Genomic DNA, 72,089 nt, shown 5'->3' with positions numbered 1-72,089 from the left:
AGGTTTACTCTGAAGAAGGCGGTGCCAGGAGGGCAAGTCTAGCAAGCAAATAAGATTTGTAGTAGGCATAGGCACGCTTCTATATATATATATATATGTGTGTGTGTGTGTGTTTGTGTGTGTGTGTGTGTGTGTGTGTGTGTGTGTGTGTGTGTGTGTGTGTGTGTGTGTGTCTGTGTGTGTGTGTGTGTGTGTGTGTGTGTGTGTGTGTGTGTGTGTGTGTGTGTGTGTGTGTGTGTGTGTGTGTGTGTGTGTGTGTGTGTGTGTGTGTGTGTGTGTGTGTGTGTGTGTGTGTGTGTGTGTGTGTGTGTGTGTGTGTGTGTGTGTGTGTGTGTGTGTGTGTGTGTGTGTGTGTGTGTGTGTGTGTGTGTGTGTGTGTGTGTGTGTGTGTGTGTGTGTGTGTGTGTGTGTGTGTGTGTGTGTGTGTGTGTGTGTGTGTGTGTGTGTGTGTGTGTGTGTGTGTGTGTGTGTGTGTGTGTTATGCATCTACTGACACACCAACGAACCCAACGCACAGCAGCAGCAACAGGAACGAATAAAACGCGCCAGAAAAAATTATACACATTCAAATATCAGTCTTTCCCTTCATATTTCCCTTTATTTATCTACCTATCCGACATTGGCATTCAGAAAAAAATTATTGTGAGTTGCCGCAGATATTTCAGCAACAAAACCTTTGTCCTTTTTTCCACAGTTCGTGTGGCACTCACATTCTCGCTACTGCCGAAATTGTCGCCTTTGTTTAGGCGAACTAGTACTTTCGATTCCCATACAGGTGCCTCTCAAGAAAACAGACACCTTGTTATAGTAAATGCCAAAAATAAGTCTTGGACCAGACATTTGCCTTGCGCAAGCACCTAAATTATGTTCTGACCTCTAGTATCTCACTTGGTCTTTGCAGAAACGTTTTCATAATTTGCGTAATAGTTCTGCGTAATAGTTCTGGCATTCATTTGACATGTATTTGTGCTACATAAAGAAAATTAAAGCAATGTTAAAATTGTAGGTCATTTTTCGCGCCTTGCCAGCTTGAGAGTTATAACATTACACCCTAACCTGCTTTCGATGCTTCGAACTAAATTCGTTCAGAGGCTCAAACAGAAGTGCGTCAGAGAAACCGGCCAACAGGAGCATGGCATTTTGGTGTTCTGAAGTGTACGTTGAATAAGCAGTAACTTTTGAGAAGTTTCTAAATTCAGCGTTTGCGAGAGGACAAAGACCTAAAAAAACTGCAAATGCCAGATCACAGCGGCGCCTCTGGTTCGATCGCAGTGAGTTTTTCTCGCGAGGCTGATGCATCAGCGCTGCTGTCAGCAGCTGATTAAGTGACGGCGATGCTTCAAAGAGGGGCAGCTGATTCTTTCTGCGCGCTGCTGATAAAACCGAGCTGTCGTAGTAAAAAGCGCCAGCTACAGCGCTTGCGAGGTCGTCGCTAGCGAGAATTCCTAGATTTCGAGTCGCCCAAGGTATAGCCATTGATTGGTCTTTGCATCTCTGATGAGACTCTGAAGAAAAACATGTATATCGCTCCTCAGAGGAGGGGCCTTTTCTGACTGAAGATTGAGGACATACGAAAGGACAAACTGCTTTGATATATAAGATAGTGCATGTTGTTGCTCAGCTCAGCGATAATGACATTTGCGCATGGTTCCTTAGAGATGGCGATCGATGCAAAATAACTGCTCTACAATTTTTGAGATGCAGCACGCCGGCTACAAAATTGGGTGGCTGTCTTCTGAACAGCACGCCATCGCAAAGCCCCTTGACGAACTTCAACGCCAGTTTCACTTGAAAAAAAATGCGAACTTACAAACAGTGAAAATGGCAATGCCAGAGCACGGTAAAGTATAAACAACGACTCCGGTATTCCTTATAAGTAATAAAGACAACTATGTCTCAAGCATTCATACGCACTGGTTTTAGTATAATTCGCTTAAAGTGAATACTATTGCATGCTGGCAGTGGTTCATCGAGGAACATTAAATTACGGGGTTTTACGTGCCAAAACCACTTTCTGATTATGAGGCACGCCGTAGTGGGCGACTCCGGAAATTTAGACCACCTGGGGTTCTTTAATGTGCAACTAAATCTAAGTGCACGGTTGTTCTCGCATTTCGCCCCCATGGAAATGCGGTCGCCGTGGCCGGGATTCGATCCCGCGACCTCGTGCTTAGCAGTTCAACACCATAGCCACTAAGCAACCACGGCGGGTTCATCGAGGCACATCTTCAACGTATGAAATATTATATATGCAAAACATACTGAAAGGGGAATGCAGTTCTTGCTTCTATAAAGATCGACAAAACAGCCTTTTCCTGATTTTGGCACTCCGTCGCCCAGTTATATCGGGCATGCACATTCCAGATGCTTTCTTTCTTAGGAAGCAGCGAGACAAATAAATTGTATCCCATTTTTACTATATTTCGATATACTCAGCGTCAACTGTACATTAGTTCTAACGAATGTGCTGCGCCTCGCATGCGATTTGCTCCTGCTCTAAGGCCATCGTTCATCAAAACTGCGAGAAAGAAAAACGCAGGCTTGACGCGTTTTTTGCTCAGCTTAAGAAGTTAGCACGCGCTCTAGAAAAAGGAAACCCTTTAGTACGATGTAAGCAGCTCTTGTGAGGGAAGATAACACGAAAAGGCTGTTTAAGACTTTTTCTGCGTGGTCCAGCAACACCACGAAGAGCGCGAAACGACGGTAAGCAAAACACGTAAACAGGTTGCGTAGTCGTGGCTTCTGGACACGGGAAAGGAACACACCGCCGCTGCGATGCTGGACCACCTCTTGTCAACAACGTTCATAGGACTCCTATGCTTCGGCGCCCCTAAGGCGAGCAGGTAGTACATCGCCTTGATCTTTATGATAGTTTTATATCTCAGCATGGCAGACAGTTCAGCGGGCTAGATTTCAAAATCGGTGCTTGGGGCAGCGGGGGATTCTGTAACAGTATCTTCTGCTCGTTCCGTCATTTAATTTTGTTGTTTGTTGTCCAAGCTGCCCTCTTCGTAGCTTTTTGTCTGCGGTCTTCTTCCTCGTTTTAGGGGCACAAACGTTTTTATTTTTAATTTGAGAAGGAGATGCACCGCATTTATATAGAAAAAGGTGCCTGGATTTTCATGTTTTAAATATTATTTGACATTATACCATTGATCATTTACAAGGTATGACATCCTGTTGCCAAGTATATATGTTGTTAGGAAGCTGCCGTGTTAAATTATGTATGGCAGGTGCCACTACAACTAAATTTTCACAATTTCAAGCGTATAAGGAGCAGGTGTTCATATATGCATTTGTGTGACGAAACGGCAGTTTCTCGTTACGAAATCAAGAGTCGAGCGTGGTGCAACAACTCAATATAATTTTTTTTCTCTTCTTGCTCCCGACCACAAGGATTGACCTGTGGTACGCAAGGGGTGACAAGAAAGCAATATATTCAAGCAAAAGTATTTGATTCATTATAATATAGCCGAACGTTACTTAATGCATCATTAAATCATGTTGTGCAGCCACAAACATTAAGCAGAGTAATAGTAGGCCGTCATTATCTTCAGGTTATACAATGGGGACCATATATAGTAAAAGAATTACTTAGGAACCCTCGACCACAGTGCTTTTTTTATTCCGCATGTAACCAGAACTTCTATGGACACGTAATGCTCTGAAAAATCTGATAAGCACAGGACGAAACCGCAAAAGGAAGCAGAAGCGAAGTGAAAGGGCTGCCCTTGTACCCTCGGCAGCTTTCCAAATAGTGATAAATATGTCAGCTCTCCTTTCATGAAAAGGCTTGCCTGCTCGCTTTGTGTTTGCTTGCCAGTTCGCTTTCTGTATATTTTTGAAAACAAACAAAAAAGTTCAGTGCCCTTCCACTCCGTGAAGAAGGAAGCTCTGTATGCGGGCCCCGTAATGGAGGAGTGCACCTCCGCCGCGGGTAGACCTGTTATCATACTATCTTCGGGATCGGCCCACGTATGGGGAGTGCTTAACGTCTGCTTCACCTCCGCCGCGGGTCGGCCCGCCATTACACAATCTTCGGGGTCGGCCCATGTATGGCGAGTTTTATGTCTACAGGCGGACACGATCCGAGGGGAACTAACCCTTAACATCCTCACTGTAAAAATATTTTACCTGTACCAGCTGTGCACCTACACTGAAAAACTAACGCGTGTAAAGTCGTGCTGTTGAAACTCCTCAATTCCAGAAACAACCTAAAAGCGGTGCAAGGCTTCAAGCTTAAAACTGCGGTTGTCTCACGAAGACTGTCCGTTTGTCCAAACTTGGCTCCAGACATACGATTCCACTGTTCACCCAGTTTCGATCAACAAAAGTCGCTATTTTGCTGGTTGCTCCTGTGTTCTTCTTTTGCATAAAAAGCGGCAAAAACTTTTCTTTTCACATTACGATATAGAAAGAAAGAAAGCCAATTTTTTCTGCTTAGCATAGAATGTTAATAAATAAAGTAGGACGACACATCCCAATGTGCACTTTGGGCAAATTGTGACATTAACTGGCTGGGGAAGCTTGAACGTTTTGTAAGGGTGGCTCTTGGTACGCTGAGTACAATAAGTTCAGTGTACGCGTCTCAATGGATATTATGAGAAAAAATTCAAAATTCAACTCACGGTTCAAAGTACGGAGAAGTTTTGTTGTGAAGGAGATGCTAAGGAAAAACCGGCACATTGTTGTGCATGAAGTTCACCCTTGCTCGACAGTGCTCAGGTTTTGTAAAGTACGGCCCACGAAATCACTCAGCCTTCAACTGCATGCTTTCACACTTTCATGTAAAATTTCTCGCTCAGTCATCTTCATTTTATGATAATGCGCTTCAAAAACAGTACTCTAATACAAATAAGAAAATCCGACATCTTTTTTGGCTAAATATGACTCTATAGGACGTTTGTTCTTCACCTGTGGGCAACATATAATTTTATGTATTTATTTATACCATACTGCAGACCTTGCACAGGTCCAAGCAGGGTGTGTACAGAAGCATTTCAATAACACATGAAAAAATAACATAAATCAATCAGTAGTAGATACAATTAGGTAAACAGGTACATATGGTACATATGGTTGAAGGAGGCACATATGTAAATATGTAGTAGGTACATATGGTTGAAGGAGGCACATATGTAAATATGTAGTAGGTACATATGGTTGAAGGAATGACTGTTAAAGCATTTGCTGAATTTCAACTGCGATCTCCTGTCCGGATAGGTTCTGTAAAAGTCGTAAGCGGGTCATTGTGGGCGAGGCATTCGAAAGATTATCTATAAATTTCTGCACGAGAATGATCTTGATTTCAAACTTCGAAGAAAGTTTACTGTCATTCATGTTCACTAAAAGAACCATTCACCTCCTCTTTAGAAACGCTTTTTTCTTTTCTTGATCATCTAACAGCCATTTTCTTTCCCTGATTCTTAGTAGTCGTTCAGAACTTCATTTCATGAAAATTTCTGAGCTTTTGAATTATGATAAGCATCTCTGTCAACGTTGCTCGGCCCTCTTGGTAGCAATCCCTGTTTTAGAGCATACGATGCTGTAAGTCCCACTACTCTTCGTCCTGGAAGCCGGATAATATAAGCAGATTGAGACTGCGGTCTATTCATGCGACAGCATTTATAGCAGATTATGCACAGTGCACAGCATTACGCTGATTCATAAGTCTTACGAAAGCGTTTTTTTTTTTGCGTGCAGGCCCTGCTTGCGTCAGACCGAAGGAAGAGGAGGAAATGCGATTCCCGGCATTGGAATATTAGCGGTGCCACTTACAAATTACAACAACGTAAGTCCCTTAAAGACAACTTTTAGTGCAAATCCTCGAATCACTAAAGGAATGCCTAGCAGCGCATTTAAACTTTCTTGTGGAAAGGTGAATACATAATATAATACTTTGTAAAGTGTAAGGTAAAGGCACTCTTTACCAAGCTTTGGGCTCGAAAATGCAGAATATCAAGGCTACGTAAACGTCATCCACGCGCTACAGCAGACGTACTCATATCAAGTCGCGAATTTACAATTCGGGTTGCATGTACGTATGACGACATATACAACGCAGTGAGCACAGTTGAGAATCACAGCTCACACGCAAACGAGATACGAAATTATTTTATTTGACACATGAAAGATAAATCACACGTTTAAGTACTAATTCACCAAACTTTGACTTTTTCTTGATGGATGAGATATGATATACGGGAAGTTTCTACGAGAATTTCAAGTAATATTTAAAGATAGGCGTTTCGATACACAGGATCGTTCCTTGAGAGCTATGCCGCCAGTTTATTTCGAAATGGCACTATTTAAATATTACTTAGTCTTCGTAGAAATACCCCCATACAGGGTCTCCCAGCTATCCTGCACTGCGCTTAAAGAAGCACACGGGTCATTCTACACGAAGATAACCAAGTGCATGTCGCTCACAGTTGAGTAACATTTTGCTGATGCTATTCAATTTATTATTAATTTGTGATTAGCTTATACCATAAATACTGCTCTGGATGCCGTGCTGCCAAAAAAGAATTGGAATAAATCGAGATACCCTTATAGCAGGCATGTTTCCAGCAAAGTACTTTTTGACCGTTCGTTTCTTCCGGCTGATAAAGTGAGCCCACGAAAAATGCAAAAACATCACGTGGCTAACCCTCCACCCGCTTCAAAAAAGCGGTAGTAAGATCTCAATGAGGGCTAGTTGATTCATATTTAGAACTTTAGTTCATATTCAGCGCTTGCCTGCGGTGTTTGTTTCCTTGTGTCCTTGTTTTATTCGCGCTGTTTAACCTCAGCTCCAAAAAAGCAGCGCCCTCAAACAAGCTCCATAGCGGTTCGCGTCCGAGCCAACGCGTTATCTGGCGCACGCCGCCAGTGACAGCGCGGTTCCTTGGTGTTGATAAGCAAATAATGGCGATAAGTGACGGTTGATGCTATAGAGTTTCTTGCAATAATTACTAGAGCAAACTCCGGCGCTAGAATCGTTCACCGACCATCGGAATGATGGGAAATACATGGATTTATCTGATCTTCAAGGTTGCGGATTCAAACGTCTTTGTGGCTTTGTTTATTATGCTTCGTACGCCTTCATTATCAGAAATTTCACAGCAGTCTACATTTTTCCAAGTGCAGAAGGCACTGCGAACACACACAATCGCTACTAATTACGACGGTTCAGCTTGTAGAGGCGGGCCCATCTAAGCGCGCCAAGTGTCTGAAGACACTGACTTGCCCGCCATGAATTCACAGAGGCGTTTTATGTCGCTCGTCAATGAATGCGTCCGTGGCAAAGTGGTTTCAATATCGGGCTTGCTTCTGTGCTAGAGGTTTTGTGTTTGAAACCTGCCGTCAGACAATTTTATTGATTTTTGCCTAGTTATTTATTACTTAAGTTACAAAGCCGTTTGAAGTCGGAAGGATGAAGTTTAGGCAAACCCATGTACTTCCGATAATTCCCATGCCTCTGAACCACCTCAATTTCAGCTCCCGTAGACACTAGCACCGGAGCCCCTCTAGCAAACATTGTACGAAACCTTATGGTTGGTACCTCGTGGAAACGGCGCTCCTAATAACTCCTGTGGAGCGTGTTTGAGGTCGTTTCGTTTTTATCAGGGCGGACAGTTAGTGACGCAATATTTTGCATTTTCCCGAGCTTTCTTTATCACCTTGAAAAATATCTGGGAGAAAAGTACCTGACTTAAAACATACCAGCTTTTAATTTCTGCTAATGCTTTATTGACACAAGGCCCTTTAGGGCAGTAATTTAAGCCAAAAGGCTATTCCCAATAAAATAATAAATCCAGCGGAATCAACAAAAGAGTTAATGTTGGCTATTCTACTCCACTTCCAAAAATATGTACGTTGTTATCTTCCCGTCGAATGGGCCGCCTTCTTTTAAAAAAAATATGTGACATGCATAATAGCTGAGACACCCTGTACAATTCCCATAAGTTCAAGCACACTTTTCAATTTTGGGGAGGAAGACGACGAAGTGTCTTCTTGGCAGAACACTTGTTTCTGTGCTCGGTGAATTTTTGGTAAAATCTTCGGCTTTCGAGGTGCCTCGCCTCCCCGTCTTGCAGCCATGGACGTGGAGCATGCTAGAGGCCCGCCTGGCCAGACGTCATCACAGCCGTCAACCGCAAGGAAGCGAGTTGGCTCCCCCAGTGACACCGAAGACACCGAGCTGTACTCCATGTCGGACGACTCATCCGACGACGGCTTCATACCCGTCCGGAGTAAGAGGGCGAGAAGAATAATCGTCAACACAGCGCCGTCAACTCCTGCGAGCACAACGACTATGAAGTCAAGGCCTGCGCGCTGGCCACACGTCATCATCTATATGCCGGAAGAGCCATCAAGCAACCTACGATTGCTGAACAGGCAAGCCCTATCCATTTTTCTGGAACGTGCGGTGCCGGATCAAATTAAAGATATAAGAATAAATCCACGCAAGAATATACTCGCCATAGATGTGTTCAACGCGACTGCGCTTGGAAAACTTCAAGCGATCACGGAGCTAGGCGGAATCAAAATGCGCCCCTTTATCCCGATCGACGACACATCCATAGCCGGTGTGATTTACGACATCGACATAGCCATTCCTAATGATGACTTACCTAGCCTCATCAAGCCGGCATACGAAGGCACGATCATTACGCAAGTGCGCCGCCTTGGGAATACGCGCTGCGTAAAAGTAATATTCAAGGGGGATTGTATCCCATCCCACGTTAAAGTCGGACATTTTCGACATCCGGTTCGACCATTCATCCAGAAGCCGCTTCAATGCCATCAGTGTTTCAGGCTAGGACACGTTAAGGGCGTGTGTCCCAACTCGCTACTGTGTCCCCGTTGCGCTGAACCTCATGCAGCACAGACCTGCGGTGCCACGGTCCTGAAGTGTGCCAACTGTAGCGGCCCTCACGCGGCCTCGTCGAAAGACTGTCCCCGCATCAAGAGGGAACGCGCGGTTCTCAAGCAAATGGCCAGAGACAATTCGGCCCACAGGGAGGCAGCCAAGGTAGTCCGGCGTCGGCGTCGACGTCGGCACCATCGTACGTCTTCGAAGAAGACGCATGCGCGAAGTGACAGTACCCACTCCTCTGCGGTGCCAGTTAGCCGCGCCGCGAAAGGGCCCACCACTTCCACGAAGGAAGCAGAAAAGACTCTATCTTTAGAGGAATGGCCTACGCTACCGAGCCGCTCCCTTGCGAAAGAACCTCAGAAGGTCGGGGCCCCACCTGATCCTTCTCCGGCCATGGATGATTCACCCAAAACAAACCGTCAAGTCATCTCGGTGCTACGTTCTCTCATGGAGGCCTTTCGAGCGCTTTTAGTGGACATGAGGACACCATCTGCTCGAAGCGCACTTAAAGTGTTGGACGCCTTAAGCCCAGTGCTTGCATCCCTCAACTAGAAAGATGGCTACTCATACCCCATCCTTCCGGAAAGAAGTCAAAGCAGCGTCCGTCATCCAGTGGAACGCCAGAGGGCTAAAATCACGAATTTCAGATTTTCGTCAGTTTGTCTACACCAATGGGTTTCCACTCATCGTCATTTGTGAGCCCAACTTGTCGAAACCAATAAGACTGTCAGGATACGAGTTTATCATGTCATCAACAAACGGTGCATGCAGCAAAATCGTCGTTTTTGTTCGTCGTGAACTAACCTATGTTTTGCAACCAATTGCGCCCCACGACGACAATCAATATATATGCATCACAGTTAAAAAGAACAAACTCTTGTTTACTCTCATAGGCGTGTATATATCGCCTTCCAGCAATTTCAATACCAAAAGATTTGAGGATATCTTGAGTGTTTGTCCCGCCCCATGGGTCATCATAGGAGATTTCAATGCGCACCATCCAGCATGGGGAAGTACAAGGACAAATGCAAGAGGACGAAGATTGGCAAGTATCGCCCACAACTATGGCCTTACTCTCCTGAACGATGGTAGCCCCACCTTTCTTCGAGGCGTGACATACGGCAGCTGCCTCGACCTTGCTTTCGTCTCCAACTCTCTCGCCAGATGTGTGAAGTGGTTTCCAGACATTGAGACACATGGGAGTGACCACATTCCCACCTATCTGAACATCAAAGGCTTGTCGTCTACATCAGGCTCACGGAATACCATTCGGACGATTCAATGGGCCAACTTCAAATCTGAGATGGAAGATGCCTGCCGCGAGGGCCTACCCTCTGGGTTAGAGCAAACGATTAAAATGACGATGCAAAACGCCACTCGCATGATGACGATCTCTTCCACGCGAAATGACTTCGACATAGAATTAGAGCGACTTCGAGCGCTTCGTCGCCGGGCGGAACGTCGATATCGACGTACAAAATCAATCCATGACCTTAGGGCAGGCAGGAGGATGCAAAAGAAGATTCAGCGTCGTATGGATAGATTAGCGTCGGAACGGTGGGCAACGTTTTGCCAGACACTCGACCCTCGCAAGCCACTGTCTCACATTTGGAAAACGGTGCAAGGTCTGCGTTGCCTTCCGGAACGGCGTTTTCCATTCAAGGCGCTAGCGCTTTTCCAAGGGCGGCAAGACATCGATGTCGCAGAAGACTTTTGTGCGCGGATCGCAGACCAAGCGACTCGTCCAGATCCTCCAGCCCGAGCTGACGTCCCCCATTCCCGTGATTGCCGCATGGACCTTCCTTTTACAATGGAGGAGCTCGAAGCGGCACTAGCTCTCTGCAGGCGCTCATCATCTCCGGGTCCAGATGGTATATCATACCGGGCCTTGTGCTATCTCGGAGAGTCCGCACGGATAGAATTGTTGAGCCTTTACAACTCCTCATGGCAGGAGGGAAATGTTCCTGACGAATGGAAAGTAAGCCGCCTGGTGCCACTCTTAAAGCAGGGCAAATCCCCATTAGAACTCACCTCTTACCGCCCAATAGCACTGGCCAGCTGTGTAGGAAAGATAATGGAACGGATGATCCTTGGCCGCCTGGAATGGTACCTTGAATTTTACAAGATTTATCCGCTTTCCATGGCTGGTTTCCGACGTGACCGCTCTTCCATCGACAGTGTAGTTGATCTCGTTTCATATGTCCAGCACGAAAGGTCCCGTAAGCGTTTATCTGCAGCTTTATTCTTAGATGTGAAAGGGGCATATGATAACGTATTACATGAGGCCATTCTCGACGCTCTTGCGACGGTTGGCCTAGGTGGTCGAGTTTTCTTGTGGATTGCAAGTTACCTGTCTGCAAGATCATTCTATGTGTTAACTGACGATGGCCCAACTACGCGACGCTATACCAGCAGGGGCGTTCCTCAAGGCGGTGCTCTCAGCCCGACGCTATTCAACCTCGCTCTTGTTGGACTTGCTGAATGCTTGCCAACTACCATCAAGATTTCAACATACGCTGACGACATCTGTGTCTGGACTTCGGCAGTCACACGTCCTCAGATACGTGCGCGACTTCAAAGAGCGGCCACTTTGACAGCGAACTACTTGTGTAAACAGGGTCTCAGCATTTCACCTGAAAAATGCGCACTAGTCGCATTTACTCGGAAACCGATGACGCCTTATGTCATCTCAATCAATGGGCGGACCATTTCCTATGTCCGAAACCACAGATTCCTTGGCGTCATTATTGACCGAGACCTCTGTTGGAGCCCACACGTGGCCTACATGAAACGGCGCCTGACAGCTACTTCCCAGTTGTTCAAATACTTGACAGGGAAGACGTGGGGGATGTCAGTAGACGCAATGCTTAAACTCTACAGAGCTCTCTTTCTCGGTTTTTTAAGATACAGTCTACCTGTACTGAACAACACCTGCAAGACAAATATTCGTGTTCTGCAGGCAGTACAAGCTCAAGCACTCAGAGTCTGCCTTGGTTTGCCCAGATGTACGTCAACAGAGGCGACTCTTGCGATTGCTCGGGACCATCCAATGCGAACTCACATTACGGTGGAAGCCCTGAGAACGCACATCAGACATTTTGCACGTGCCCCCTATCACCACCTTGCAGCACTACCTTCAGACAGGCACCAATCATCATTCTCTAAAACTATCAACAAGTACAACGACAAACTTCCCTCGGGCTTCACCGCTGCATCTAAACCATCGATACCCCCTTGGTGTCTTATCAGCCCCACAGTACATCTCAGTGTACCAGGAATCGGAAAAAAGTCTGAACTGTCGTCGCCTGTCCTCAAACAACTGTCTCTGCTTCTTCTGCACGAGAGGTACGCGGACAGTGAACACATTTACACTGATGGTTCCACAAACACCCAGTGTTCGTCCGGTGCTGTGGTTGTCCCAGCAAAAGCTATTACCATCAGCTTCAGGACTGACCACCCGACAACGTCGACATCTGCTGAACTAGCTGCTCTTCGCGCCGCACTCCGTTTCGTCAGTCGGGAGCCACCTCGACAATGGTCCATCTTCAGCGACTCAAAGGCAGCCCTACAATCTATACTATCAGCTCTGCGTCGCGGGCCATTCGAACAGCTCGTATTCGATATTAGATGCCTACTCCATACATCACAGGAGAAAGGACACCACGTGACGTTTCAGTGGCTGCCAAGTCACTGCGGCGTCACTGGAAACGAAGACGCCGATAATGCCGCTCGGGCAGCTCTTGAAGACGCACAAGAAGAGGCCATACCGCTTTCACGATCCGACGCAGCTAGCAGACTTCGAGTGCTTGCACAGGAGATGACGCTCTCTTCATGGTGCACACCAAACAGCCAGACCAACCAGAGCAACCGTCAATACCACCTGCCCTCTTTGATGCATCTCTATATGCCAACTGGACTCCGCCGAAGCGAGGCGACACTGCTTTATCGCTTATGGTTAGGGGTGGCTTTCACGAAATCTTACTCATTCCGCATTGGAATGGCCGACAACGCTCTCTGCAATGCCTGTCTTTGCGAGGAGACGCTGCAACACATTCTGTGCGACTGTCCTGAATATAATGTTCAGCGACAGTCCCTGGCATCCGTTCTCGCGCACCTTGACACTAGACCATTGTCCCTCGACACGATTTTCACATGCCGCCGACAGAAGACATCGCAGGTGAAGGCGACGAAGGGACTACTTCAGTTTTTGAAAGAGACGGGATTGGACAAGCGGCTCTGACAGTGTTATCACGTACAATGCCAGATTGATGGACTCTACCGGACGATGTTTGTGTGTTGTGCTATGTGCTCTCTCTCTCTCTCTCCCCCTTCCCCATCTTTCATCGCCCCCATCCCTCTCCCATGTGTAGGGTAGCAAGCCGGTTACGCTAAACTGGTTAACCTCCCTGCCTTTCCTTCTCTACTTTTTCCTTCCTTCCTTTTTTTTTCCTTCAATTTTGGTATCTACCTCTGCCATTTCCTAGAACCTGATGTTTTAGTAGCTGCACGGTTTACCTGTCACCGTCAACAGCAGCAGGCGGGCAAAGAAGAGCCGACAGCACCACTGCGTGGAGGTGTAGAGAAGGAACACTACGCCCTGCTTGGAGCTCGTGCGGGCGTCAGAAGCCAAGTAACTCGGCTATGGGCGTGCACAACAGCCCGCCCGTGATGCACGGCATTTCCTCAGTCTATGTGCAAGGGGCATACATTTCACGAGATGCTTACCTTGGATATTTACGCTCTCAATCGTAGAACTGGCATTCTCGCACACGTAAAACAGGGCGTTACTGAAAGTTTCGCATCCCAACGGCGATGCATTCTTTGAGAACTTTCTAAGCGGTAACTGCTGTCCCCAGTACAGACAGGAGACTAGCGCACGTTGCGCAAGCAGTAAAAAGAGCTGAGAAATTGTCCTTGTGGACTACTAGTGATCGTTAATGATTCGATAATACCTTTCCAAACAATTCTAGTACCTCTGAAGAAAAAAAAATTTCTGGGAATATGATGGTCTGAACTAATTGTTCCAGTCGTGTCCCTAATTAAAGCATGTATCGATTGCGGCATTAGAGGTAGTGAAATTTATGGTCATTTTTTTTCACCCATTAATGTCTTGAATTCCTCCATACAGCTCCAATACTTCTGTGACCTAAACATTGGCTCTCCTTGGCAATCCTTCAAAGCAGCCTTTGATACGGCTGGCGCCAACTGGGTGCTTTCTACAAACTGCAAACAGGATCTGGAACTATGCCGTGAGTAGATCTTGCTGTTACAAAGGGCAACTCCCACTGTTCGTATTAACTGTATACCAATAGAAAATTTTCCTACACTAGAACTAGCTATCTTCTCACGCGCCACCAATGCTGCCTCCTCCCCCATGTTACCTACGCAAGGACACTGACATCACAGAGACAGAAACACACTGTCGTATTATTCTACAAGTGCAGAAAACGCAAAAGTGCCAACGTATTCGACAAGCGCTTTTACCGAAGACAAGAAACGTACGCTGCTTCTTATGCTGCGAAACTGATCATTTCTTTTTTCGCACTGGCTAAAATGACGTAATTAATCCTTGATAACGTCACCCATAAGAGGTGACGTCATCCACTGGCACAAATTTCACAGAGAGGAAATATATGAGTGTTAACCTGAGAGGCACACCTTGTGTGCATGAGTCACTGAACATGAACTCATGACACCGTACAATTAAACATCTAACAAACACCAACAAGCGTACACACACTCAGATTTCATAGTGTTCAAGTACGCCTGGAGCAAGTTATCGCAGTAAGCTTTGTTCCTTAAGTAAAGCAGTACGCAATAATCAAAGAAAATGATTATTACGCTGTCCAACGAGAAAGTCCGTAGGACATTGAAACTACACATTTCATTGGCGCAAAAGAGAATGTATTAGGCACTGTGCTAATAAATCTATCAACTTCTAAAGACTTAATGGTATACGTGCGTCTCTCGCACAGGCTAGCCATCTGAGATGGAGGGTGGCTATACTCAGGCGCAGCAGCAAGAGTTTGCGAGGATGTAGCCAGAGTAGCCACGATTTGTTCTATTGTCCACCAGGATGGCCGTCTTTTTTTTCTTCCTGTTTGTAATGATTCTGTTGTATTTTTGAAATAAATTAAGTAGACTCCAGGGACGACAAAACGATAGTGAACCATAACTACACTCGCGCTGCACACAGGTGGACGCAACAAGTACGACCCACGCGGTTCTTCCACCCACGTCGACGGCATGGACGTCGCGTCCGCGCCGCTAGGAAACGGCACTGTGCACGGCACGGCGTCTTGGGACCGCCAGCAAGTGGCCGGCGTCACAGTGCCACGAATGCCGTTCCTCCGCATCGGTGACTTCACGGGCCAGAAGGACATCTTCTGGGGCACGCCATCCAACGCCGTCCTAGGACTCGAACAGGGTCCCCTCTCCTTTTTCGGCGCCCTTGTGCGCGAGCGCCTCCTCGCGGAGCCGTGGCTTGGCTTGTACTTTAGTCGTGACGACGCGCACGATGGAGAGGCGCTATTCGGAGGTGCCAACAGTGAGCACTACGAGGAGCCACTGAGTTTTTTTCCGGCCCTCGGCACATACTGGAACTTTCACTTGGATGCGTAAGTAGTTGACATCCACTATTATAAGTAAAACATGCCTAGTACGAAGGGAGAACCGCCTATTTAAATTTGTGGAGGGATTCCTGCCCTCGCTCATTTGTAAACTGCTTTGGAAAGAGAGAACAGGAAATCCCTGTGATCGAGGGAAGCATAAGTTATCGCATGCCCGATTTAGATTTTGGCATACATTGAGAAAACCGTAAAGTTAGCTGTGTAATTTCAATTTCGCATTAGAATAGCTTTATAAACAGGAAGCACGTGCTCGGCCGGCAGCCGCTCTACGAGAGTGTTTGGCACATATTAAGGTCGCCGAAACTTTTTTTTTTTGGTAAGGAGACACACGAAAAGGATTGATTTGTTAATGCCGCATACTTGATGTCTCGGCGTAGCCACTTTTTCTGTTCATGCGGTTGGTGTGAGCCCGCTGTCGGTGCTTAACGTTTAAATCCCCTATCTGAGCCATCATTATAGGGACCTCCCACAGACGCAGAGCCTTGACGTCCGATGAGCTCAGCTTACGCCTTATTCGGCACCGCGCAATATTTCAGCCATATTTCTATGCGACGCCTTTTGCTTGAGACACGTGTGCCCCTAATTTTGCCCAAGACGTTGGTCCGAGCTTCCTCTGTCTTTACGTCTTTGAATGGTCGGGAAGTGCTTGCCACATAGGCGCATTCATTGTTCGTATACCAAACTTCGAGACGAGCAAGCACCAACCTCGGTTGTTTTCGTTCTTGTCAGTGAAACAAAATATGCGGTGTTGCATCTCCTATTTTCGGCGTTACCTGGTGTCCCGTAATTCGTAGTTCTATCACGCACTTCGCAGACATTTCATGAAAAAAAAATTGTTTTAATGGCCAAACCTAAAGCATGCACTGGGAGGGACGTCCCAGTGCAATAATTTGGATCACATGGAGATCCTAAAGATGCGCGTAAGTCAAAGTACTTAAGCACTTTTTAATTCCACGCTAACCGGAATGACGGCGGCCAATGACAAAAATTGTTCCATGCTGACAAAAGTTTCACATGTGGTTCTTTGTACTCCCCCCCCCCCCATACAGAATCGAGATGGGGCAATACGGTCACTACTGTTTCACGGGATGCATTGCCAGGCCCGCTACAGCCGACCCATACATAGGAGGACCGCCAATCGAAATACAGCGAATCAACAATGACATCGGAGCCATGAAGGTTGATAGCGGAGAGGTAAGGCAGCGTCATATACTACCAATTAACATTTCTTTTTTCTCTACCTATACAATGGTTGTTCATTAACATTTTTTTCTTTTAGGATAAGTATGAAAAAGATAAGCGACACATCAAATATAAAATACATCTGCGAGATGTGCAATGAACATTCGTTTTGTCACACGTCTCTTGGCATTCCAGTAAACAGAACCGTATTTATGAAATTTCATGCTTCAAGAAACTTTTAAAGTCATGAATATCCTTACGCAAACGATGATAGCATTGCACTTACATCCTCAATTACGCCTCTAAATGTTTTTGTTTGCAGTCATATGTGCGTTTTCGTCTCCCTACAGTGTTATTTATTTGCTTGCTTTATCTTTTACATGTAAATAGCCAATAACTACATGCAGGCGCGATATCACAGTCGTTTTTCGCTCGTGTATAGAAACAGTAGTTTTGGGAGAGCAGGAGGCGCTGGCGAGGGAGGAGAGAGGATGGAAGTATTGCAGATCGTCATGTACGTAACGTTAGGGAGAAGTTCTTCGGAGGTCATTACAGCGCGCGGGCAACTTCTATCTTGCGAAATGCCCGCCCGCAGATCTAGCTGTTACTGCAAGAAAACAGTGCTTCATTATTTGTTACACCTTGGAGGGGCCTGCATGGCCCCAAAGGCTCAACGGGAACAACAATGCTGGAATCCAGGAACTGCTCTTAACCGTCTCACTGCTCGTGGCATGGTTTGCAGATTCTGTGCTGCCTGATTTATTTACATCTCGGGTGCTCTGTGCAGAATTTGCGCTGTGAGACGCGCGCAGAAAGATGCCCAGCGCAGCGCCACCAAGTCACACAGTGCGATAGTAGCAGCAGCGGCGGACAGAAGTTCATTCGGAACGCATACGTCTGGCTTTCGTAAAATGTGCTGATCGCACTGTTTATTATTATTATTATTATTATTATTATTATTATTATTATTACAAAAACAGAACGATAGGCCCGGGGAGCTTTTTCTTTTGGCTTACTGCTCTGGGTGTAGGAATTAAAAAAAAGAGGCTCAAGAGAAAAGGAAGAAAGTGAAAGTGCGGATGATAGTGATAGTGCAAAGTCAACTGTCTACGTTTGCGATACGGATACGTTTCCTCTGCACAGAACGCCCCAATTCGCAAGTGTCTTTCATGTATGCTACAGCCTGGGGGTGTGGCAGCTCACCATAAAAAAAAATATGAAAATGACTTGTTGCACCCAGTGCATTGCGCGTGTAGGCTAATGGCTGCACAATTGTGCGCATCGAAGGTTCGTCGTTTGGCTTAGACATGTCACATGTAGGAAAATTATTTAAAATTACTTGCGACGTCGTACGTGGGACTGTGGGCAATCCTGAAAACCCTATACAGTAAAATAAATTTTTTTCGGCGCTCCTCCTACTCTGCCCATGCAAGGAATGACACGATAAAATGCGGTACACAGCAACTCTGCTTCCCTAACTCACGCTCAATTTGCTCAGGAAGGCTGTAACTCCAACTTTACTTCAACTGGAGGTGAAATCCCCTTTTTCCTAATGGAATTATTTGTAAAGATGTAATATAGCTTTGCAAAAAGAATGGATGAAAATTGAAGAGCGACAGGAACTTCAGAAGCCCCCTATGTCACTTGTCAGAATCTAAATTACCCTCGTAATGTCATAAATCCAAAAGATGGTGTCGGACGCCACAGCAATACTCCAGTAGATTTTAACTTTGATAAAAATATTTTTCGATTACCATTCGTGCTTACTTCTTGCTCAAATTTCGTAGCTTTATCACACTCTGGGTCTGGGTCAGTTACATACCAATTGGCGTTGTTACTTGCGTAGTTTGTTCCGAGAAAAGAAATTCCGGCAGAACTCGTATCAAGATGGATGTCAACGGTAATTTCAATAGCACTGGAGCAACCATAGCGCGACATCGTAGTACAACCACTGAAACGCGTCTTGTATTAGGCGTGTATGCAGCCTGGTTCCAGTCGCCTGCTTCTTCGCCGGAGAAGCTGCGCCACCTGGTAGCGCAGCCGCGAAATCCGCGAGTGGTGTGTCTGTGATTATATATTCAGAGGACAGTGACAGTTGTTCGCTTCACTCCAAAACCAGATACGTGTCAAATCTTCTTTTTTTGTAGAGCAATTAACATTCCGAGGGCACTTCACCCATTCTTCGGGGGCTGTAAGAGCATCCGTCTGCATCCATCTTTTCGCGCTCTCTCGGGGAACTGGAATTTGCACTGGGGTGTGTGCCACCCTTCAATGAAACTCTGATGTCGGCCTAGAGCAATGAGCGCTTGTTACTTCATCTATGCGGCTCCTAAAAGCACCCGACGCCAACTTGGGACACTGAATTCTGTGTCACTTGGTATGGTGCCGCTCTTCAATGAATCTCTTGAGGCCAACTTGGGTAGCTGAGTATGTGCCAGTGCGTGTGTAGCGCACTTCAGTTACATTAGTTACTCTTTTCCCGCCAAACTTGTGTTACTGGTTATGTGCGAGTGCTAATCCGCAGCTATTCAATGAACCTCTTCGATGCCAATTTGGGCAACTCTATATGTTCAACTGGATAGGTGGGACAAATCACATGGCGTTGTTAAACCGAAAGCCTTAAGTGGCTCATGGGTCGAAAAATTCGTTGTTCAGCGTTATCCAACAATTGGTTGTTTTAGTTATGGCACCAGAATTCATTGGTATCACAATTGATGGCGACACCCACGACCGATCGAGGGAGTGTAACCCTCGACCATTGATGGAATTAAGTAGAACCCACGACCCTAGGTGTCCATTAAAGCAAATTTATTGAAGGCACTCGAACCCCACAATTGGTGGGAGTCTAGCCCGCGATGATTGGTGTTAGTCAAACCCAGGACCTTTGGTGTAGATTAAGGTGAATGGACGTTTAATTAAGGTACAGTTAACTCGGTATCCGAACCCACGATCTTTGGTAAGAGTCCAGCGCGCGACAGTTTTCGTTCCTTACGGCGAAGTTATTTGAGACGCACTTAATTAAGATAGCGTTAATCTAGGCGCTCCAACCCCAAGACCTTTAGTTCGAGTCGAACCCTTGACCTAAGGTGTGACATAAAATCAATGGCAACAAAAATGATGGTGCCACCACTGATAGTCGAACAGGCGGCCATTGGTGGGTGTTTAACCCACGACCTTTGGGGGGTGTAAAGAAGCAATACAATGTAGCAGTGCATTATAATGAGAATGTCAAGTAATTTAAGGCATGTCTCGTGAGCGCACAGGCTTGCGCCTTCATCCTCTTTAACGTAGGCTAAAGTGACTGTCAACTTTTTTAATGCGTTGGCATTCATAGAATACTTGGCGCATTTCCCGCGGGCCAAGTATCTATCTATCTATCTATCTATCTATCTATCTATCTATCTATCTATCTATCTATCTATCTATCTATCTATCTATCTATCTATCTATCTCTTAACAATAAAATTCAAACAGCGCTAAACGACAGGACCAGAATGAGGAGGACACAAACACGGCGCTGAACTTACAACTGAACTGTTTGAATTTTATTGTTACCATGCAACACCAACTCGCCCAATCCGCTGCCCTTCTGCTATCTATCTCTTGCTGCCTACACTGGGACACTGGGCAGTCTGAAGACGAATAACACATCGGGCTGCTGTGCTGACGAAACAGGGTTCCAAACGAACCGTCGGACCAACTTGGGTCACTTAGTATGTCGCAACGTGTACATACAAACCTCTTTTTCTGCATACATGGGTCACTGTACATACCGGACTAGATCGCTGCCGTTGCTCGAAGAAACTCTTTGACGGCGAATTGGAGCACTAGGCATTTGCCATTCTGTCTGCGTTGGTCTTCAAGGAACCTCTTTCATGCCAGCCTGGGTCACTGGGTGTGTGCGATTAGGTGTGGGCCGCACTTCATGTCTGTGGTGCCAATTTGGGTATCTAGGCATGGGCTACTGGAAGCGTGCCACTCTACAATGACCAAAACTATCGCTACATTTCTCTCGTGTGGAGCGGAATCGAATCCGCGTCCCAAGGGCTCCTCATGGGCAACAACGCTTTAGCGGGCTGCGTCACAATTGCACTTAGTATGGGTCACTTTCAACTAACGCCTTTCACGCCAAAGCTTTAGTAAGCTGCACCATGAATGCACTGGGCACGTGCCACTCATCAATGAACCTCTCGCCAACTTGTGTCACTGAGTATGTGGCACTCGGTTTGCGGCGAGCTAGAGCACAGTTCTCAGCGTTCCAAGGCGCTAGCGGGTCACGCTTCTCGTCTCGTAGGCCAGGTACGCACTTCTCGGGGGGGGGGGGGGGGGGGCAACTAAGATGACGCAGCGCTGTCAGAAAGGAGCCCGAGAGTGAAGCCTACGTGCCGCATGACGCGTTTCTCGTTGTTCGCATGCACCAGCGTGTCATGCATTTTCGGAGGCCACACGAAGGGTTCGTGGCGGCACCGCTGTACGGCGCCGGGTGCTCTTAGGGATGCGCGGAGGAGAAGTCCCGCTGCAGTACATGCTTCATTTTGTTGCTGTGTTACACTGTGGTATACATTTTGTCGCTGTAATAATTCGATGCAGAACGCATTATCATGGACAGTCGTAGTGAACGATTCCGCCAGTATTTTTAGTCTCCATACAAATATGGTTGTCTAAAAGCTGTCATGAGCGTTTATTTAGGCTACGTATGTGATTTCTGAACATAATTTTTTTTTCAAAATGTTTTGTCTAAATACCAAGTCCCATAATAATAACTTCGTAAGAGAATAGTGAACGCAACATTACATGCTGTATAGCGATTCTTTAGGGTTACCGATTTTGTGTGTATGTGTTTAATACTTGTATATCAGAGAAATAAAATAAAGGTTGGTTTACTTTTGGACATATAACTCAAGAATTTCACACTTCTGCAGTGGATGCTCAACTGCGACAGCATCGCACGGTTGCACGACATCAAATTCACCATTGGGACACGAACTTTCGTACTGCAACCGAAGCACTATGTAGTTCAGGTAAGGATTTATTTCACTTTCTAAACACGGTGGACAACTAGCGAATAACAACAGTCCACACGTACAGCCATACGCTGTGTTAATCGCAAGTAGCTGTACTTCACTTTTCTACAGATTTATTTCACCGATCGATAGCCTAAACGACAGCATACATTTCCCCCGAAAGACCTCGATTTTGGGGTGGGAAGTAGAAGTAAGGGGACGAAACGCTATAACTGCAGGTAAGGGGACGTATAGGGCAAGAGTGGAAGCGAGAGAAGGGCATCCAGGCGCAATCACTGCCAGAGGCTAGAAATGCCACTGAAGAATGCGCCCAGCAAACGGGGAAACGAGAGACACGGCTGAGAGCCGTACAGCCACGCGACGCGGAGGAGCGGAGAGCCGTGGATCACGCGCGAAGCGGTAAGGAGCGCCCGCCGCCGGCACCGCGGCAGTGCCAGGACAGGCGGAGTGCACGGTAGCTGCAAGAGTCACCGCTACGGCGCTGCGCAGAGGAAGGAGGCGAGAGGATAGACGAGAACACGTGATCCGGCTATGGAGGACAAGGGGAGAGCAATACTCGCGCCGCGCGCGCGAGATGGCAGCTGCAGCGCGCGCAGCTAGAGCAGCGCGCGGATGATGACCTTGGTTACAGCGAGGCCGACGGCGACGCGAAACACGGGACCAGACGCCACAGAGCTGCGCTCTAAAACATTCATTTTCAACAGTTTACACCCTTAGGTGGCACGTAGAAGCCACCATACCACTGTTGCGGTCAATATCCGCCCGTTTTCATAATAGATGGAAAGTGAAGAATAAAAGTATTCAAATAAAGTGTTACAAGATGAGGCTATTGGTTCTGCCTTCATTTATGAGAGGCGATGCATTCCTATAAAGGAATGAAGCACATTTGACTGGGTCACATGTGCGGCAGTCGTTTTCGGATGGGTTGGATATCTGTAGCCAATTATACAAATGACAAGATGACACAAAACTTTTCCTAAGCTACGTTACTAAGCATATATGAATACAACATAAAATTCGACATGGATAACAACACAAGTCTAAACTACACAAAATGTTCTACACGCCTTTGTATCTTTTGTAAACGCTTACCATACCATTCATATTTCAGGCATAAAAGCACACAGAAGGAACTCACATTGCACGTGGCTCTCCCCCTCTACGCCCGCCCCTCCCGGTACAGGGATCTCCTGTGAATAAACATACTTCATCAATTTCAAATTATAAATTTAAGAGAGAAGTAGAAACACGCACAGAAGCAAAGCTTTCAATAATAATTGAAAAAAAAAACACTTAGATAAGTCACCATTTGCACGTATTCCAGACGTCATATACCAACATTATTAGACAAAACTATTTTGCCAATCTAATCATAAAAGTACTGTTCGAATATCTCAGAATAGTTATCAGCGTGTATCACATAAAAACTAGACGATTACTTTCTGGAATACTCGTAAAGATGAAAACAGTCCCACTATAATTGGTACTGTATTCCAGAAAGTAAGGAGCCGTCAATGGCGCAGTTTCTTTAACGTTATGGGTCTCAGTTTCGGTAAAATAACAGTTTAGTTACAGGCGAAATTGATAGGGTTAATATTTTAGAGGTTGACCAAGCTAAATAGATAGAGTTAGAATGCTAATGACCGATCTGAATGCTAATGATGAACGAGCTTGGATTTACGCATGGTAGTAATTTTCAATACCATATCTTGTTGAAGCAATGTAAAAGCGCTGGTTCACGGCGAACTAATGGTTATAATCCGAAAGGATTTGTTTTGCATATGCTGAATCAGTGATAAATCAGAAAGATAGGTATTACACCAAGATGATATGAAGTATTTCAGATTACTAGGAATGAAGTCCTCTTAAAAGGCAATTATTTTTATGCAAGGAAATAATAGCAAGCTCATATTTGCATTTTATCACCATAGAATGTGTTTTTTTTTACTCTGACACGTGCTGTATGCTGGGCGTATTCGAGGATCACATCAGCTTAAACGTCTCTTCCCATATTTGAGTATTGCAAACACACACTTCCGATGAGTTGATCACGCGATGACGGTCGTATCTGCAAAGTATCAAAGCACTGCCGTGCGCAGACACAGGTGACATTCAAAATGCAAGCCCTTGCACATTTCCGACTGAAGGAGCCCTGGTTTTGCGTGAGAATAAAACTCAGAGGCATACACACCTCCACAACATACGCACAGCCTGGAACCGGCTGGCTTCAAAGCCATCCATTAGGCTACGTGACTTACGCTAAACAGTAAGTAAAAACTCGCAAAATGCCTACTAGAACTGTTCCGCGCAGTTAAAAAGAAAGACTGCGACAAACATATTTGACAGCACACGTATTTGCACGAACTAACGCTTACAAAAACAGTTGTTTTCCCAGAACAGTTAAAGACTGGAACTCACTGCCTCAGGAGATTTTCGCAGCTGAAAATTTTGCTATAACACATGAAAATTATCTCTCTCTAAGGTGTTTAGCTTCTAAATGTATTGTGCTCTTATTGTCGTTGTTTCACAGACATGCTGTTCCTTTTATCGTATTGATGAGTGTTTAAAGCAACGAATTCATGTTTTCTTGTTGTTGCTGTTACAATTTACTTGACGTTTCTTTTGCCCTTCCTTCTTGGACCACAATGTCGGTCTGCAGTATGTTTACATAAATATAAATGTAGGCAGGGCTCGTGACGCAAACTTGAAGAGGCCCCTCAACCCCGGTACGGCAGAAAACAGGGAATGAACATCGCTTAGGAATGCTACACGAGGCGTAGGGAGATTGACAATATTGGCACTAAAGCTTGACTCCTGACAGCATAACGACTCCACATTTCGCTTTCTGCTATCTGCTGTAATGTTCAACCAATCTGAAAGCATGGCTCGGCAATACGTTCTGTAAACACTGCTTCGCAACTTGCAATGTATAACAAAAGTTGGCGTCGTAGCCTGGCGAGGGACCCGTTAAGGCCTTGGAGATGCTTTTCACTATCGACGGTCATCACAGACACTGCTGCTGTCATGAGTTCAATGCAAAGTGACATTGATGTCCTATTTTTTTGTATTTGTACTTGTTGTGCGTTTTGCATTATACTTATAAGTAAAGTAACACATTCAGAGCAGGCTTAAGGACCCATGGAATACTTAATTATAAGCTCGATCCATTCTTGATTGCATCTAGCCGCGTGTTAATAAAAAGGGAGGAAATTCTTGCAGAAAGAATTGGCGATGACTGTCAATGTAAGCGTAAAGCTGAACGCTATGAAAAAGTTAATCGATTTCTTATATGAATGGTGCGCTCGAACTAGGAATATTTATTGCAGGGAAAATACTCAGGTAGCGTTTGTCGCCATAACTTGCGTAATTCTGTAGACGAAAGTCATTATTCAGTACATTTATAGAAGTTAGAAGTAGTATATGTCTCAAATAGCGTCAATGGTTCCCTTTCCCCAACGAACGCGTCTACTGTTCGAGCGTTCTTTGCGGTAGCGTCGCTGTATTGTCGGTGAAAATCAAGTCTTCGACCACAAAAAAGAGTCGAATGTATCTGTATTTGTACTTGTGCGTTTTGCATTATACTTATAAAGTAACACATTCAGACCAGGCTTAAGGACCCATGGAATACTTAATTACAAGTTCGATCCATTCTTGATTGCATCTAGCCGCGTGTTAAGAAAAAGGGAGAAAATTCTTGCAGAAACAATTGGCGATGACTCTCAATGTGATGACTCACATTTATAGAAGTTAGAAGCAGTATATCTCTCAAATAGCGTCAATGGTTCACTTTTCACAACGAACGCGCCTACTGAAGCTACTCGGTGATAAAAAAAGAAATTTTGACGAATAAAAATAACATGGCACAGTCATCCGCTTCCCCTGGTCAGCGTTCGCGCGCTGTGACAGGCCGTCGGATATGTTGAGCTTAGACATGTGTATCGGCGATATCCTTATCCTTGTGTTTCACGCAGCGCGACACCCCCAACGGAAAGCGCTGCTACAGTGGTTTCATCGAGGCCGTCGAAAAGGGAGACGTCACGTGGCATCTTGGTCACGTGTTCCTGAGGCGCGTGTACACCGTGCTGGAGTGGCCGACGAGTGGCACGGGTTACGGACAAGTCGGCTTCGCCTACGCACGCTGACGGTGTCTCTCATCCCGCAGACAGCTACGCCCGTCCTTCGGTATTGCCTCAGAGATGCGTCGAATTTATGGAGAGCTTGAATGACGAATCCCTACGCGCAGGATCACGAGACAACGACAATAAATTTATTTAAAAACACGCATTTTCCACGTGTGGTGTTTTTCTCCTTTTTTGCGAGATAATGATACGCAGTGTCACGCCCAGGACGTTGTCTCGAAGAGAGGCGAAAGAGAATAGCTGTACGGAGATTAAATTCAGCGATACCGTAGGTGGCGAATGGGTTCCCTAATTTGCTTCCTATCGGAACATTCTGGGCGTTTTCCCGCCAAAATTTCAACCTCACGGTGAGGTACGCCGAAGTGGCGTATGCGAAATAATTTCCACCAACGGCGGTTTTTTACCGTGCACCATTTGATGTGTAAATGACCCAGTTTGCATTTAGCCCCCTATTGAAGATCGGTCTTCGCGGCCCGGAATTTCTCCAGCGACATTGTGCTTACCCGCGCAACGCCGTAAAGACGAAGCCTTCATGGCTGGCTGTAGCTGTAGATGTGGATCTCTGCGATATCATGGATGGATGGCTTGTCGATAGCCTAGCGTCTTCCACAATCAGTCAATTAGCCTAGTTGCCCAGTGGCACTAACATCCGCAGTGAAAGCTCCGACCCGGTGCGCGCGAGGAAAAGGCGTCTTGCCCCCTCATGCCAGCAGCGGAATGCGTCAACCCGTGCAAAGGCGGTGGCGAAGAGCCTTATGGTGCGTCCAACTTTACTGCATATAGCCGCTTCAGTCTCATAGGTCCGAAGTGCTCTCCCGACTGGTTATGGCTTGCTCTTAGCGGCACTTGCTGTCCTAACTTTTTTTATAGCTCACCAGTCGTACGCGACACAAAGGCCATTTGGCTCGCCGTGCCATTTCTTTGAGCCGTGAAAATACGCTTACGCATTCGTACATTTTATATAAGATCAGCTAACTGGTTCAACACACAGGCATTCCACAGTGTGATATGCACGCCATGGAAATTTTAAAAATGGCACTGCTTCAAAGTGCTAATGCTATTGGTGATTGGCTATTGTTCGCGCGCTTATAAGGAGGTATTTGTGTGCAAATGTAGTTAGCAGTCAAAGATAGCGACATATTATACTCGGAGTAGGTGACTCGTTAAGGAACTTAATCGTAGTGGCAGCTGTTAATAGTGGTTTCGCGCAAAAATCGAGGGCGGTGTTATACGCCTAGGCGGCCTAGGCGCATCCGAGGGAAAAAAACGTTGGAGCGAACTCACGGCAACCGCGGCGAGTTACAAGACCGCTTGAACTCAGCTCACACTTTGCTGCCCAAGCATTGCACAGGACCAGTCTAATAGCGTTGCCATGGACTGCCTTTTATACTCGGGCTGTTAATGCGCCCATGCAGAAGTGCTCGAAAATGTTCTATCCCCTTTGTGTGGTTTCCTGAAGGAATTAGATCACTCAACGTGTTCATACATGGAGCAAATATGGAGCATGATAAGCGTGGTTCGCGGGCAATTTATGATAAGCGTGCGTTGAATACGGATTAAATTACAGACTGTTGTTTTCTACATATTAAGTCCTATTATATGAAACGGCTCACAAGGTCACAAAGAATTAAATTGGGAAATATGAACTGTCGCTACTGAGCATAAGTAGTGATCGGATTAGCGTGCACAATTGGGCGGAGGGAGGGGGGGGGAGGGGGCTGCTTTATTGACATTGTTGGTCATAGGCACACAAAAATTGGCTAATAAAATAAAATCCGCATGTCAAACAGCCGCCAACGGAGGCATTGTTTAATACCTCGTTCCCTCATGTCTGTTGGTTCGTTAAGTGAGTTAGTTTGTGCAATGTGAAGAAGATTCGACGGATGTCCGTTCTCTTTCACAGTGCAAGAAGTACCGTAAGTAACACTTCTCACTATAGTAACACATTACAGCGCAAAAAGCCCACCCGCATTCGCGCATACACCAACATACGCAATCACTCCAAAAATGAGCTCCCCTCCCCACCCTTCTTCCCACTTGACACAGGCATTGTGCGCGTATGCGGGCGTGTCTCTTGCGCTCTGATTTGTTTTGCCGTTTTGAGTTACCGACTGCTCAATAGAAACTTCTCCAAACACTGATCAAATAGAAATGCGTTGTTTCTGGTGCCACCTTTTACCGTGGTAACATTAACGAAAACGTTAGCTCCGTTTAGCTATTGATTTTGACTGAGCACATGGCCCTGAACACCATAAGCTGAAAGCTGCAAAACAAAATTTACATCTTTGGAGTTCGGCTTTGATGAAGGACTTTGTACCGGAGTATTGCCGAAACTTACATGCTAGTTCTACCAGATTTGCACCGCCATAAGGCATACTACGAAATGTATACCTGCGCAATGTGGTGCTACGGCAGCAACATTTCATCTGTTAACGGATCAAGGTAAGTTTTTTTTCGGAAATTGAATTGAATGTTTTTTTTTTGCGAAGACACATATTGTGTTATTCAGGTTTTATCAGCACTCTACGAAAGGAGCTGTTGATGGAAACTCCAAAAAAATTACGCATGCGTCTGAGAGAGCACAGCGGCATAGTGCAAGAGGCCTACTACAACGCGAACAGAAAACAGAAATGCCAGCACTATGTGAGCAGCAAGAACGCAAGCATGGCCACTAACTCAAGCACGGCCATGTTGGATTAGTTCCGGATTTTAAATACATGGCTTCATAAGTTATGCGCTATGGCCAACTTTTGCAGAGTTATTAATTGTACAAGCTAACTGTAAAGAGTCCTCTTTATTGGATTCCTGCAGTACAATCGACTGATCATCTCCAACACCTGCGGGACTAACCTCAATATAACACAAAGAGCATCCAAGCCCAAGCCCTCAAATTATGCAAGAGGCAGGACGTTGAAATCGGGGATCCGGGATCTCAAAGACGTGCGATGTAATGCTAACGCATTTCTGTTTCCTAAAGAGCTAAATCACCCCGAAATGGCAACATTCCAGTAACCCAGGCCCTGGGGCCACGAAAACTGCGAGGCGAGATACATTCCGAAAAACTCGCTAGACTCGTTGAACGCTTCGAGCTGTAAATCATCCCCACTGGCTCCACGTGTACGCCATGGCACTGCGGCGCTGCCAGGCGTCTGGTGAGAACTGGTTAAGCTGGGGCGTTAGTGTCGCCGACGTCTTCTACACTGCAGTTCGGCCATCTGTAGCACTCTCTTTAGATATATACGTCCTCATTTCTTTCCTCCATTATTATTCTTCATACTTTCTCATCGTTGAGCGCCTAGCCACTTACTCTGACCATGCCTCGAGTTTGGCATGCCAAGACGTTTTGCGCGAGAAAAAGTGATAACTCAACGTTTGTACACGTGCCCAACTCCCAAATGGCTAAACTTCCGGGACATTTAGGCTATGACATCGTCTGCAGAAAAAAAAAACGAAAGTACGAGCAAACATTAGTGTTTTGTGTCCACGAAGAAGTGACGGTGTCTGTGGCTTGCCACTTGCACCACTAAGACTCGGACGCCATGCTCGGTGAGTAAAGCGTCTCTCATTGAACGTAAGTACCGGGAAATCACGAACGGATATCGGAAGCAGCACCGAATGGTCAGAAATACTTTTCTGGTCATGGGCCATTGCACATCTTTAGAGCGCTTGCCGCCATCGGTTTCCAACTCCCATGCGTCATGTTACAGAGTGCATGACGAGGAAATTGTAGCGGTGTTTTTGAGGCTTAAACATCATGCTGAAGCTCGTAGTCTTGACCATTTGACGAAGAATATACTAGGCAGCGCTTTAAGAGCAAACGCGAAAGCACACCCAGCTCATGTGCAGCTAGGCGCTGCACTAGTAGCCACAGCGCTTTCCTTCAATATGTCCATCGGACCGACCGGCAAGAAACAACAGCCAGAGATGGCCACCCATGTGGTGAAAAGAAATACCAAACTATCCTCATGGGACAGGTGCGGTTTACTTGTAGTCAATTGTAGTCTGCTGAGCATTGCTTAAAGCTCAGAACAAAAGTTACAAATCTGCAACGTACATTTTGCAACCTATCGCTTTAAAATGTATGTATTTTATATGCACATGAAAAGAAGAAAACAGAAGCGGCCCACATTCATGCACCTTAATTACTGTGTTTATGTTAACTGAGTAACAGTCCATTAGTAACGAATATGTCCTATAGAAACTTGCGCCCTCCAGCTTTCTTGGGATGAAAACGTTTATGAATTACAATGATAGATGCAATAAATATTTGTACAAATCCGTCTCGACGCGAAGTGCTTCATTTGCACACACCGCTTGCGATCTTTCAAAAGTTTTGTAAATATACTTGGCTTTCAGTTTACTAGCGATATTCTGCACTAGTGCGCACTGCTCTTGAGCCCGATAACATTACAATTCCGTCGCAAAATTCAGGAAAAAAAGTCACAGGCCTTCGCGGCAAAAGCCGCACACTCACAGTGGGGTGGCGACAGATAGTCACCTAGCCTGCCTCAGCTAACCTGATCCAGCTAGATGCAGCATGCAACTGCTACGTGTAACTGTTGCATGCCGGGACACCTGGTGCAATCAAATGGAACTGCAATGCGATGTTTATACGTAGCAACGCCATGCGGCGCATGTCAAATCGCGTATCAAATGGCACGATACGACGGTAATGATGATGAAGTTAATTTATTGGAATTCTCTTTGTCACGGCACGGTAACAGTCACCTAGCCTGCCTGAAGTAGCGAGGAATGTCATATATGCTTTTCATTACATCAATATTTATACATCCCCAGAGTCATCTTTCTTTAGCTCATGTAGCAGTTGATGTAATAATATGCAACCGCAACGCAGAGGGAGGCACGTATAGACGCTACGCGGCGCGCATCTCACATTGGAAAGCAAAGTGCACGATACGATGCTAAAGATATGATGATGATGATTTAGTGGCATCTCCTTTGAAACGCGGCGGTGACAATACTCACCTAGCCTGCTTGATTTAATCGATGTACAAAATATATTTTTTTCTAACATTCTTTTGTACATCTCCTCAAACTTTCTTTTTCTTCCTCAAACTTTCTTTAACTGCGTTGCACCGCTACCTCTGCATCAGATACATGTCGTTCTACCTGGTTTAATGATATGCAACTTCAATGAAGAATACGCACATATCGACGCTACGCGGTGCGCATGTCACATCGCACGTCTCCTGGCGCGATAGGACGCGTTTATAGGGCATTTTCCTGCCGCATTCTAGCAAGCGCTAGCATGGCTCAGAGAGCTGATATCATGCGTCAGTCGTGAAGGGTCGCGCGTGGCATGAGCTCCCAAGGAGCGGGTTTAGCGGCCGGAACGGCCGCGGTGACAAGTAACAGAAAAACCAAGCCAGGACTACCAAATGATTTTGACATCACTGCCAGAAGGTGCGCCCGTTCTGCATACGGATTTTTACATGGCGACGTTAGGGCAAGGCCTTAAAGAGTTGAGCGCACTCTAAACGCCCTTACACGACTGCCTCTAGTGCCAGAAGTGGTGGCGCTTGGTGCATATCTGTGGGCGGTGAGATTCAAGGACGAAGAACGAAAAAATAATATTCTCTCTGGAGACGCGCTTGATATCAATGGCCACCGATGTGTGGTCGTCGACCCGTGTGACCGAGGCGCCCCCGTATCAAGCACTACTGGCTTCTTCGTGGGGTGCCTGATGACGACGTTCGCACTGCTTTGTCGCCTTTTGGAAAGGTGACTGAGATCACCAGGAACAAGTGGCGGGAGCAAGGATGCGTTGACAAAGGGTCAACCATCCCTCCAACCATCCATCCATCCATCCATCCATCCATCCATTCTGTCACTATGAAGTTGAAGATGGGCGTCACCACCGAGGACTTGCCCCACCAGCAACGAATAGCGGAAGATTTTGCGCTCGTGCATCGTGGCGTTGGGCACGTACGACGCGAGCGCCACGTACCACACAATGGGCTTTGTCTTCGTTACGGTCGCGACGAGACCCAGTGCGTGCGAACCTCTGCCACAGTTACATGCCCGGCATTGAAGGCGTTCCAGCCAGGCGCCGCACTACAACCCTGATGCCTCCGCGCTAGTGGATGTCTTCCTATATAGGAGAGCAGAAGTATTGTCGATGTCTAGGTTCTTGGGATTGTGGGTAGGATGTGCGTCGACTGTACTAATTCGGTTAGAAGCCCAGAGAACCATGATCCGCTAGACTAGACGATCAAGTCAACGAATGAGATGTGTGTTCTTTAAATGGCAGCTAACCTTTCGAGTGGTCTTCGTGTCGCGATCTTGAACGTTCATGGACGAAATGGGCGTAGAAGGCAATGCCAAGGTAACCGTATTCTTATGTAAAATATTATTTAATTAATGCCCGTTCAAGAAACAATTCAAGAAACGATTGATGAACATGCGCAGCAAATCGTTAACGTTCTTCCGCCCCAAATAGACCGTATGCGTATGTCACGCGGTAGGTAGGCCTGGGGGCTGCCTTACTTTTTTGGCGTAGCACCATTGCTGTATTCGATGCAGTCCCGTTATCCGAGCATGGTAGAATGGTTATATCTAATTTTACTTTTTCAGAGATGCCTAGGAGGACAATATGCGTGTATGCTCTAACCGTAGCACGGGAGCAAGATGTCTTTTTTTGTCAAGTTCAGCAGTACTTGAATTTTCAGGGGCATGTCATATTACTGAGTACCTTTAGTTGTGTTTGCTTTCGAGAAGATAAACCTAAGTTACCCAGCGTCTGCAAAAAAAAGTTACCTTGCTTTTAAGTTCGTTTGTAAAAGAAGAAGACTTTGAAGACACTGGTTATGTGTTGTTAAGCGAAAATCATGCTATGTATGCGCACTACCAAGGTGGTAGTCATAGCAGGTTAGACATAATTTATGATCGGGAAACCTTTGTACCTTTATTTTCAAATTATGAAGGGCTACATGTTAGCTTTAGCGACCATTATCTGGTTATGTCAACCATTGGAAAGGAACAAAAAACGCCAAAATTAAGCTGGAACTTATGGAAGCTAAATGATAACCTTTTGCAAGGCGACGTTTTTCAAAAGGCAGTGCAAGAAACGCTCAAAAATTCGCTCAGCACAATTACGTCAGCGTTCTTCATTGCAGAATGGGAACTCCTGAAGAGAGAAGTTAAATTTATCGCAATTGAAAGAGCATGCGTATTCCAGCCTACAGAAAAAAGTGCGTAACAAGTAATTACATCATACGTTAAAATACATGCTCTGCGCAAAAAAAAAACAGTTCTTCGCCAAGTTTATTTTAGGAAGACATCAAAGAAGTTAAATGTGAGCTTGAAGTCACGGATGAAGAAAAGTATAGGGGTGCGCTATTAGGAGCTCGGGCCGAGTGTTTGTGGATGGGAGAGATGCCAAACAAGCGAGAGATGAGCGACGAAAAGAAACATGCGGTTTTCAAAGAAATAACAGCAATAAAATGTCAAGAGGAAGTCACTAGTGATGTTGGAATGATCTAGCATGCATTTCAGTATTATTATGAAAGTTTTATGGGGAAAAAGACATGTGATATTGAATGCTTTAAAACTGACTTCTTGTCATTAGTTCCAACATCATCAGACGAAGTCTGTGAAGCGCTCGACAGACCAATAAGTCTTTTGGAAGTTGAGGATGCGATTGATGAACACAGTCCCAGCCAGTCACCGGGGACTGATGGCCTTGAAGGGTATTTCTACAAGAGCTTTATAAGTGGAATAGCTTTAGCATTACACCGCGTGATAAAGGAGATGCACGAGAACAAGCAATCCCTCTTTTCAGTCTTCGCACGTTATTTTAATAAGTAAAGCGAAAGACAGAGCGGTGTTTCGGCAGTTGAGGCCTACAGAGCAATAATCTTGACAAGCGGGCTACAAAGTTTGCCCTAACGTACTGATGCGACTATTCTAAACTCTTATAAAACAACTTGTGGGCACACATCAGACTTGCGCTATCAAAGGCAGGTCAGTCTTTTCGAATACACATATTGCAAGGGCCATACTGAAATGTTGTGGAAGAAAGGAGGGCGGAGTGGCCATGATACAAATTGATCTTGAAAAGGCTTTTGATATAGTCGTCCACGATATAATATTCTTGCTTTTAGAACACGCTAACTCCGGAGCAGTGGTAACAGATAGAATAAGAATTCAGTGCAATGTTAGTAACTAATAGGAAATTAGGCGTCAGTATGAATGTTCAATCATGAGGAAAAGAAGGATGCTATTTGTCGCCTCTTTGTTTGCCTTGTATTAAAGCCGTTTTCTTTGAATATAATTAAAAGCTAATCTATTCGTGGGTTTACCCATGCAGGAATGGAGACCAGATTTATGTGTAATTTTTTTGCAGTGATACAGAGAGTGCAGTGAAAACTATGAAAGTTGTAGTTTTTTGCGCCACAACTGGAAGTATTCTCAGCAGTCCCAACTGCCTAGGCTTATGGCACGGCAGCTGGCCACAGACATCCGAGTATTTTTCTAAGACGAGCTGGAGTGCTACGCCTGGAAAATACCTTGGGGTGCCATTGAAACACTATCGTGACAGTGCAAAGTGTTGGATCGAAGAAAAAAAAGAGTGAAAAGTCGGACATAAAAGTGGGGCTGGCATAATTTTTGGTTGTTTTCAAGAGCTGGTGTTTGAAATTTGTTCTTAGTTACAAGAGCGAAATATGTAATTGAAGCGTTATGCATGACAAGAATTCTACTGCAGAAACTTCATAGAGTGTTTGCGGCATTTATATATGGGGATCCATTTCGGAAAAAACTATCCGGTGTTACTTGTTTCATTCGAAGAAGGATGGGGGACTCAGGCTAACACATTGGTTTTTGACACAGATTGTTAGTAGGTTTTTTTTTTTTCTTCCGGGATCAAAGTGATATATTTCTGTCCCGTGTTATCCAACTGAGACTACGTTATTGATTGCCTGAGTCGGTTGTCTCAACAAATGAATGAGAACTAACACCAATCGGTATTCTGCGGGAAGTTGTTATGCCCTTTTCTTTACTTAAAACACACTTTCCAATGAATTTTTGTCTTCTGGGACGCTTAAAAGACTCTATTGTTACCTTATTGATTTTTCTTGCTGCTTCCTTTATATCGCACGATGTATAACTTAAACTGAATGCACTGTACTAAAACGCGTAAAAAATACCGGTTATATCTTCAGCAAAAATATTCTTTTTCAAGTGAATTCTGGCACTGTCCCTGTGAAGCCATGGCTACAATGCAAGGGCTTCTTTGTTGCTAGGTCTGTTAACTAGATCATATGTAAGAAACCTCAAACTCTTGAGCGCATCTTCGATTTCCACGACTGCGTTTTTTCGTCGGACGTTCTCAAACGAACCCTGAAAAATATTTGCCGATAAGCCCTTTCGCTATTCGGTCCTTGTCATGTACGCACGCAGAGGGAGTGCCGGCTGACATGACGATGCTTTTGTACATGAACAGCGTGGGCAAAACGCGCATAGATGCCAGGGATGCCCGCGTAGATTCAAGGTCTGCCAGGCAACCCCTAATTGAAGGTCTTGCATACACGCATGATGCCTTAAAGCACATCATTGAATCGCCAGAATGGTTTCAGGAGCTTGTCCGTTTGGCGTCTGTGATGGCCTCTTTGAAGGCCTTTTAAATCAGCGCAGTCTTTTTGAATGGTGTGAAAATACTGTTTAGGACAAAGTGACCTGCTTTATGCGTGTTTACGTAGTGTTGCGATGAAGGTACTTGAGGAAAAAAAGGCTGGCTTGGCTCAGTGGTAGGTTAGCTGACTCCCACGCACCAGGCCCGGGTTCGATCCCAGCAGGAACTGAGTATGTTTTTTCTCATTCCCAGCGATAGCTGCTACATGCACCGGATACCGGCGAGGCGGCAGTGGGCACCATTGCCAACCGAAAAAGGCTATTGGAATGCGCCCATAACAGCTTACGCTGTAATACTAATACGAAGGCGGAGTTCATTAGCATTATCTATAAGTAAGCATAAGCGTCGCCCATTCTACAAGATGTGAAGTGGTCGTACAGTGTTGTAACTTAGGATTACCAATACTGCTAAGATTTAGAGGCTGCGAGGCTATCGGTCATAACCTTATGGATGAAAAACCACTTGCCGTAGGCTCACCGTTGCCTTAGGGATGTACGAGCGCCATCCTACAAAACTCCTACAAATTTTTGGTATTCAAGAGCAAAAAATAAACCGAGAGAGGCATTTCGTAATGCAGCATGGTGATAAATGCGACATCGGAAGATGAACTCTAAAAGTGGAACATCCCTTATGTTCCTATTGATCGCCGATTGTTATATTAGCGAAGCAATGTTCGTTTTTCCCTCAGCAGCCCCTAATCGCTGGCCCAATAGGCGGTATGAATGCTAACGTGTCGAATACGAGCCCGTCATCGTGTGACGGTTTCAAATTAATTTTTTCTTCTCACAACAGTACACACTTAGATGCGCTAATAAGCCAGCTGGACATCTGCCGTTTCTAGAGCAGCAGCTGTACTATCCCTCACTTCATGCAGCAAATAGAAGACAACGCGCTTTAAGCATTTGGTTCGATACAAAACTTCAAGGAACAATCACAAGAAGCGTCTTAAAAAGCCGTTTTACATTTACGACTTCTCCCTCAAGATAGCCACGGCGAAAGCCTATAATTTACGTTTGCGAAGTTAGCGCTGTGCTATTTTTTTAAGTGAAAACGCCACTTCGATTCCGTATGTGCATCACGGGAGACAATGGTAGTTCGCGCATAGCTGACTGATTGATGTTCGAGGGGAACGTGGTGGTCCATTGATTGTTTATTGATTCTGGACAAGGCATTCTACGGACAAAGGGCCACACGCTTTCGCCAAATCTTTACCACAGTGACAAACATGACTCCTTCAATCTAGAGACTGTGGACGACATGTGCTCAGAGTGAAACAAGACACATACGTGAGTTCTAAAATTTTCTGATGCAGAGAAAAATACATTACATCTAATTTAAGAATCTTCCCGCATTAGAGTTCAATGTACAAGAGGCGGTCATGAAGCTGCTCTCATAACTATTGTGACGTCCGAATATAGTATGTATTTTTTTTTTCAGAAAGTCCCCCCCCCGTAACACCAGTATTTTTCCCGGGAAAAAAACGCACTAAGCTAGCGACTGTCAAAATAGAAAGCTCAGAAATGCGAGGCCCACATTGTATTTTATGAGTGGCCTAAATAATACAACTACCTGCTGCGAGCATTTCTATACGTTAATATTTATGTGCGTAGCTATATACTGACGTAACGTTAAAAGATTACGTCCACGGACACGACTACGATAGTCGATATGAAGTTTTGGCATCCTTGTAATTGAGTATATGCAACTGCATTTATGGCAGTCCAAGCGTTCTGCCACAATAGCGGTTACAAAGACATACTTGAGTTTCTCAACAAGCAATGTTCACGAGAAAAAGGACACATGAGTACGTTTATATCTAATTTTATTCATCGCTGTTCACCGCTTCGATCAACAATGTTCGCGAAGTAACTGTTACAATTTCCCCTTGGTCTATTTATCGTGTCTCTGTCGAAAATTTACGCCAGTACAATTTCATTTTTAAAAAGACTTAATGCAATAACGACACCACGGCATGATCGGAACGCAATATTCTGCAGCTTTCTAGAGACGTCATGGAGCTTGTATCGCAGTTACCAAAAGAATAACCAATCAAAAATATCATAACTTGTAATCAATATCCTCTGTATACTAGACATGACACACAGACAATTCATTGTTATTGTCAACAAAAGACGACGCTTGTTCCAGTTAGCAAGGTAGCAGCAGCAACGGGTGACACGACCTCCACCCTGTTTGCTGTTTCCGGGCTGTGTCCCGAGGATCAAGGCGCTGTACAGTGTTTTTCTGGGAAAGATTGTTGATGCAAAGTGTATGCAAAATATGCAAAACACTTATCCAATTACATTAAGAGTTTCTGTACCCTTTGTGTCAAAGTCGTGCACTCGTATTCTGGGAAACCAGCCAACAATGGCCGCGTACATCCATGGGCTGAAGCACACGTATACTCGACAGGGCAGCAGCTGGCGCCCGCAAAGCCGGGGAAGACGGAAAGGAACCTTCGCCTAAGAAACCGTATTTCGCACTAGTTAAGTGTCCACTCAAATGTTACATACATTGTGCCATTCGCGCTTTAAAAAGAACAGCGCCGCAAGAGTGGCGCAAACGTTACCCTTTCCAGAGGACGCATTTCGGTACTAGAGAACTTAAGGCAATGTGACTTCCTTTAAATATTCAGTTCTTTGGTTTGCGAAGTCGTCATGAGCGTTTACTCTCATTTTTTTCGTAGGTCGAATACAATTCTTGTGTTCTGATCCGAAAATGGGAGAAATTCGAAACGTCGTCTTGGTGTGTTTACTCTCGGTTCTGTCGGCATTGGGAAGTGGCGGAGGTGCTAAAATTGCCGCGCCTGGTAAGTTATTTCCATGAACGTTTAGGCTTCCACGAACCTGAGTTTAAGACCACGTTAATTGTCTGTAGCGCCCTCAATACATCTTTTTTGCGAGTGTGCTTGGTTATAATTCACACAAAACGTATTGAATGTGTTTCCCCCTTTCCCGATAGGCAGAGGCTGCTTGCAGAATTAGCGAGCACAAGAAAAAGAAGAGGATAGAGATGGGCGGTTCATGGCGTGCGCGCGAGCACGACAGGATAGGCAGACTCTAGGAATTAGACGTCTTGTCTTGTTGCACCGTTCCTACAGTTATTGTGTTCTTTGATGAATGAAAATGGGCTACTGCAGAGGCTTTTGAAAGCTGCAAAATTTTCTGGCAGAGCTGCATTGCTCCCAGATTCACCAATAATGTTTATCCTCAATGAGCCTTGGCACCAATATCAATATTTCGCTGCCCAGAAGGGAACTTGCCACGGTTTCCGATAACGACACTCTTTGCCAATAACTAATTAATATACCTTCAAAGTACGCGAAATAAAAATTGGCTGCTCTTTCAAAAACGCTAGAGCGCACGACTAGATTGTCGTATCTTGACAACATTAACATTATTTAACATACTGAAAATAGAACATTTACCTTATTTGCGAAATAATTTTAATTGATACCAAAAGCAAATATTTTTACACATCGTTATGTAATCAGTGTTCGGAACTTCGATACTATTGGTTGGTATCAAATATAATGTGATGACAGCAAGAGAAACTTCTAAGAGACAAACCTACTGCAAAATAGGTATAGATAATTCACAACATGTACAGGAGTGCAGAATGAACACACGAACGAAGAAGGCGTATTTCATAAGGATAATGTAGATTTAAGGACAGATAATGTTCACTCAAGACTCCTCTGTGTATCGTTGCTGTAGGAACGTATAGGTAATCAAAGATATAACCGCTGCTTCTGATGTTTGGGTTAAGATCATTTTCCTAAGTCTTATTTTTTCTGACATTGCTGATTGTCCGAACAGGCGCACAAACGCAGCAGTATACGTAATTTTGTTCGATACGTCGTGTTTTACTTTAATTTTGGTTCTTGAGGTAAAAAGTAATCATACGTCCAAAGTAATATACCTTAAATAAAGCGCATGCAAGGCTAGTTGTTTTAGCGTCGAACAACTAGAGTTATCACTCAGCGCCGGTGTTGTCGTCTGCCGCTAATCTTTTTTATCGGCGTTATTTTTTCAATATGTCGAACAGGAGAAAGTCCCCTACATTTACGGATACTCGCTTGAACATGTTTTTATGTGAAACAAGCACAAACGCAAAACAATTTGCAAGCTATATTTACACAAGATATGCCGTGCTGCATGCAATGAAGCCACGATCGCGCTTGACTTTTACGCCGTCTTCGCTACGCAGAAAACTGTCTGCCAAGGCCTACAAATATTCCGCAAGATTAACGCATTGAGAAAACTACATCCCCATGTTGCTATAAAGGTCATCACTAAGATGACAATGGTGCTGCTTCACTCTTGAAAAGATCGCGACAGCACTAGAAGGCGACCGAGATAGCGTAGGAGTGGACACTGGGGCCTTCCTGTAGGTAACTTCGGTCATGTGGCGCAACCTACTGCCATTCGCGTGAAATTGAATTAGGTAACTTAGTTGGACCCAAGTGCGGCATGTGAGTGCAAGACCATTTCGTTGTTGCAATGGAAACTGGAAAAAAATATTCGGACAACAATCAAAACTCATTGAAATGTACTTAGAATTCAGTGATGCGCTTGTTCTTGCGGGCAATGGCCAGCACAATCTGTATATTTATTACACCGAAGTACTGTCACTACTAAGACCACTCTCTCTCTCTCTCTCTCTCTCGTTGAGCAAACAACAGACTGTAACTGTAACGAAGACGGCACCCAGATGGTTGCCTCTTATCCCATATTTGGTCAGATACTTCTTTTAATATTTTGCATGAATACGGAAAGAGAGAATTAAACGGGATAGGAGAAGCAGAGAGTTTAACTGGATGACACTATCGTTTACTATCCTACACAGGGGGAAGCGTAAGGGCAAATGGAAGATAGAAAGAACAGGGGACAGAAAAAATAAAGAAACGAGAAAACCAAAAAAAAGATAGGGGATGTCGTAAACGTCTATGAGAACCAATCTATTCAACAGGCCACTCGAATATGAAACTTACCTGTAAGGGTATAATACACTTTGTTTACTCACCAGTATTGCAGTATTGTACACTTGGTTCCGGTTATCAGAAACGCGATGATAACCTACGTTTTTCAGTTATTGTACGTTAAATACAAGTTATTCGAAAATATAGAAAAGTTGAAGTATAGATTGTAGATGGGATTGACGCGAAGTAATGCGCAGACTCAGGTCAGTGCCAGAGCAGTGATTTGAAAATTAAAAGGTTATTCAGAACTTTTGCTGACCCATATTTATCGAATATCTCGTTTATCATAGACATCTGGTTGCAAGGGTGACTATCATCATGAACATCAGTGTATGCATCATCATCATCATCATCATCATCATCAGCCTGGCTACGGCCAGTGCAGGGCAAAGGCCTCTCCCATACTTCTCCAACTACCCCGGTCATGTGCTAACTGTGGCCATGTTGTCCGGACAGGCCGCCATTGGAATATCAACCTGGCAACGTTTAACGCTAGAACGCTATCTAGTGAGGCGAGTCTAGCAGTGCTATTGGAGGAATTAGGGGGCAGTAAATGGGATATAATAGGGCTCAGTGAGGTTAGCAGACCAGAAGAAGCAAATACAGTGCTAAAAAGCGGGCACGTCCTGTGCTACCGGGGCTTAGCGGAGAGACGAGAACTAGGAGTCGGATTCCTGATTAATAAGCACATAGCTGATAACATACAGGAATTCGATAGCATTAGCGAGAGGGTGGCAAGTCTTGTTGTGAAACTTAATAAGAGGTACAAAATGAAATTTGTACAGGTCTACGCCCCTACATTTAGTCATCATGACCAGGAAGTCGAAAGCTTCTCTGAAGACGTGGAATCGGCGATGGGTAAAGTCAAAACAAAATACAGTATACTGATGGGCGACTTCAATGCCAAGGTAGGCAAGAAGCAGGCTGGAGACAAGGCAGTGGAGGAATATGGCATAGGCACTAGGAATAGCAGGGGAGAGTTATTAGTAGAGTTTAAGGAACAGAATAATATGCGGATAATGAATACCTTCTTCCGCAAGCGTGATAGCCGAAAGTGGACGTGGAGGAGCCCGAACGGCGAGACTAGAAATTAAATAGACTTCATACTCTGCGCTAACAGCTGGCATTATACAAGATGTGAACGTGCTCAGCAAGGTGCGCTGCAGTGCCCATAGGATTGTAAGAAGTCGAATTAGCCCAGACCTGAGGAGGGAACGGAAGGAACTGGTACATAAGATGTCGATCAATGAGTTAGCGGTAGGAGGGAAAATAGAGGAATTCCAGATCAAGCTACAGAACAGGTATTCGGCTTTAACTCAGGAAGAGGACCTTAGTGTTGAAGCAATGAACGACAATCTTGTGGGCATCATTAAGGAGTGTGCAATAGAAGTCGGTGGTAACTCCGTTAGACAGGATACCAGTAAGATATCGCAGGAGACGAAAGATCTGATCAAGAAACGCCAATGTATGAAAGCCTCTAACCCTACAGCTAGAATAGAACTGGCAGAACTTTCTAAGCTAATCAAAAAGCGTAAGACTGCGGGCATCAGGAACTATAATATGGATAGAATTGAACAGGCTCTCAGGAACGGAGGAAGCCTAAAGACAGTGAAGAAGAAACTAGGAATAGGCAAGAATCAGATGTGTGCGTTAAGAGACAAAGCCGGCAATATCGTTACTAATATGGATGAGATAGTTCAAGTGGCTGAGGAGTTCTATAGAGATTTATACAGTACCAGTGGCACCCACGACGATAGTGGAAGAGAGAATAGTCTAGAGGAATTCGAAATCCTACAGGTAACACCGGAAGAAGTAAAGAAAGTCTTGGGAGCTATGCAAAGGGAGAAGGCAGCTGGGGAAGATCAGGTAACAGCAGATTTGTTGAAGGATGGTGAGCAGATTGTTCTAGAGAAACTGGCCACCCTGTATACGCAATGCCTCATGACTTCGAGCGTACCGGAATCTTGGAAAAACGCTAACATAATCCTAATCCATAAGAAAGGGTACGCCAAAGACTTGAAAAATTATAGACCGATCAGTTTACTGTCCGTTGCCTACAAAGTATTTACTAAGGTAATTGCAAATAGAACCAGAAACACCTTAGACTTCCGTCAACCAAAGGACCAGGCAGGATTCCGTAAAGGCTATTCAACAATAGATCATATTCACACTATCAATCAGGTGATAGAGAAATGTGCGGAATATAACCAACCATTATATATTGCTTTCATCGATTACGAGAAAGCGTTTGATTCAGTCGAAACCTCAGCAGTCATAGAGGCATTGGGGAATCAGGGTGTAGACGAGCCGTATGTAAATATACTGAACGATATCTATAGCGGCTCCACAGGCACCGTAGTAGACATCAGCAGGGATGCAGCAAGTGGCATGGGTGTGTGAGCGTATTGCTTTGCGATAGGAATGGTGAAATTCCTGAAATTGACAAAGAGGTATTCTTCAATGGTAGGCATGCCTTGAATATTTTGCACCATAATAACAGTCAAATTTTCAGTCTACCCAAAGTGCAAAGAAGTCCCAAATTACTGTTAGTGCCCTTGACATGCGTATTTCTGGCGGCAAAAGGTATACAGCCCACGCCATCAGAAATAATTCACCACTTCTTTCTGTACCGTCTGGTGCCCCTGAGAGTACCTACCTTGCTGATTGACTAAATAGCCAATTTAAAGGTATTAAATAATTTAATAATATAAATATTACATAAATTACCTAAATATTTACCCTAAAATAGCAGTAGAATGTGCAAATGTGGCTGCGCATTGCACTGGTCGGACATGCACACATCTGCTGTGCCATTTGATGTTATTGTACGTTCCTACGGTATTTCTTTTTTTCCTTATGACAGAGCACAGGGCAAAACGCCAACAATTATTATGTGCATACTTTATGTCTTCTGCAATATAGAAGGTATGCAAAGGAATACAAACATTATATGGTGGAAAAGCACTATAAAAAGCGGGGAAATACAAATACTATCCCCTGCAATTGACAGAAACAATGAAATGTTTCAAACGAAAGTCCCCGTCGCGGTAATATTTTGCTACACACCTCATTGTAAATATCAGTGCTGTGTCAAGGCCCAACGCAGAAGTTGACATCATTTCAAATAGAAATAATCGTAAATATATCCATAATAATCTGCTTCACTTTGTCACTGTGTGCTGCAAGAACTGCACAGCTTTCCCGTTCTGTGTCACGCCCACAGCGACGTTATTTCTTTCTGATCGCAGGAAACCGCGTCGTCATCGTGTCTCCACGCAACGCCACCTACATCATCCCAGTCCGATCAAATGGACAGTTCAAGCCGCTTCTCACATCCGCAATGAAAAACAGAAACGACGGAGCACCGTCGACATCCGAAGTGCGAGAAGGGCCGCACGTTTACGACTCAGCGACGCCCCTGCGGCAGATTATCCTTGTTCCCAAGCTCACGTACCCGCGCATGCAGCAAGCGATACCGGCTGGTCCTTACGGCTACGGGAGCCTCGTCGACAACAAACCTCCAGGGTTACGCGATTTTCTCTTCTGCTTCGAATCGGGAGGCTCGGAAATGTGCGTGCGCGTGGACCTCACTTCGGGAAGATTGATGGCTGCGGCCAGGAGTAACCAGGAAGTGCGGAAACGGCGGCGGAAAGCGTGGCCGAGGAAGAAAGTAAACAGAAAACGCAAAGCCCCCCGATCCTGGAAGGTACGTAACTACGAGTAGAATAACATTAAACAAGAGAAATGGCTCGATGGATCATGGAGACTCGAGTGTTTTCGCGTTCGGTCGAAGGAGGGAAGCTCCAGGCTGAAGCCAAAAGCATTCTACAAGGACACTCGCGAAGTCGTGGCGAAGATAAATTTTCTTGCGCACAACTTGCCTTCCGCCATAGACACCACTTGTTTGCCCAAACTTGACCACCTAAATACAGAATTGTTAGGCAAAAAAAGTAATGTTGTAAGCAATGACGTATAGCTACCAACATGGACCCGTAGATGAAGCAAACATCTGCTCCACTAAGAAACAACTGTAGCGTTAGAGGAAGAAAATATTTTGTTTCAAACATAAAATCGCTATGAGCTGGGAAAGAAGAGACTACTCTATGGTATCGAAGGTGGTGGCATTTACCCGTTCTTTGTGATGGAACAGGGATTATCAGCATATTTTCCTTAGGTGGAACCATGTTACAACCATGCGAAGCTTTGCTATCTTGGCTAACGATGCTTGTGGTTGTTCTGTTTATGCAACAAAAATAGGGAATAATTACGCTCCTTAGACTAAGCTATGATGGAAATACTGCACAACATATGTTGTGTACACTTGTCACGATTTAAACGTAAAGCAAATACGATCAAAAAAAATTATGTTTGTTGTGGAGGTCGCCATTTAAACTGAATGCGGCCACTTTTATTAGGGAACAGATGCCAGCGGGCCGACCCGGCGCAACACTGGTTCTTCACCACCGATCTATCGGTATTGGGAGCTTCAGCCTGTTTTGATATTTCTCCCTCCTCTAGCCCTTCATAGCTACGTTGACATTAGGGCTGTTGCAAAATCGGGCATTTAGCTTAACAATAGGCAAGAACCTAAGAAAGATGGCTGTTAGGCTAATGTGCAGATGGTTATATTGTACAGTGCTTCGCATCGCGAAGTTTCCTACGCTTCTGCAGTGGTCGCCTTTTTTGGTAGTTTTGCTAGAAACACTCTCAAATGATGACATGGGTAACGAAAAATCTACGCCACACGAGAGCTGCGTAAAAGAAATATGGGCCGATTGTGGAAGGATATATATCATGTATCGACGATATTGCGGCAAGCGCTTGCGTGCGCAAATAAACAGACGTGTTCTCACCAGTCCAAACATATATATCAAAAACGTAGTCCAAGCTAACGAAAGACCAAAACTGAGACGAACCTGTTAACTTACACAACAGACAAGTGACTGTAACTTGGCAACCTGAAGCGCAAAAGGGGGCTGCATGACATACCTGAACTTATTTAATTTAGAATGCGTTGTAAACTGGATGCTTTATATCGGGGCCAACTTCTATTTTCTACTTGAACTACGCGTGAAACATATAAATACCCTAAATGAACAACTTCTCAACCAATATGAATGAAATTTGTTGCACTTACCCCCGTATTCATAAATGCAACTTAAGTTGAAGCCCATGCTTGACTTGATCTAAGTGACGCCTATTGGGAACGCGCTGAAGGTAACGCAGTGAGCGTCGATCTAAATCAAGTCAAGCATGGGCTTCGACTTAAGTTGCAAAAAAAAAAAAACGTTATGCGCCTCCCGTGCGCTGTGGGAACCAATACACGCGAAGCTTTCTGTGCAGTTTGCCTTGATTAACAATAATTAGCAATGATGCTGACGGCAAATGTTTAATTTCTTCACATTTAGTGCAATATGAAGATCGTGTTTAACACCCACATACGACCCTCATCATCATCATCAGACTAGTTACGCCCACTGCAGGGCAAAGGCCTCTCCCATACTTCTCCAACTACCCCGGTGATGTACTAATTGTGGCCATGTTGTCCCTGCAAACGTCTTAATGTCATCCGCCCACCTAACTTTCTGCCGCCCCCTGCTACGCATCCCTTCCCTTGGAATCCAGTCCGTAACCCTTAGTGACCATCGGTTATCTTCCCTCCTCATTACATGTCCGGCCCATGCCCATTTCGTTTTCTTGATTTCAACTAAGATGTCGTTTACCCGCGTTTGTTGCCTCACCCAATCTGCTCTTTTCTTATCCCTTAACGTCACACCCATCATTCTTCTTTCCATAGCTCGTTGCGTCGTCCTCAATTTCAGCAGAACCCTTTTCGTAAGTCTCCAGGTTTCTGCCCCATATGTGAGTACTGGTAACACACAGCTGTTATACACTTTCCTTTTGAGGGATAGTGGCAACCTGCTGTTCATGATTTGAGAATGCCTCCCAAACGCACCCCAGCCCATTCTTATTCTTCTGGTTATTTCAGTCTCATGATCCGGATCCGTGGTCACTACCTGCCCTAAGTAGATGTAGTCCCTTACTCCTTCCAGTGCTTCGCTACCTATCGTAAACTGCTGTTCTCTTCCGAGCCTGTTAAACATTACTTTAGTTTTCTGCAGATTAATTTTCAGACCCACCCTTCTGCTTTGCCTCTCCAGGTCAGTGAGCATGCATTGCAATTGGTCTCCTGAGTTACTAAGCAAGGCAATATCATCAGCGAATCGCAAGTTGCCAAGGTATTCTCCATCAACTTTTATCCCCAATTCTTCCCACTCCAGGCCTCTGAATACCTCCTGTAAACATGCTGTGAATAGCATTGGAGATATCGTATCTCCCTGTCTGACGCCTTTCTTTATAGGGATTTTGTTGCTTTCTTTGTGGAGGACTACGGTGGCTGTGGAGCCGCTATAGATATCTTCCAGTATTTTTACATATGGCTCATCTACACCCTGATTCCGTAATTCCTCCATGACTGCTGAGGTTTCGACTGAATCAAACGCTTTCTCGTAATCAATGAAAGCTATATATAACGGTTGGTTATATTCTGCACATTTCTCTATCACTTGATTGATAGTGTGAATATGGTCTATTGTTGAGTAGCCTTTACGGAATCCTGCCTGGTCCTTTGGTTGACAGAAGTCTAAGGTGTTCCTGATTCTATTTGCGATTACCTTAGTAAATACTTTGTAGGCAACGGACAGTAAGCTGATCGGTCTATAATTTTTCAAGTCTTTGGCGTCCCCTTTCTTATGGATTAGGATTATGTTAGCGTTCTTCCAAGATTCCGGTACGCTCGAGGTGATGAGGCATTGCGTATACAGGGTGGCCAGTTTCTCTAGAACAATCTGACCACCATCCTTCAACAAATCTGCTGTTACCTGATCCTCCCCGGCTGCCTTCCCCCTTTGCATAGCTCCTAAGGCTTTCTTTACTTCTTCTGGCGTTACCTGTGGGATTTCGAATTCCTCTAGGCTATTCTCTCTTCCACTATCGTCGTGGGTGCCACTGGTACTGTATAAATCTCTATAGAACTCCTCAGCCAGTTGAACTATCTCATCCATATTAGTAACGATATTGCCGGCTTTGTCTCTTAACGCACACATCTGATTCTTGCCTATTCCTAGTTTCTTCTTCACTGTTTTTAGGCTTCCTCCGTTCCTGAGAGCCTGTTCAATTCTATCCATATTATAGTTCCGGATGTCCGCTGTCTTACGCTTGTTGATTAACTTAGAAAGTTCTGCCAGTTCTATTCTAGCTGTAGGGTTAGAGGCTTTCATACATTGGCGTTTCTTGATCAGATCTTTCGTCTCCTGCGATAGCTTACTGGTATCCTGTCTAACGGAGTTTCCACCGACTTCTATTGCACACTTCTTAATGATGCCCACAAGATTGTCGTTCATTGCTTCAACACTAAGGTCCTCTTCCTGAGTTAAAGCCGAATACCTGTTCTGTAGCTTGATCCGGAATTCCTCTAGTTTCCCTCTTACCGCTAATTCATTGATTGGCTTCTTGTGTACCAGTTTCTTCCGTTCCCTCCTCAAGTCTAGGCTAATTCGAGTTCTTACCATCCTATGGTCACTGCAGCGTACCTTGCCGAGTACGTCTACATCTTGTATGATGCCAGGGTTCGCGCAGAGTATGAAGTCGATTTCATTTCTAGTCTCACCATTCGGGCTCCTCCACGTCCACTTTCGACTAACCCGCTTGCGGAAAAAGGTGTTCATTATCCGCATATTATTCTGTTCTGCAAACTCTACTAATAATTCTCCTCTGCTATTCCTAGAGCCTATGCCATATTCCCCCACTGACTTGTCTCCAGCCTGCTTCTTGCCTACCCTGGCATTGAAGTCGCCCATCAGTATAGTGTATTTTGTTTTGACTTTACCCATCGCCGATTCCACGTCTTCATAAAAGCTTTCGACTTCCTGGTCATCATGACTGCATGTAGGGGCATAGACTTGTACCACCTTCAATTTGTACCTCTTATTAAGTACGACCCTCATGTTGCACTAAATGTGAAAAATTTTTAAATTGCAATATGAGGATTGTGTTTAGCACCCACATAGGACCCTCATATTGCACTAAAGGTAACGTTTAACACCCGCACGTTACCTTGAGGGCACCAGTCGCAAGCCGACTTAACAGAGAACAGGGGCACGCACTCCACCTACAACGAGATTACTAAACACTACTATCTCAGACGTAGAACCTAGTTCGTTCCTCATAGAGCTCAAGCGCTAACACTCCGTCTACTACAAGCGAATACGTATCCCAATCCGTCGCTCTTACATAAAATCTATCCGGATATAACGATGGTACTTGTCGCGATTGTGGATAAATAGTCACGTTAGAACACATGCCCTGGCGGCGTGCCTGGTCTCGTTCTATCATCAATAACAGCTCGGCCAGATGGGAGGCAATTCTCCGCAGCCCTCTTCTGGCTGACCAACTTTGGGCTCTCCAGCAGGCTCACGATGCAGGCCGAGAGGGGCTCGGCCTTCCGATTCCCACGTGGGAGCGGCCCGCTTCGTGAAGACTCACGATCTGCAGCCTAACCTCCTAGAACGTTAGCATTCCCATCGCCTCACACGGCACATCGAAGTGTTAAACTTTACTTGAATTACTGAGCTGTATGTTGCCAAAACCACAATCGGATTATAAAGCATGCCTTAGTGGTGGACTCCAGCTCAATTTTTAACCCTTTGGGTTCTTCAGCGGGAACCTATATCTAACTAACAAGCGTTTTTTTTTTTATCCATCCCACCCCCACCCCCCCCCCCTTCTTGTCGAAATGCGGCTACGACTGTAAGGATCTAACCGGTGACCTGGAATAACGCTATAGCTGCAAAGCTACCGTGGCGGGCACAGAAGTGTTGATTTGACGCGCCACAGCTTCTGTAGTGCCGCCTATGCGCTGCAGTGTTTAAATTCAGCTTTGCGACAGCGCACCATCCGTCAGTTGTACGCTTGAAAAATTGCACGGTGTTTATTTTTCGGAAATAGCAGAAACGTACCGTACCTGAAACCCAACTTAAGTGTATCGATATTTTTTATGGTAGTAGCATTTCCTTGCCTTCTTTCGTCGCGTTTTCCTTCTCCTGCCCTCCCCCAATGTATTGCAGCTGCGAGCCAAGAGTGGCCAGGCTGTCGTTATTCGCTCCTTTTGTAGCTGCGTATATTTTCCCCATTCTCTGCCTTCTCTCCCTACCCCTTCTCCGCGATTCTATCTCTACTCTGAAGTGTGGCACGCTAGTACAAAGATGAGCACTGCAGTTTCTGGAATAGTATTGAGGGGGGTCACGAGTAATCACGGCTGTCAAGCGGGTACTGTGGTGGCGCGATGGAACGGTAAAAACCAGTTTCTCGGGTCGCGTTTCCTCTCTGCCATATTCCTGGCAAGTATACGCACGCTCTGAACCACGTTGCGACTGCCTTGCGTCGTGACTGCCTTGCAGCGCTTTGCAATGCCTTCGCAGTGCAAAGCAATGAAGAAGGACCGGAGGCAGCACGAAGGGCATCACAGGAGATCTTTGGTTGGCAATGACTCCACTTGTGCTGAACGCATTAGCACTTCTTTTTGGCAACGTATTTCTGAAATAGCCTGTCCTTTACAAATGCATTTCTCGGTTTCAATAAAAGGTGGTTCAGGGCACCTTAAAGACCTATTGAAATGGTTCTTGTCAGCCATCGTGCTTTTAAGCGCAGTGGAGACAGCTTATGCAAACGCAACCTTTCTTTCACCATCATGACAGAGCCCACGCATCGTACAGCTAATTTCTGCCGCTAACATGCAGCTTTTGAATTAAAAGGTTCACTCTGTAGAAGGCCATTTTCAAGATTTTCAAAATTTTCAAAATTTCGAAATCGTTAAAATGTGCTGCATGTGGCTGAGAAACGTCGTCTGTCATATGATAGAAAAAGTTGTCGCTAAACAGTCGAAACTGTCCCTAAATCAATCGAGAAATTGGTATGGTAACGTTGGGCCACAAGTTCTTATGGAGTGTTTGTTGGAAAGATGTGGAACGGCTCCTCCAATCGTTTCCGGTTTTAGTTCACTTCCAAGATGGCGGAAAAATAAAGGCTTGGTTCGGTTACAGCTATGCTGAAAACGACAGTTCAGATCCGGTTTTCGGTACATTTCTCACTGGGTATGATGCCCCGCAAATGAACTCCTGACCTTCGACTTAAATATCAGGTTTGTCCTCTCTTTTCACTGTGGATGCAGGTTCAACATCGTTCACGCAACTTCAGTTTGCCAACTTGAAGCTACAATATAATGCGAACGGAGCAACGACAGTGCTTGCAACTTTATTAGCTGTAACAAAGAGCAATGTAGCATTGGACAAGTGGTACCGGAGCTGCAGTTGTGGCATTATACCCGTTTTGTTGCGCACGAAGCGAATTTGGCGGGTTGAAATGAATTCAGGTTTGTTTGAATTTAAAAATTACTTACAGTGTGAGCAATCTTCAAGCACAGTTAGCTCAGGTTCGAGCTACAGGTGAGCGCAAAGGGAGGTTCGGTGAATATTACGGTTTCAAAGCGGTCTGCCTCTTGAGAATGCCGCATGGACGGATATCGAAGGGTACAAAAAGGAGTGAGCTTAGCGTTGTTGTTTCGTTGGGGCACAATGAAGCTCTCTCTTCATTTATCTCTGGACGATGAAGGCCACTGTTTCATATTAGAGTCATAAGAAGTCACATGGCCACAATCGGCGAGCGGGAAAACGTACGAGCGCTTCAAAATTAATTACGCCTAAGATCGCGGACGGGGCCAGTGTTGCCAGAGCTCTATGCATTTGAATGTAACCTTTCATTTGGAATTTTGCAATGCCTTAATATACTTCGAGGTAATAGAACGTGGCACCTAATAATATTCATGTTAGAACCTTAAATCCCGTATTTTAAATCTGCAATAACCTTTGAACTGCATTGTGAAATATTTTTAAAGGATCAGAGCATCGCTCTAAGCTAACGCTAGGTTGCCTGTTGTCTGAAAAAGCTGTCACGGAAATTTTAAAAAAAATTTGTTCGCTTGAGTAATCTCCCTCATACTTTTTGCAACGACAAATTCGAAGTGCATACGTATTTTGCTGCACTCCGACAATCCTGTCAATTAAATTCAAAGTCTAAATAACGCAAAAGCTCCTTGATTGGCTTCGAATGTGCCGTCCCACGCAAATTGACTCAGTGGATATTCAGTCATATGTACCTGTATGAAAGAGTAGCGTGGCATGCGACATACATGTTATTACCTCGGAGCTAACATGCGCAGGATAGCCAAAGAAAAAACGAATGAAAACGTCGAAGAGCTAACCCTATTCAATAGCGGTGGTTTACACTGGCAACAAAGTGAATGCTCTGTCGAGCTGCGCTCTTTCGCGCATTGTAATGCGTTGTCAGCGCAATCCAAGCTTTCTTCTCACGCGCGTTTCCGTTCAACCGACGCGGCTGGAATGTTTTAAATATGTAAGGAAGGGACTTCGATTCGGTGAATGTGCATGTTTCTTTATTCTTTTGCGAAAATCCTAGTGGTCATATAGGCTTTGACAACATCGTGAATTGATTCTCTCTGCATTAGTAACCACCACATTACTGTCCAATAATATGATAATGTGCGATTTGCGAACCTAAATCAACACTGGGTATTTTTTTTAATATAAATCTGTATCTATGCAGCAGAATCGACCAGCACAAGTCGAGGAGGTACGCTGGCCCTCCCTGGTAACGTGCATTACTGAGCTATATACGTGCAGTGTTTATATCTATATGAACGAGAAGAAAGGGGGTTAACCGAGGGGCCAGATTTTGATTAGTCATGTCATAAGAAGCCAACAAACACTGACACCAAGGACAACATAGGGGAAATTACTTTTGCCTAAGAAATGAAATAAAGAACGATAAATTAATGGAAATCAAAGTGGATGAAAAAAGAACTTGCCGCAGGCGGGAACCGAACCCACAACCTTCGCATTTCGCGAAGGTTGTGGGTTCGGTTCGGATATATATATATATATATATATATATATTATATGTATTAGTATTGTAGAAATATGGTTTCCTTGTACATTTAGCTTGTGATGCACGAAAACAACAAATGTAGTTCTCACATTTATTGCGCAAATCCTAATGATATCATACTGCATTTTCAGGTGTATTCGTATTTCAAGATATAGTGCGCGCGCCTAAACATTATCAGGAGCGCCAATCTACTTTGTGAGAGGAATTAAATAATTATGCAAACTTGAGTTCTTATTGATGAAGCATTTACTTTCGCATCAAATTGGTTAGATAACGTGCAGGCATATTGTCGGAATGGGATAATGAAAGGGTAACCGAAACTCTCCGTCCACGTCATTCGCCCTTCATTATATTTAGATTATAAGGTTTTACGAACCAAAACCATGGTCTAATTATGAGGCACGCCGTAGGGAGGGAGGGAAGGGTATTCCGGAAATTCGGATCACCTGGGGATCTTTAACGTGCACCCAGATCTAAATACAGGGTGTTTTCGCATTTCAGCCCCATCGATATGCGCCCGCCTTGGCTGAGATTCGATGCCATGAGTTCATGCTTAGTAGCCCAACACCATGGCAACTAAGCAAACACGGCGGGTCGTATTACACTTCCGTTGGCAGTTCGTAATGTAGATTATTATGACTGATCATCTTGTACTGCAATGTTTGATAGCGCAATATTCAAGTTTCTGATAAATATTCTGTAAAACAATATGGCCAATGGGCTAGTTGGTTTATTTGCGTCTCGAAAACGTTTGAAGCGCTACGAAAGACAGTACGCCTGTTGTTCCTTCATGTGCTGTCTTCGCAACAAGTACCGCGTGTGCTCGGCCTCTCAACAATGATAAATTGGTAAATGAACGAATGATGGCCATAGGCGAAGTGATACCGCCAGGTTGTATAGCTGTTCAATACCATACGCATGGCAGTTACTTGCAAACAAGAAAAAAGTTTTAAATATGAAATAAATAACACTTCTCAGTCTCATAAGCTGACTGTAGAAAATTGCTACCGTGTTCGGATGTTCTGCAAATGGAGCTTTATTTCTGTTTAACAGTGGAACCTCATGTTTCCGTAAGAAATATTCTTCGTGTTCAGTATCGGAAAACTGGCAGGCTTGATCAGTACAGGTGCTGAACATGGAAACACTGCCGGTCTCCTCAGGATATCTCATAAAGTAAAATATTGCGAGAGACATTTTTTTTTCAAAATGTTTACTAATGTACTGGTTGATTTACTTTATGTGCAGGATACCGTCAGAGACACCTTCTGGCCAGAAAAACAAGAATACGGAAAATCTGGCAGAAATGATATTCCTGCGTTTCTGGAGGACACCATGGACGTGTTCACGTTCAAGAACCTCACTGTTTGGCGAAACGTTCGATGGAAACGAGTGATGAACACCACGGATTTGGGCACACACCCAATCGCTTCTGCCAAACTGAATGCAACGCTCTTAGAGCCCGCAGAGAAAGAGGTAACCGCGCAAGCTACCAAAGACATCTTGCTCCTGCACGAGCTTCTAGAGCTCACCCAGTGGTCCTCGGACAAGAAGTGGGCAGAATTTGAGAAGGGATACCCATTGCTCGCGACCCTCCGTACAGTCCAGAAAGGTTGGGGGCCCGACCTGGATCCCCCGTCCAGCCTCTCACGGGCGGGATATGAGAGCAGCCCAATGAGCGAGGTGGAATCCAAGCCGATATTTCTTGGTCACCGGTGGATGCCACCGGGTAGGCACGAAGACCCTGAACCAGAATTTGCGACTAGGGAAAAGAGTGTATATGGTACCGAAAGCAAATCAAAAAGTAGTAATAAAATGTTGGGAGCAATGGCTTGGAACAATAGACAGCCAGCTGAGGACGAATATGTATTCGCTATTCCCCAAAGTGGAAGCGACATTTACGCACCGGCGAAACATTCAAATCGCGATGCTGGCAGCAGTGTTCGAGTTGGTCACCAAAACTTCGCAGGTGCATCGAGTACTCGTCGCAACCCTCGGCGCCGAAAATACGGATTGGGAGGTGGCGAACAGCACAATGAGTGGATTAAGACGAATGGTGATTATGTTCACAGTTACAAGAACATGGATGATTCGGCTTATAGGCGAAGACGGTATCACGGTGCCAGCAGCTTGCATAGTGTCGCAAACAGGCCCAAGTGGCATAGGCCCCATCGAGGCGGAGGCATGGCGGCAAAACAGCCGAATGTGAGAAATAACTGGTGGCCAACCAGGGGCGCGCCTCCCACTATTAGGCAGACTGAGACGGAACCGTCGGAAGTGAACGAGCTCATCCAAAACCGCAAAGCATTCGGAAAGGCCTCAAATCGACTTGTTCTCTTCGCGGAGACGGTGCGCCTCGGCACGATGCGATCGGAGTTCGGATGGAAGCTGCTCACAAAAGGCTTTAAACTATTCAGCAACAAAAGTCACATCACGGAAGAAGAAATGAAGGACTTCGTGGCAAAGCTACCACCGCCCATGCTCGGGAGCACGTTCCAGGACACCATGAACGCTATGATTATCTACGACCTGATCGCCTTCAACGGTTCGGGTGATTACAACAAGTGGGCTGAAATGGAGCGGCAAAGGCTGCCCATCGGAGCTGCGCGGACTATGAGCCGAATTGTGCAAAGTCGGCTGGCCACCGCGAAGTCGTTGAAGCCAATGGAAGACTGGTACGTCAGGCGGCTGGGCGAACTGATAAATATGAAGCTCAGCATCCTCATTCTGAATGCTTCGTACGACAAAGATATCGCAGGCCTCCTCTCAAAGAAACTAAGCGTGGACGTAACGCCTGAATCCCTCGAGACGCAGAAAAACTTTCTGACCAAGAACCGCTTGTCCGCCAAACTTTTAGAAGACGTCTACTCCAACGAACTCTGGGATGCAATGCTTTTAAATCTCATTTCGCTCAACGATCCCAAAGGTACCTCTCCCGAGTGCGCCAAATACCTTCCGCGTCTCAGCCTCAGAGACGCGAACAACACCGAATACCTGGTAAAGGAAGTGGATGAGATCATCAGCAAGCTGAAGGGCACTAACAGTACTATCAGGGAAAAGTGCATGAAGGAGTTGCTCTTTTTAAAACTGCTCACCCTGGCTAAGAACACAGAGCAGGAGACGGTCTGGAGGGACGTAATTGTCATAAAATGGACAAACCTTTCGGGCACGGAAGCTGCCGAAGGGGCGACCTTCTCGCCGCAAACGATCAGTGTTTTAAGAGGCTTTGTCCACGCCAGCGACTTGTCCATCTTCTATTCATTGGTGCAGCAGATTAGAAACTTCGTTCACAAGCGTGATATGGTCAAGAGCGCAGATAGCGTGGTGCGTACCAAATTCCTTAATGCAGTTCGAAATGCGCCCAGCCAAATGCGAGAAACCAAATCTAGCGAGTCTAGCAAAACAGTCTTGCCACGCTCAAAGACAGAAGATACGGGCAAGAATGGCTCATTCAAAGGGCAGCCCTCTGTCCCTGGTACGCAGCCTGAGCTGTCCGCGCATGATGACAGCAGAGATGCTCGTAGCCAAGAAAAAGCTTTTGTATTGCTAGGTACACAGCAAGGGGGAACTACAACACGAAAGCTGATTTCTGAAACAATGATAACTAAGAATATTCTAACAACAGTGACACCATCTGGGGGGAAGTAGCCCAAAGGTTATTGTGAAAAGACGTATGCAGAAAGCTGGAAACACTAGTGCAGTGAATACCATTTAAGTAGAAACCATTATAATATTTATGACAATGGTTTCCGTGAACAATTACAATGCTGCGTAAACTATATAGCAGAACGTAAATAAGGAGCGAATAAAAGGCACCAAATAATCTATTAGATTCGAGTCTCCTTATGCGTGATTCAAACTGAACTGCCAGTGTCTCTCCACAACTACATGTTCGCACCACCCCAACAGAACATAGGTCAAATAAAAGCAAAAGTATAACGAATTCCCATCGATGAAGAAGTGCAAACGTGAGCGTGTGGGTATGTAACAGTCACCTGCAACGTATAAATAAACATGTTACAAAAAATAAAGCACGCCAAAATCAACATAGATGAAAATTTAAAAAGAGAACCGCAAAACTCCCGTCTACGAGTGTTTGGTTTCCCTGTGTCGTTAAGTATAAGAATTTGCGCACAAACTTCCATGGTGGGTATCTAATCAGGTGGGCAGAGACCGATCGGTGTGGTCAGTCATGAAGATGCATGCACCTAGCTTGCAGAGCGGCGCTCAAGGGGAGGTTGTTGCTTGCAGGCCCTACTGATAATACGAGCGTTCATAACACGTGGCCTTCATCAACTACTTTGCTTCATATTATTGAGTGTCACTGTAGAAAATACACGGCTCCGCATTAGACTTAGGGGTGACCATTGCACTGTCCCAAGTTTCTCACCTGTTACTACTTTCTTCTGCTGGCGCAAGATGACTCAAGGTAACGGCAAGAAACAGGTGTGCTCTAATGGGTGACTTTGTTTTGCCGCTTACACACATAAGAAGGGCACGGTAGCAATTTTGTTCCCCTGTGTAAAAATATCGGAGCGCCAAATCGCGAATTGCGTCTGTCATCAGATGCCCAGTCTATGTGCTGGTCACGTAGCGCGATAGTGGCCACTTTTGTTATAATAAGAAAAATATGTTAGCGAGATACTCACGCCTGCGTCACTGTTTCGAAAAACGAGGACTTCTTCCTGCATATTTAGTGGGAAGTTAGCGCACGTATTTCTGTTACGTCTCTGTTCTGGGTATTGCAATGTTTTATCATTGACAGTACTACACAAAAAGGCGTCCACTTCTACACCAACGATGATTAATATCATCAGCTTTCTATCGAGTTCGTCACTTATGTCAACGTAGTTTAGATGGAAATCTTGTTGTCGCTGTTACTTTTAACATTCTCCGCGAGCGTGGCTTTAACCGGGGGCACAGTGATTGTTGCGACTTGTACAAACAGCTTTGTTTAGGAAGTATTTTACAATTTTTCACCAACATCTGTTGCATTATTTCTTTCATTCAGTTGGTGTGCTACGGGCGTACGATCTGTGCAAAATACGTTCTCCCTTTGGATTGTTAATATTGTTACAAGAGCGATTCATACATGGATTAACGCGAGATTTGGCAGAGCGGTGAAGACGACGATGAGGTCGCTTGCACGTGGGCCGGATCAGAAATATTTTCTTGCCCTAGTTTTCTTTGTAAATATTTCGTAAATATATTCTTCGGCTACATCTCGTCTCTGTGACAATATAAATTATTTCATGGGCTTTACGTTCCAAAACTACGATTTCATTGCATAAAAACCCTCCCGCCGTAGTGAAGGTTCATGGATTAATTTTGAACTACTGGGTTTCTTTAACATGCACCGAATTCACAGTACAAGGGCACCTTTTGCAATTCGCCTCCATCAAAATGTGACGACCGCACCGCGGATTTACAAAAAAAAGTGATAGTGTGTGCGGCTTCAGAATGGCTGCGGAGCTTGGTCTTCCTAATCTGTGGGATTCAGAAGCGTACCTAACTCTTCTGCGTATACGCCAATAGATATCAGAGAGATGCAAAGCTCTTCGGAAGAGAAGACTGCTGGGTCACGATGGTTCCTGAATATGTGTTATGAGGTCCCTGCACTAACACGCAAGCCAGATGACGATCAGGTACTGCTGAGAAATGCAAAATAAATTTTTAAGGTCATCTACAGCTACCCCCGATTGCTCTCTGATCTCCATCGCTCTCTTCCTGTCTTTTAATGTTACGCCTAACATTTTCGTTCTATCACCATTTGCGCCGTCTTATACTTGTTCTCAAACTTCTTTGTCAACCTCCAAGTTTCTGCCCCGCATGTTAGTACTGGTGGAATACACTGATTGTACCCGTTTATTTTCAACGACAGTGGTGAGCTCGCGTTCACGATTTGGTTATTCCGGCCGTATGAGCCCCATTCATTTTTTCTTTTGTACATGTCCTTCCCATGATCACAGTTCACTGTGAGTAAGTGACCTAGATAAACGTGCTTCTGCGCAAATTCTAGAGGCTGACTGCCTTTGATGAATTCTCGTTCGCTTGACAGGCTATTCAGCATTACATTTGTCTTATGCATGTTAATTTTTGACCTACTCTTACATTTTCGTAGTTAAGGTCCCCAATACATTGTTCCAATTCGTCCCCAGCGTTGCTGAACAGGACAATGTCATCGGCAAGCTGAAGGTTGTTGAGGTAATCGCTGCTGATGGTCACTATTAATCCTTCCCTGACTAACAGCTAGAATACTTCTAAGCATGCAGTCAATATTTAATTGTATTGTACGCTTTATTTCCACAAAAACTAAATACAGCTTTGCGGGGTAAAGTGGGGAAAACAGCTGCTCGTAGCAGCTTGACCAGCCCCAAATACTCTTAATACAAAAAAAATAAGGGAGCAGCAGAGCGGAAATACAGTTTTCCCAAGTAGTTACATATTCAAGCACTACAACATATCATGCATACGCATCGCAAATCAGGCAAGGAAGAAAATACAACAAAAGCAAGATGTAAGCAAGCAAGCAAGCAAAAACACAAAATCTCAATGCACTTCAAAAGCACATAGGCATTGTACAACTTACATATGAGAGAAAAAATCAAGAATATCAGGAGGAGAACAAGTTGCAATATCAATTTTATTAACAGTAAGATCGTTTAATAACCGCGGTAGCCTGGAGCACAGCATTTGTGATCCATAGTTTGTGCACGATTTTGGTACGTGCCAGTACTCTGGTTTTCTTGTGCTGTATGGAGTTTCGTGTAGCTTTAAGTTAGCCATAAAAGTAATGTAGTTTATGTTCTTTTTCTGTTCATTTTTATACGCAAGCACCAAACGATACTTTAAAAGGGCCTGTACTTTCGGTGTGTTAAGTTTATTAAATAAATAAGCTGAAGGGAAATCGTATGGTTTATTGCAAATAGCGTGAAGAGCCTTCTTTTGCAGTATGTACAGCCTGTTGATATTTGTGCCAGAAGTGGTAGCCCAGACAGAACAACTATAATTTAAATGGCTGAGAAAAAGTGAATTGTATAACAAGCACTTAATAGAGCGAGGAAGATAGTTCAATGATTAAAATATTCCAGTGATTTGTGAAAGCTTACTAGCAAGACAATCTATATGGCTCTGCCGCGTCATAGTATGATCAAAAAATACACCTAGCGATTTTACCGAGTGTACAAGTTCAATTTTAGAATTGTTCATTAGCAAATCTTCCTCTAGAGTAATTTGCGCGTTCTTAGCGCGAAATAACACCGCCTTAGTTTTTTGCGAATTGATAGTCGAACCGTTGTCAAATGACCATGCGTATAGTTTATTCAAAACTGCATTAGCTCTTATAATCAATTCGGCAGGGCGGTTAGATGAAAAGAATAACGTAGTGTCATCAGCATAGATTACGTAACGCGTATCAACATCAATGTTTACTAAATCGTTAATAAAGATATTAAAGAGGAGGGGCCCTAAAATACTGCCCTGGGGTACGCCTACATTGACCGACCGAACTTCAGATTTAAAGCTATTCACTTGTACAAACTGCTTTCTCTAACCAAGGTACGACCTAATCAAGTCAAGTGCATTGCCGCGTATACCGTAGTGGTTTAACTTACTAAGCAAGAGATCATGATTTATAGAATCGAAGGCTTTTGAAAAATCGACAAATGCTCCCAATGTTAGCAAACGTTCCTCAAAATTATTTAGAATTAGTGCTTTCTGTTCAAGCAAAGCTAGCTGTGTTAACATATTTTTCCGGAAAGCGTACTGATGCTTAGTTATCAAGTTGTGCTTGTCCAGAAAGTCTGATATTCTGCAAAAAAATTATTTTTTCCAAGCACTTCGAAAATATAGGGAGTATAGACACAGGTCTATAATTAGGTAAGGCAGTTTTGTCACCTTTCTTGAACAATGCAACTACTTTTGCCATCTGCATTTTATACGGGAAGACACCGGTAGAAAGGCAGATATTATAAATATGGACTAGTACTGGAGCGATGCTATCTATTACAAATTTCCCAGGCTTGATTTTAATGTTATCAGCATCGCAGGAATTGCTATTATTTAGTGCGGAGAACAGTAAAATTACCTCTGAAGTGTTCGTGGGACGCAAAAGAATTGAATGCGCACAGTTCGTTGTAATGAAACCTCAGGCGTTTTCATTCACATTGCGTTTAGGTAGATTAGTGAAATAATTATTAAAACAGTCGGCCAACTTCTCGTCAGGTATGTCCGCTCAATCGGAAATTATACGCAACCTTGCCGCTGAATTGGGCGCTCTATTCAGCAAAGAATTAAGCATATCATTTTAGAGAACGTGCCCGAAATTTCTTTAACTTTTTTTATAGATATTCTCCCATTTTCCTTTCGGATAATTAAGGCATGTGAAGCCGGAACTATCACTGTAGCTGAGTAGAAACAAGTGTGAGAAGCTGCGAATCTGTGCGCTCTAGCTGAACGTAAATATGGCAGTTTCACATAATTCTCCAATCTACACATCCTACATAAAATGTTTCCCAGTCAATACAGGGACACATGCACATGGTGTGGGGCCATCCCAACACTATAGCACATCATGTGGGAGTGCAGAAATAACTTCTCTTTCCACAAAGAAAAAAAAACCAAGTGCGGAACAGTGGGAGGGCCTGCTCACCAGCGGCGTGCTCACAGTCCAAAAAGGATTGGTGCAACACGCTCTCAAAGTGACCAGGCTCAGCAGTGCTCTGGAATAGGGGCACCAACCACTCAGGACGGTGGAGACTTCAGTAAAACATGAAGACCTCTGTTAGCCGCTGAAAGCTGTAAATAGACCCATAAAGTTTTTCTTTCCTTCCTTTACATAAATGAAAAAAAAATTGCGAGTGTTTAGCTCAAAAATTTACCAGCGAAGCTGTGTATGAGGGCCCTTTAATGCGAACTGCACCTACGCCGCGGGTCGGCCCGATATTGCACTATAATTGGGATCGGCCCATGTAGGGGAGCGCTTAGGGCCGATTTACGCTCGAGCCGCCCATCGCCGCAAGCCGCACCGCACGCTTGCGGTCGCGCGAAAAATTTCACCTATCCAGCACTTGCGCACAAATTACCATTTACACTGTGTGCACAGTGTATACCTTACGCATTGTAAACTGAAATTTGTGCACAAGTGTTTCATACGTGCAATATCTCGCGCGACCGCAAGCGTGCGGTGCGGCTTGCGGCGATGGGCGGCTCGAGCGTAAATCGGCCCTTAAGGCCTGCTTTATCTCCGCCGCGGGTCCGCCCGGCATTGCACTACCTTCGGGATGGGCCCACGTATGGGGATGTTGGTGTCTACACAGGCACACGATTCTGGGGGAACTATGTCATAAAAGCTTCGCTGTAAGATTAGTTACGCATTTTTGTTTCTTAATTATTTAATAATCAACCAATTAATGATGACGACAAACGCCAGAGCACTCGCACGAGCGCCTTCGCGCGTTAACACTGAGGAGCGCCAACGACCCAGCTTTGGAAGACGACGAAACCGGAGCCAATACTCATTGTGATACTTCTGCGTTAACACACGGACAGGATACTGCGGTAAGTAGCCCTTAACAGCTTCGCTGTAAAAACTCCCGCTACAGTTTTCTGTTGCTCTGTACGTTCTACATAAAAGTGTTCTTCTGAGCCTGAAGGGAGCCCGCGACTACACGCAATACTTCCGCGTGACTGGCCTCTCCAGGCACTTTGCGAGTATTCACGGGCTTCTTTCACGCTCGGAATAACACGTTTAGGTAGCATGTAATATACAACAGAACGCTGTATCGGGAGTTTTTCATGTTGCTTTACAATTTTTTGCTGACGCTTTTTCTTCTAATTGCAATATTTGAGAAGTTGATTAACTAAATAAATCTATTTGCGTAATTAGGCGGCATAGTGACAGCGAGCAACACTAACTTAATTCTGTCCCGCTACATGGCGTTTGCATTTATTTAAGTGTTGGTACATGATAACTGGAACACCCTGTATAAACGTCTGTTTAGTACGTGCAGGCGCATATACACCATGAACACCATAATGTAAAGCTGTGCCCTATAACGTAAAACTATTCTAATATGTTTTTATTCCAATCCCCTGACGTCAAATTTGCGTAACCACCGACGCAAGCATTGGGCGGTCAGCCGCAGGGTTGTCTGAACAGACCAATCAAACGCTCTCCTCGTTCATAAGAGGTCACTTTTGTTTGCTTGAAAAACGAATGGCATTGCCTACACTGAGCGGCTTTTCGTATCTAATTGGCTGACAAGAGGCGAGGAGAAGGCTCAAGTGGAGAGGGATTCTCTGGGGCAGAGCCAGTGCACTGAAAATCGATAACCGGATGAAGAGGGTGGTGCCGGCGTCTGTTATTGGTCCGCTTTCCCTTACTTAGCTTGCGGTGGCTGGTCGAAAATCGCGGCGGCATGCAACGGAAGCTTAAGAATGACGCTAAAGCTTATCCTCAGCAAAGAACAGCAAAGAAGAATGAGGGCGTAAACGTGCCAAAGTGCTCGAAAACGTTACACGGCTACGCAAGAAGTTTTATTGTACGCAAATCAATCCATGCTATCCAGCAGGTGCGAGCAGCCAGCGCCTGAGCGATCGGCGGTAGCCATCTTTTATTAATTTCGGAACGGGGCAGCTTGCGGCTATTCAGAAGAAAATTCAGTTTTGTTCGGCATATTGATGCATCTTTAATGCGTAATACTCACTTTGATGCGGTGAGCTTTCGCGGTTTTGTGACGTCGCGTGACAGGCAGGTGAAGTGGGTATAGCCCGAAAACTTTAGACCAATAGCCGTGGGCTAAAGGTGAAAAGGCGTCGAATCAGAAATAACAGTTTTTTCTTTTTTCGGTCAGATCATGCATAATCAATGTGTACACATCATATCTGATGAGGAGGTCTTCGCGGTTATTGTGACGTCGCGTGACAGACAGGTGAAGTGGGGGTGGTCCAAAAAAGTTTTGACCAATCGCGAGAGGCCGATAGCAGAATTAGAATAGAAAAGTTTGGATTGGTCTTACGTTATACCGCCCCTATTCCGAACTTTTCTATTCCAATTCTGCAATCAGCACTCCACGATTGGTCAAAAACTTTTTTGAACCAACCCCCCTGCGCCTGTTTGTCACGCGACGTCAGGAAAACCGCGATGGCTCCCCATCTGATATGACGCGTACACACTGATTATGCATGATTGGGCCAAACAAAATGAATAGTTATTTCTGATTCGACGCCTAAAGCCGTTAACTCTTGGCTATTGGTCAAAAGTTTTAGGGCTGCAGCCACTTCACCTGCCTGTCACGCGACGTCACAAAACCTCGAAAACTGACCGCGTCAAAATGACGTGTACGCGTTAAAGATGCATAAATGTGAAAAACAAAACTAAATTTTTTTCTGGATAGCCGCAGGCTGCCACGTTCCGAAAAGAATAAAAGACGGCTGCCGCCGATTGCTCAGGCATTGGCTACTCGCACTTGCCGGAGAGCATGAGTTTATTTGCGTACAATATAAAACTGTTTGCGTGGCCATATAACGTTTTCAAGCACTTTAGGCACGTTTACGACCGCCCTGTGCCACCTCTTCTTTGCCGAGGATCCGTTTTAGAGGTATTCTTAACTTTCCGTTACATGCCGCCACAATTTTCGAAAACTCATATCAAGCTAAGTAAGGGCTGGCTCAACAATCGCCGGCGCCGGCACAACCCTCTTCACCCGGTTATCGATTCTCAGCGCGCTGGCTCGGCCCCATCGAATCTCTCTCCACTCGAGCGTGCTCCTCGCCTCTTGTCAGCCAATTAGATAAGACAAGCCGCTCACTGTAGGCAATGTTATTCGTTTTTAAAGCAAGCAAAAGTGACCGCCTACAAACGAGGAGCGCGGTTGATTGGCATGTTCAGGCAACCCTGCGGGTCACCGCCCGATGCTTGTGTGGGCGGTTATGCAAATGTGACGTTAGGAGACAGGAATAAAAACATGTTGGAATAATTTTACGTTATAGGGCCACTGCCACTCGCCTTCTTCCTTGTCCGCTGCTTCTTTCTTAGAAAGTCACACTTGTCACCCAGCGTGGCTCGCCCATACCGTGTAAATATGCACGAAGTTCCACTTCCTCTTTCTGTCAGTGAAATTTGTTGAATAGATGCGTGGAATGCGCGCAATTGCTGATAGCCTAATAAGTAAACTTGGTGCTCAGAACACACGCAAGGTGGAAGAAGGTTCGTAATAGAGAAGTCTGTCATCCATTAGACTGTGGTTTTTTTTTTTTTACGCAGGGAGTTCGCGCTACGGTTGGATGGATGACAGACTGCCCTTTCAAGTGCTAGCAGCGCTTCTCTGATTGCCTCAGTGTCTGTTGTGCGTTTGAACACCGTCCTCCTAGAGATGTTTTATAAGATGTGCATTCTAAGTTCGCAGATCAACGAAAACATTATATAACGCAGTTCATAGCTGCAAACAAATTATTGAGAAATACACAATGGCGCCAGCTAATTACGCATTAAAAATGCACATTTATTTATTTATTTATTTATTTATTTATTTATTTATTTATTAATTAAGGGTTGTAATGGTGTAATGTTGGCATTGAGCAGAATATCACACCGGCTTCTACCCAACCGGAATTATTAAATGAATGATGATGATTAGTCAAGCACCTAATTTTAATAATTTAGCAATTCACGGGCAACTACGGCAGTCATGCAGCTTCCTGTACAAGTCAAACTGTGCGGTACGGCTCAGGCTGCAACACGGTTTGATCACGTGTTATTGGGTATACAGAGTGTTCTTCTTTAGCCGTACCAAAATTTTTATAAATTGCCTGTGACGGAAAGCACTATGTCAGACGCTTTATCTAGGTTACCTGACGAGGCGGCCATTACTTCCATGAAAACTCAATATCCTGAATGGCATTATTACCATATTTGCGATAATTATTATATTATTTTATTGCCTCATGGTCTCCTATTCGATCTACGAATAATAGCCGGCGATTTCGCAAGGCGTAACCACTTGGCCCGAATTCTCAGTTTCCCACCACTCTTTAGATATTAATTTTCGATGTCTCCATAGAAATCCATTAGTGTTCGATTTACTTCTTCACTTCAAAGCATAAATTAGCGCTTTCTTAAGACGATGCAACTGGAACGTCAACGCCTTTCGTCGGACACATTGAAAACAATATCTCAAAAGTGGTGCACTTCTGAGAATTCGTTTTGTGTGGTTTCGCCTTGCAAACTCGCGGGCTACAATTGGCAGATTGAAAATTATGCCGTAAAATAAATAACTAAGTAGCTAATTAGTGTATTGCGTTAATTAATCAGTTAACACCACAAAGCTCAAACACAATTCCACGTGAAAGAAAATTAAAAGTACTTGCTCACGCGTATTCCTGGCCAAGGAGCGAATATTGATATAAAGAGCGCAGTGCAATTACAATTGAGGTACAATTACACACTCCCTCAAAATATCAAGAACGCTAGTATGGGCTGTACATTGGATTTACAGCACTAAATCGTATGTTTCAGGCATTAAATTCAGTGCATAAAAATTATACATTATGCTGTATGGGGTGATAAGCATCTTGATCTCTCGTATAAGTAATGGCCACCTCATTGAGTAAGTGAGACGAAGGTTTAGAATTGTGCTGTCTGCGACAGCCAATTTTTAATAATTTAGGTCAGCCCAATAAAACTACACGTTATATTTCAAGAAGCAACCCATGTTTAAAAAGTTGAATAATAGTTTATTCAGCAATGAACAGCAAAAGTATGCGCTATTGGAGCAAGAATAAACTCCTTGAATTGTGAAAAGCCACAGAACGTTGATGAAAGGTTTCCATACCATAAGTAAAGCCAAATATATTGTACAATGTTGCTAAAGGTATTGCTTCGTAGGGCCGCTGCGATCTTTGGGTCTCTACTTATACCTAATTACTTCTGTAAAGACAACCACTCATATTACTGCGTGTGTACTGACAAAGCAAGAAGTTGTACGACGTGAAACCTTTATTGGTTTTAATTTTGCAAGAAAGATACTTGATCGCGTTTGACGTACACTCCCTCATAGACGCATTATGTGCATTTCAATGAACGAAACCCAGGGACATTTGCCATGAATAAAAGGCAGTCCAATATTGCATGCCCGACATTGTACGTCGTAAATCTACCCGTATACTGATTACATCACAAATCAACCGCTATTACAGCTGACACATCACTAAGGTTCTACTTTTTCTTTTCCGACGATGCCAGCCACTCAGTGTTTCGTACGAATTCATTAAGCACGGGCTGTATCTTATTTCTTTAACTGCGTGAACTGGTTTCGTCACTTCCCAACACGGTTGTCGATCCTCCCTTCGACCTTCTTAACTATACATACCTGTCTCGGCAAACATAAATTATAACCTTTTTGTCTTGTACATTTGTTGTACATGTATTATAAATTTTTCAGTATCTGTAGGGGAGGAGGGGGCCACATCGAGTCGCACCTCGGGAGTTCGTTTTCTTGCGCGCAAGTACGTGAACACATTTTATCTTTTTCGTCGATATGTTATGTTGAACCCACTGCTCGCACAGACGTACCATTCGTTTGACTTTTTATCACACACTTTAATCGACCCCCGCGCTCACTTCTGATCGTTTCTTAGTGTTTTTGAACTCTGACAAACCTGACCGACCTATCAATATGCAGCAGCGTGGTTATAAATGAAACACTGCATTCATCTACAACATTTGCTCATCTGCCAGCCCGTATCGCGCCGACTAAATCGTAAGCATTTGTAGCTGTATCAGCGACAGCATCGAGGTTTCGTAGTGCGACGATAAGTTGCGATGATTCGCGTGGCTCCCTTTCGTACAGAGAGCAAGCTGAACTGCACACTCTAAAGCGCGCGGCTTCGGGAGCGGTAAGTATTGAACATGCGCTAATTTCCATCGCATAATTCCTAAGAGAAAGTGTTAGCGTGCGGCCAACTCATATTTCCCTATTCAAATACATGCGAAACGATGAAGCGCCCTCACTTGAAAACTACTGAGCCGATTTCACTGGTTAGTCGCATTCTGCACGAAGTAAAATGTTGATCGAAGGCCTAAACATGCGTTACTAAGGTAAATTAATTAGTTGAAAAAATTATTTACGCTCGTAATTTACGCATCGCTGACTCTGCACCAAAGCTGATAACGCATTTATGTAAAGCGCTTCCGGTAGAGCATCGGAAACAGACGAATGTGGTGTACGAATGTACAATTTAACGAACATTGTCACAAAATTTGCGACAGTTTTGCAGAAGTCCCACTCACAAATCAGCCTTAAGCCTCGAAGAGCTGTATTTCGATCACTTTACACCGCTTTAGATGTCTCGACAAGCACAATTTCTAAATTACTGACGTCCCATTTTTGTTGCTTATCTGCAAAGTTGTTGATGGCACACTACAGATCTCATTATCACTGTAATCTTCAACAACGTTCGTAAAAAAATGATCACAGATATGGGCAATGTGCTCCCGCAGTAGGCATAAATTAAAGCTTTAACTTAAATGCATCAAATTCGTTGTATTGATTGCCGGGAAAACAATTTCTGCTTTCCCATATATTTAGATAGAGACTCTCTATGTAAATATCTCTCTTAACGTTATTAGGCGAAAGAGAAATTCAGAGCGCTGGGCTATCTGAAAATTTTATCTAGAAGTCGTTTTCAAAAATGATAAAATACCTTCAGAGTAGTGCATACGAAGAAAGCTCTAAAACGCAGTACCTTAATTGGTGTCAAAGACGGTGATAAACAAACTACGCCGGTTGCCAAACACTGTCCTCTCTTCTGTGGATGTGCTTGAAAAGTCACGGGCCGACAACTGCGTTTGATACATGAGCCTATATAGATATGCAATGAACTTTTGTAGTAGCCTAATTACTGATTTTATTTGTGACGTTATCTATTGGGTTGTGCGAAGTAAAAGGAGCGATAAACATCATGTGAGCGGATTTATGCTGTGATGAAGGCAGCTCCGTCGCTATCATAAATTATGTTTTTATGAGCAACCAAAATAACCTACATACATAGGTAACCCTAATAACCTTGTCCTGGCGTTTTCAATCTTGAACTTCTATTCCATTATAAATTTTCTCTACAGGAATTACTGCGGAACTGGAAGGCATGACGGTAACGAAAATTACACGTGCTCATCTCCTCGCATATTGCGCGGCAGGTAAGGAGTGTGCCAAGACAAGTTGCTTTTTATTATAGTTTATCATCTACTTGACACTGTAGGATTACTGTGCAATTTCCTCCACACAACTTACGCATGTGGCAAAATCGAAAGCCCATTGAGCATTTTTGTATACATCTCCTTAATGTATTTTTTTTTTGTTCCTCAAAACTTCTCCATCTACCTTGTATCGCTACCATGCCTGTAGCATATCGAGTCGTACCAATGCCCTCCCTGCTTTTTTTCCCCCCAAAACTCTAAACGCACGTTGTTTATCGCCACTGCTGACCTATTGATGCTTCCATGCCTTCAAATCCAAGCGCTTCTGGAAGGTGCACGTTATTTAGCGGTCTCTCTGGGCGGATACTTTCACATTTCGTTAGGATGTGTTGAGTGGTCTCCCGATTTTCGCTGCAGCAGACATACACCTCATCTTGTAGCGATTGTTTCTTCCGGTATGTTTTGGCTTTAGTCAGCTGCCTTGAGCCGTAAATAGAAAGGCACTGCCCTTTCTGTTAACGCACAGATTTTCCATTCTAATTTCTTTCTTCCGTTTCTTGTAAATTTCCATGGTCTTTTTCGCCTTCATTCTTTGCATATAATTTCTGCGTCTGTTTCTCTCACGTTTTTTATGACTCATGAGTGCGTATTTGCCCTTCCGTTTACCTTGTACTCGGTTGCTGAAATTGTTCACCTCTTGCTCTATTCTGTAGCCACGCTTTTCGGGTACAGGTACTTGTGCGGCTTAGCGGCCAGTCCAAGTATTTTCTTTCTAGTTCCTGAGACTTTCTGAAAGACTAAGCTTGCTTTCCGCTTCTCTGGCTTCGAAACAAGCCCAACGCACCAGGCCCTGCACTGCCTGGTTCGCGGATTTTACCGAGAGTTCTCAAAGCCAACCAGCCTATCTATCCTTGGTTAACTTCCCATCTCGACAAGATAACAATTTTTAAGCTCGGAATGGCATTAGGAACACGGTCTTGAACGCCACTCACGTGATGACTTCGAGCCAAGAAAGTCAGCGTAATAGGTAACCTTCTAAAGTGCGATTTCCATCGATAAACTAACACTTGGCTACGTTATGACAAAAGCTGTAGGCCGCACTGTATACATTTCAGCCAGCCACTACAACGCAACCATCACTACTGGTATAGTCCCTCTTCCCTGTCGTGTAGTTGACGGCATTGCACTTTGTGTAGTTAGGAGTAATCGTTCTGCATGACTCCTGACTTAATCTGAGTCCGAATCCAATTCTTGATACTAGTTTATTAGCTTTGGTACAACGTTACTCTGCGCGATGGCAGTTTAATTAGTGGAATGTTATGTTCCCATGGAAATAAGTTCGTAAAGCTAAGCATCTGCTATGTATCCTTGCGAACTGATTCTCTCCAAAAGTAAATTACCTTAAACGAGAAAATGTCCACTCAACGGATGTGTTGTCTACTGCTCTTTTGTGGAGCAGCATTAACTATCGTAATATTTAACGAGCTCCAGATGTACTTCTGTATCATACTTAAGACATGCGGACACAAATTTCTATTTCCTGTAGCGCTGCAAGCACCTGAATTTCTCAGTGCTAAAAAAATGCGTAAGATCAGGGGTCCAATTGCAATTTCTTTTTTTTTATTTCTAATAGTTTGTTGTCACAGGATGCCACAAAATAATGGTACCATTCAAGACCATTAACGTAAAATATTACAATTCGTAATTAGTATTTCTACACGAAGAAATTAATAGCCGCGAATTCTCCGCGCTCCAGATGTAACTTTTAATTAGCATTGTGGTCGCAAGCTTAAAAACTGTTATCCAATCAATGCTCAACCGAATTTAAGCACCCTGGGAACGAGTAATAATACCACTAGTTTGTCACCACTCAGTTTGTCAAAACGTCGTCACTGGCGTACCTATTGTTCAGCGCAGTACAAGAAGCCACACCTTAACAAGTTAACTTTGCCCCTGAGTCGCTTTAAAAAAATTAAATTATGGGCCAAAACCACTTTCTGATAATCAGGCACGCCGTAGTGGAGGACTCCGGAAATTTCGACCACCTGTGGTTCTTTACCGGGCACCTAAATCTAAGTACACGGGCGCTTTCGCATTTCGCCCCCATCGAAATGCGGCCGCCGTGGCCGGGATTAGATCCCGCGACCTCGTGCTCAGCAGCTCAACACCATAGCCACAGAGCAACCACGGCGGCTCCTGAGTCGCTTTATTGCCCAAACCGGACGAATAGAAAGTTCAAGGCACCGCATAAAAACAAATATTTGGCAAGGCAACCTTTCTTTTTTTCTTCTGGGGTAAATTTTGAGCTACGCAAGGGGTGTAAGTAAATTCACCGCATGACCGCGGTGTATTAATGAACGCCGCATTCGCGTTCTCCCATAACGCCCGTAAGTTTGTGGTCAATCTGGCTAGTGTTTTCGTGGCAGTCTGCAAGTTTCGCAAACGTAAGAACGACTGGAATCGGTACGCGTACAATAGTTTGCACTAGATTAAACCAAAGAGAAATCCAGCGATTTGTCATGGAAGGGTCGTCTCACTTTCTCTGACGTGCCGTCGCAGTTAACCTGATCGTACGCTTTATGTTTACCGATTCTAAATCTCAATTTGACGAGCATTTTGCAGCTCGTCGCAGATTCACTTACGCTACGTTACCTCTGCATCCCTTCGATAAATTTTGACTGGTCACTAGGTCAACAGGATATATAGAATTTTGAAATATATTTATGCCTGCGACCCGTGTTACATTTCAAACAAACGACCAATTTTAATGCCACGAAATGATAGCAAACAACATAATTTATCACGTACGCCGAGAAATACTCAGCAGAACCCATGTCACGATGACGGTCAAAGAGCATGCGTTTAGCGAATGAGCAATACAGCGACGCAACGTATTGACAGCTTTCAAAAACGCATCGTCTATGACACGTGTGCAGCAGCGGCACTCTGCTCTCGCGCTGTCCTCTTTACACTCTACACCACCTATAACGGCGACTTCGCGGAGCCGTTACGTTACGCTACGTTAGGTTACGTTACGCGTGGCCTTGCGTGTGCGAAGGCTGCGAAATGTTCACTCGCTGGCCGCAAAACCCGCTGGCTACTAATCCCTGACCCAAGTTGAATTGAATTGAATTTGAGTTCATTTGCACCGTAGTTTGGGGAGACCAGGAGTAAAACCTGTTTAAACAGCTTGAGGAGACCTGGCCGCTCTGCACACACGTTGGCATAACGGTAGTTGCAACAGGAAAAAAAAATGTAGAGTGCAGCGCACATGGTTCACGCACGGGCATAGCATACTTGCGTATGGCGGGTGTCTGAAACCTCACACAAACGCTATTTCGATCAACAGCAAAATGAAAATAAAGAAATCGGCGAGAATTTCGTACAATCGTGTATGAGTTTATGGTAA

At 44.6% G+C, this 72,089-nt stretch overlaps 2 protein-coding genes across 2 annotated transcripts; both read left to right on the top strand.

Annotated features, from left to right (window-relative positions):
* Nucleotides 1-15,106: 15,106 nt before the first annotated feature.
* On the top strand, nucleotides 15,107-25,837 carry LOC142588817 (aspartic protease 4-like). Its single transcript, XM_075700634.1, has 4 exons — nucleotides 15,107-15,477; nucleotides 16,590-16,683; nucleotides 21,594-21,692; nucleotides 25,667-25,837. Exons 1-4 carry the CDS (start codon nucleotides 15,107-15,109, stop codon nucleotides 25,835-25,837), a joined length of 735 nt encoding a protein of 244 aa, XP_075556749.1.
* A 10,677-nt stretch (nucleotides 25,838-36,514) lies between these two features.
* LOC142587833 (uncharacterized) lies at nucleotides 36,515-56,557 on the top strand. Its single transcript, XM_075699125.1, has 4 exons — nucleotides 36,515-36,772; nucleotides 38,173-38,295; nucleotides 43,716-44,173; nucleotides 53,734-56,557. The coding sequence occupies exons 2-4, from the start codon at nucleotides 38,205-38,207 to the stop codon at nucleotides 56,131-56,133; spliced, it is 2,949 nt and encodes a 982-aa protein (XP_075555240.1). The 5' UTR covers nucleotides 36,515-36,772; nucleotides 38,173-38,204; the 3' UTR covers nucleotides 56,134-56,557.
* The last annotated feature ends 15,532 nt before the right edge of the window (nucleotides 56,558-72,089 follow it).

The sequence above is a fragment of the Dermacentor variabilis genome, chromosome 7 (genome assembly GCF_050947875.1).
Source record: "Dermacentor variabilis isolate Ectoservices chromosome 7, ASM5094787v1, whole genome shotgun sequence".
Lineage (NCBI taxonomy): Eukaryota > Metazoa > Arthropoda > Arachnida > Ixodida > Ixodidae > Dermacentor > Dermacentor variabilis.
This window is presented reverse-complemented; position numbering and strand designations above follow the sequence as displayed.

Bases quoted from the DNA above. Each gene is read 5' to 3' on its own strand.
- LOC142588817 (XM_075700634.1), top strand. From the start codon at position 15,107: ATGGACGTCGCGTCCGCGCCGCTAGGAAACGGCACTGTGCACGGCACG. The intron at 15,478-16,589 runs GTAAGTAGTTGA...ATGCATTGCCAG, and splicing joins TGGAACTTTCACTTGGATGC to GCCCGCTACAGCCGACCCAT. The intron at 21,693-25,666 runs GTAAGGATTTAT...TGTTTCACGCAG, and splicing joins CGAAGCACTATGTAGTTCAG to CGCGACACCCCCAACGGAAA.
- LOC142587833 (XM_075699125.1), top strand. From the start codon at position 38,205: ATGGGAGAAATTCGAAACGTCGTCTTGGTGTGTTTACTCTCGGTTCTG. The intron at 38,296-43,715 runs GTAAGTTATTTC...TTCTGATCGCAG, and splicing joins TGCTAAAATTGCCGCGCCTG to GAAACCGCGTCGTCATCGTG. The intron at 44,174-53,733 runs GTACGTAACTAC...CTTTATGTGCAG, and splicing joins AAGCCCCCCGATCCTGGAAG to GATACCGTCAGAGACACCTT.